The sequence below is a fragment of the Panthera pardus genome, unplaced genomic scaffold (assembly GCF_024362965.1).
Source record: "Panthera pardus isolate Hobbes unplaced genomic scaffold, ASM2436296v1 HiC_scaffold_11, whole genome shotgun sequence".
Taxonomy (NCBI): domain Eukaryota; kingdom Metazoa; phylum Chordata; class Mammalia; order Carnivora; family Felidae; genus Panthera; species Panthera pardus.
In genome coordinates, this window is record NW_026526666.1 from 99,561,083 (window position 1) to 99,623,548 (window position 62,466).

Genomic DNA, 62,466 nt, shown 5'->3' on the forward strand with positions numbered 1-62,466 from the left:
TCTCCTACTGTAAGACATCGATTCCCTCGGTGGAATGTGGCAGGCTGATTCCAAAGCCTGGGATTAGCTATATCTTGCCATTTAAAGGGCACAGCACTATGAACTCTGACCAGATTTCTGGAGCATGAAGCCTGTTTAAATTCCAGAAAACTAAGGGCACAGGACACGAAGAAGTCATAACTTACTTCCTACCCTAAAAATTGTATTGTTCTAAATGTTGGCCTGAAAATGAAAGTCACAGAAATAACTACTAATAATTTTAGCATTTGTGCTGGTTGGTATGGCTTTTGGCCAACTTGAGCAAGGGCCATCTAGCATGGATAGAGTTGAACTTCAGTTGAAGTGGACATAGGCTTGGCCATGGGATAGAGAGTAATTTTCTCCTCCACAATCCTTTTTTTTTTTTTTTTTTTTTTTTTTTTTTAAGTTTATTTACTTTTGAAAGAGAGAGAGAGCATCGGAGAGACAGGGGGACAGAGGATCCAAAGCAGGCTCTGCAGTGACAGCAGAGAACCCGATGTGGGGCTCACACTCATGAACTGTGAGATCGTGACCTAAGCCGATGTCAATGCTTAACCACCCAGGCACCCCACTCCTCCATAATTCTACGATCTTTCTTCTGAATGAGGACCAAAAGTTATCTCTGGAAAGAGAGGTGGAATTTATTTAGCCAATTTGAGCCCTTTCTTTCCTTCATTTGATATTGTCAAAGTAAATCATAAAATTATAGCCAAGATGGGGTCCTCAACCTGTGTACCAACACTGCTCCTCCTTGACAGAAACAGATGGCGGGGGGGGGTGGGGGTGGCTCAGTTGGTTAAGAGTCTTACTGTTTTGGGTCAGGATATGATCTCTCGGCTTCATGGGTTCCAGCCCCGCATCAGACTCTGAGCTGGCAGCACAGAGCCTACTTGAGACACTCTCTCTCTCTCTCTCTCTCTCTCTCTCTCTCTCTCTCTCTCTCCCCCTCTCCCTCTCTCTCTGCTCCTCCCCCACTTATGCTGTCTCTGTCTCTCTCAAAATAAATAAATAAACTTAATCAATGATGGGCACCTGCAGTGTATCTACTCACGTCCCAATGGAGTCTGGTACTGGTTCAACAAAGAGTGGCGTGGACACTGTGGGCACTTCATGCCATCCGTATTTCCACTCCCTAGGGCAGGGAAGCACTGCCATCAGGGAGCTTGGCCCGGGCCCAGCATAAGATCTGGCTGAGTTTAAGGTTAAGGCAATCACAGAAACCCTAGCTCCTTTGACAGTGATTGGTTTTAAGGACAAGCAGGTTTCAATGAATTTGATTCAGCCAAGGATATATACTGATAAGTTTGATAGGCCTGTTGGGAAAGCTGTTTCGTTGGTTTTACAAAGCCCTGGGGAGCCCGCCTTTCTCCAGTTTTGAACGTGGACAAGGAAGTCTTGTTCTACAACTCGAGGAACACCAGACTTAGGACACTGTGCCCTACAGAGTAAAGGAATGGAAAGACCCTGGGTCTCTGATGACACCACTGGGTCACTGCACCCGTGCACCCCGGACCCTGCCCTCTGTCTGTACTTCTGGGTGTAAGTATCCTTATTGTTCAGACTACCTGGAGCTGAGCTTCAGTGGAAAATACCCTGACATAGAAAATAAATAAAATTAAGTTACTCTTATCTCCCTAAGTAACTTATTTGCCTTTTTAAACCTGTTTGAGGACAGAAGAGCTAATGATAGTTCAGTTCTGAGTGTGTTTAACTTGCTGAGGCTACTTAGCAAACGTTAAATAAAATACTACTTCAGGAGTGCTACTTTTTTTTTTTTTTTTTTTTCCTTGAAGGAGAGAGAAACAGAGCGTCAGCAGGGGAGGGGCAGAGAGAGGGACACACACAGAATCTGGAGCAGGCTCCAGGCTCTGAGCTGTCAGCACAGAGCCCACCTCGGGGCTTGGACTCACAAACTGCAAGATCATGACCTGAGCCAAAGTCGGACGCTTAATGGACTGAGCCACCCAGGTGCCCCAGGAGTGCTCCTCTTTCAGTAAGAACTGTGTGGCCAGAATCTCAGGTTTTCAGCTTTGGTGACACTGATGCTTTTAGCTGCCCTATTTTAAAGCCTATTAATCAAGAGAAACTTTGGATGCCAAGAATCTACCTCGAAGAAGGTACCTGGGGCTTTGCCTCCACGAGCTGAGACAAACAAATCCCAGTGGGCCCCCCTCTTCTGTGCTGTGCTGCAGAGTGAATGATGCCAGCGAGGCCATCAAAATCTGGGGCTCTCACTCATTCTCACTGATTTTCCATTCAGCCGTTGTTCCCGAGACCCTGGGGAAGACTGAACAGAACAAGTGATATTTTATTTTTTATTCTGAGAAAATTTTAATTATTTTTTTTATGTTTATTTATTTATTTGGAGAGAGACAGAGTGGGTGCCAGTGGGGGAAAAGCAGAGAGAGAACCCCAAGCAGGCTCCCCGCTGTGAGCGTGAAAGCCCCACGTGGGGCTCGATCTAACAAACCACGTGATCATGACCTGAGCCAAGATCAAGAGTCAGACGCTTAACAGACTGAGCCACTCACGCAACCCTGAATTCTTTATTAAAAAAATTTTGTTTAATGTTTATTTACTTTTGAAAGAGAGAGACAGAGTGTAAGTGGGGAGGAGCAGAGAGAGAGAGGGAGACACAAAATCCGAAGCAGGCTCCAAGCTCTGAACTGTCAGCACAGAGCCCGACGTGGGGCTCAAACTCACAGACTGTGAGATCATGACCTGAGCTGAAGTCAGACGCTTAACAGACTGAACCGCCCAGGTGTCCCTATTTATTTTTTAAAGTTTTAGTTATTTAAGTAATCTCTATACACAGAGGGGGTGCAAACTCATGACTCCAGGGTCAAGAGTCACATGCTCCTCCAGCTGAGCCAGCCTAGTGCCCTGGGCAAATGATTTTTACAAAAAAATCCCTCCTTTCTTCCTTGACCTTCCTCTGCTTCTCTGGTCCTCCTGCAAGCCCTTAGTATAATTGTTATACCAATGTCATGCCTATTCTCTGTACCTCCTCATAAGTTGTTCCTCCCAAGGTTGGAAAAACAAAAGCCCAAAAAGCAGAACAGAAATAGGACTCCTTGGACTTAAGATAAATAACAAATAATTTATAGTATAAGGAGCTCCCTCGGGAACGTCTTCCATCCTGGTTTCCTGTCCTGCAGGGCCCTAGTGTGCTCGTTTTGAGGAAACCATCAGGAGGGATTCTGGATGCTTGCTGATGCTCAAAACGTAGTCTTGTTTTTCTCACCTCCTAACTGTAGGCAACCTGGTGGCAGAGATGGTCCTGAACTTGTGTGCTCCCCCGGGCACTTCACATCTTAACAGTGTTCCCAGAAATGCTTTCTGCTCACGCACAAGAGAAGGGACAGGTGGCAGCTCTCCACTGGGTCAATCGCATTTCAGAGCTGGAAGGTCCCCAGAGATCACTGCATTATTTCACAGGAAGAGATTCTGAGAGCCAACGGCCCCCCCCCCCGCCCCAGTCAACTGACTGGTGCGAAACCCGCCTCTGAAACAGAAGCTTCTGCTCTGTCTTGCAACAGTGCTACAGGGTTGCACTATGGTGCTGGAATGGGCATCTGGGCGGTTTCTTTCTTTCTTTTTCTTTTGCTGATTAAAAGCAAACTACACTAAAATGAACAACTCTGAAACAACAGATGTTGTCGAGGATACGGAGAAAGGGGAACACTTTTGCACTGCTGGTGGGAATGCAGACTGGTGCAGCCACTCTGGAAAACAGTATGGAGGTTCTTCAGAAAATTAAAAATAGAGCTACCCTACGACCCAACAATTGCACTACTAGGAATTTATCCAAAGGATACGAAGACGCTGATTCAAAGGGGCACATGCACCCCAATATTTATAGCAGCACTATCAACAACAGCCAAAGTATGGAAAGAGCCCAAATGTCCATCAACTGAGAAGTTGTGGCATATATACACAGTGGAATATGACTCGGCGATAAAGAGTCCATTTGCAACAACATGGATGGAACTGGAGGGTAGTATACTAAGTGAAATAAGTCAGAGGAAGACAAATATCGTATACTCCTACGTGGAATTTAAGAAACACAACAGATGAATACAGGAGAAGGGAAGAAAAATAGGATAAAAACAGAGAGGGAGGCAAACCATGAAACTCTTAAACACAGAGAACAATCTGAGGGTTGCTGGAGGGGAGGTGGGTAGGGCGATGGGCATTAAGGAGGGCACTTGCTGGGATGAGCATTGGGTGTCCTATGCAAGTGATGAATCACTAAATTCTACTCCTGAAACCATTATTACACTATATGTTAATTAACTTGGATTTAAATACAATTCTGAAAAGAAACTGAACTGTGACTATCACCTCCTCCCTCTGGGTATTCACTGCCCCTATTCCAAGCACTTGGCTAACATCGGGCGGGTTCCACTTAGTCCTTCTGTGTAGACAGAACACAGCACACATCACCATCAGATTACCCTATGGTTAAAGTTTTATTTATTTGTACTCCTCCACTTGGATGGGTGAAAATGTCAAGATCTGGCTAAAAGGGGCGCCTGGGAGGCTCCGGTGGTTAAGGGTCCAACTTCAGCTCATGATGTCACGGTTCAGAGCCCACACTGGGCTCTGTGCTGACAGCTTGGAGCCTAAAGCCTGCTTCAGATTCTGTCTCTCTCTCTCTCTCTGCCCTCCCCTTCTTGCACTCTGTCTCTCGCTCAAAAATAAACATTAATTTTTTAAAAAAAGGATTTGGCTAAAACTTTATTCTTTGAGGAGTAGTATGTTACAGGGTGCCTCAGGGTGTCTCAGTCAGTTGAGTGCCCAACTCTTGATTTGGGCTCAGATGATCTCACAGTTCACGGGTTTGAGCCCTAAGTCAGGTTTGGCAGTAACTGTGCGGAGTCTGAATGGGATTTTCTCTCTCAAAATAGACTTTGAAAAATTAAAAAAAAAAAAAAAAAAAAAAGTAGCGTGCTACATAAGACACAAAGACGTGAGGGGCACAGGCTTTGATCAGGCCTTGGGTTTATCATTTACACAGCACCCAACTGTGCCTCGTTTCTTTAGGACTCACACACACCCAGCACACAGGAAGTGTTGGCAGTACGAAGCTCAAGCGGCACGAGTTTACCTGGTAAACTAGATACGGATTTCGGAGGCAGACACTGGACATCCTCACAGCTGCGTGGAAGCCGTGGAGGATGTTTCAGATCATGAGGCCTGTGGGAGCGGGCAGGAGCACGGCGGTGGAGGGGACGTCCTATGACACCCAGAAGTAAATGTTAAAGGAGCCCGTTTCACAATATAGTGGCCTCTGGGCTCGGCCGGAAGTGAAGCAGAGGTTGGGGTCAGAAAAACAGCAATCTTAAAAACAAGCAAATAAACAAAACAAAACAAGAAAATCAGCAATCCTACCACTACCATGCACGCTGACCCTGAGGAAACGCTTCCTTCCACCCTGTGCAGAGACCCTCAGGGTGGCGGAAAGAGAAAGCAGATGACCTCTGATCAAGCAGATGACCGTAAATCATCCCTCTGGCTCAGTCTCTACCTTGGTCATCAAGGAGAACCCACACCTCTTATCACATTTGTCCCCTAAACAGGAAAACAAACAAAAATCCCTCCGTATGTTGTATATTCAGCCAGTAAGGGACTTTTATTCATTTGCTGCATTCAAATTATACAAGGTAAGGAGTAAAGGAGCACGACACTTCATAAACACCAGCGTCAAACACAAAAATACCAGCTTCACATATTTCCTAAACTCAAAATTGTTACAAAAGCAAATTAGGAAAAAGGGATGATAGGAAGTACAGTGGCATATTTTCTTCTTCCTCGATGGAAGTCACAACAGTTATTAGTATTTATTCCCCTGTGAAGTGCATTGTTCTAATTTCCATTATCAAAACAGGAAATTCTCCCCTGGAGGTCACCCAAAACTATGTTATGAAGCTGTGGGGTTAGCAGCATTTTTGGTACTAGGACAAAAGGCGAAGCAGGTCGTTCTGTGTACAAAGGTATCGATTCATAAACAGCACAACAACAGGCTTGTTTCACTATTACCAAGTCTCCTGGGAGGCTCCCAAACGCTTTATTTTTATCCAGTGGATCCTGAGGTCAGTATACTCACAGCTGGGCAGGCTGGGCACTTCTAGGTAGGAAGGCACGTTACAAGAGAAGTTTCTACAAAATAAAAGAGAAGTTTCTGGCAATGTAACCTTTCTGCAGTTGGCACCCATACCAGCTGGACTAAGTGTGGTTTTCCAGAAGAAATCGAAGTTTCATTTCGGTAGCTTCATCTATTCTAGGCGGTTATTTTTCAATATTGCTTCAACTCTCAACTCCAGAAAGTCAAGGAGAGGAAGAAATGACCTTCATCTCTGTGGTCTGAGATTCTAACCCACCACTCCTTCAGCAGAGAGAGACTGAACCCTACTGGTGCCAGGCTCTGCACCCCCTCAAGGTCTTTGTGAAGTTGGCCTGTTGGCTTTAGTAAGAATAAGTCAGGGGCGGCTGGATGACTTAGTCGGTTGAGTGTTCAGCTCTTGATTTTGGCGTGGGTTGTGATCCCAGGATTGTGGAACTGATCCCTGCGATGGGCTCCATGCTGAGCGAGGACCTTGGGATTCTCTTTCTCTCCCTCTGCTCCTCTCCTCCACCTTGCCCTCTCTCACTTAAAAAGAAAAGAAAGGAATAAGTAGCGGTAGGGTACGTTGGCCAGCTTTTTCTTTAGGGTTTTATTTTTGGGGGGTGCCCGAGTGGCTCAGTTAGTTAAGCAACCAACTCTTGATTTCAGCTCAGGTCACGATCTCATGGTTCATGAGATCAAGGCTTGCATGGGGCTCTGTGCTGGCAGCGTGTATGTAGGCTGCTTGGGATTCTCTCTCAAAATAAATAAATCAACATTAAAAAAAAAGATGCTATTTTAAATAATCTCTATACCCAACGTGGGGCTCGAACTTACAACCCTGAGGTCAAGAGTCGCACGCTCTACTGACTGCTGAGCCAGCCAGGGACTCTCCCCACCCTCTCTTTTTTTCTTTTAAAGATTTTATTTGTTTGCCAGCTTTAATATTTTCCCTTTTCGAACTGTGGATTCAGATTTGACTGTACAACCACACAGCTGTATTTTTCTTTGGCAGGGTTATTAATCCTTCATCTAGAATGGTGTAGGTATAAAATATAAATTGAAAAAAGGTAAATTATTCTATTTGCATCAGAAAGTGAACTTTTTATCACAGGATAATTTTCATGCAACATGAAACTACTCTATAAAAGCTATTTCTGGTCTTTTTTGCTTTACCAATTGGTAAAATTTCCACAAAATCATAATGCATCAAACTATATATAACAAGCTTGCATTTGTAACATAGAAACTATGACTTCGATTATTATTTGGGAGTTCTACTTTGGTTAAAATCCAGACAAAAGGATGAGAAGAAGTGTAAGAAAGTAGACCCTTTTACTGCTTAAATTCACACATGGCAGGTTCACGGTGGGCCAGAGCAGGAACAGAGGGGCTCTTGAGAAACTCAACAGAGAATTTTAGAGTGAGATCACAGAGTGTTCTTCTGAGATTCTGAGCCAGAAGGACTGCTGAGCTGACTCAGTGAGGCATTTCTCATGTTCTTAAGACCTTCGTTCATCTTTTGATTATTAAGCTGTCAAGAAAGGCTAAGAGCACGGACACTTAATAAAACCCTTAAACAGGATCCCTCGTTCTCCGCGGTCCTCTCTGTTCCAGGTAGCATGATAACATCTCTGAAGTTGTTCCTGCAGAGACGGCAAAAGGGCAGACGGACAGAGCCACGAGAGGCCGTGCTAAGAGAACACACATAATGTACAACCTTTTAATTTACTGCTGATTTTTTACCAAACTTGTAAGATTTAGTTTATGAAACAGGATGCAATTCCCTTCCCCAGACTGTTTCTCTGCCTCTGGTGGGCATCAGAAACACCTGTGCACCTTTCTGACTCTCTGAGGGCCTGGACCTTTCTCCCAGCCTCCAAAGGTAAAGCTCCAGGGAGGTGCGTCTTGGCAGAGCTGAAGTGGCCAATTTCTGACGTGTGCCAGAGAGACTGAATCTTTAGCACGGTTTCTGCCAGGTGTATTCACAACCTGTATCCTGCGTAGCTGAAGATGACCGATCAGTGGTGCATTTTACACGATCACTACTTTAAGAATTGTTTCCTTGGCCCCCTCGGTGAAGAATGCCTAGAAATGGGCACGCATAAAATGTTAATTCCCTTTCTAACTGAAGTTAAGATTTTAAATGGACTCTTGCTTTCCCACTTTGCTCCGCTTATGTGGTAGACCAGAGAGGTCCTTTCTGACTTATTTGTAGTTAGTATAGTTGAATGTCTTCTGGTTTTAGTGCTGCTAATCCCTTGTTTTAAAGATTAAAGGATTTGTACATTCTTTAAAAAAAAAAAAAAAAAAAGACCATCTTGAAAACATCCATTTTGACAATTTCCAATAAAAAGATAGACGTAGGGGCGCCTGGGTGGCTCAGTCAGTTGAGCATCCAATTCCTAATTTGGCTCAGGTCATAATCTCACAGTTCACAGAATCGAACCCTACGTTGGGCTCTGCACTGACAGTGAGGAGCCTGCTTGGGATTCTCTCTCTCCCTCTTTCTCTCTGACCTTCTCCCGCTCGCTCTCTCTCCAAATAAACATGTTTTTTTGTTTTTTTTTTTTAAAAAGCACTACATTTAAAAAAAAAAAAAAAAAAAGACAAACCATATTTTCATCTACTGGTGATTTTTACCAAACTTTTAAAAAGCTTTAGTTTATGAAACAGGATCACGATTCTTCTTCCCGGTCACTAACACCCAGACTCTTTCACATTCCCAACAGACAAGTCCAAAGTGCAGGAGTCACGAGTTAGCTTCTGCAGTGTTTTTCTGCAAGGGAGCCAGGACGACCCCAACATTCCTCTCCTCACTCTCAGGGCTGTACAGGTCATGCTTTTCGATATACTCTCGGACAAGGTCTGGCACCAAGTAGCGAATGCTCTGGCCCCTTCTGAGGGCTCGCCGGATCTTTGTGGAGGAGATGTCATTGGTGATCCATTCATTTACCAGGTGAATGTTGTTCCGGTGTTTCCACAGTGCGTCGGATTCGTAGATGAATTTCTCAGCATCGTTTCCAGCCCGAGTAATACAGATGAGCCCATAGTCTCCTACAATTCGGGTGATATCCTCACTTTTCCACAGATTGGGAACACCGAACGATTCCAATAAATCTGCCCCACACAGCAGCTTTACTTTTGGCACATCTGGGAAGAAGAAAACACAGCTTCAGGGTCTGCGTCGCTAATAACTCCCTGAGTCAAAATGAATGCATCTATGTGTTTTTCTGGCTAGAGGGTTCATAGTTTTGATCCGAATCCGATTCTCAAAAGAGATCTAGGGACTGCAAAAGTTAAGGACCGCTGCAGGAGAAGGAAGTTCAAGGTGCCTTTTCCTTCCTCTCCTTCCCTCCCTCCGGTCCCAAAACTAACAAGGGGCATTTTCCAGGCAGCCAAGCATCCTGAATATGAAATGAAAATACAAAGGGGGCTTGCTCAGCACTACGATCTTATCCACTCCAGTCGGTAAGTCTTGATAAAACATACAGACCTTTTGTTTTTGGCTCTAGCAATTCCTTTTGACTAAAATCTTGTCTTTGTTCAGCCCACTTCCTTTTCCGTCCAGGCCTCTCCAGCCTAGGTGAGTCCTGCTGGTGATCACAGCTACTGGCCTCCAGTTTCTCCTGATAGTGTCTAGAAAACAACAAAGCAGTAGAACATCCTCTTCTCACAACATCCAACCAGAATACTGTCTCTCTGGAGATGGCTCAGAGCCTCTGGCCCGAGGTCCAGGCTGTGTCATATTAAGAACATGTAAACCACAGGTACACCCAAGGCCTATCAGTCAGAATGGATGCTGACCAGCACCCAGTACTTCCGGGTCAGCGTGGAGGCTGGCCAGTAGCGCCCGGGGACTGGCTACCGGGCATAGAAAGTAAGGAGATCCTGGGAACACAGCAGATGGTAGCGATTACTATTCTAAGCTTTATGTGTGTGTCACAATAATAAGAGTTAACATTAGTTATTTATTATGTGCTAAGCACTCCACTAAGTCCTTTGCATGGATCATTTGATGAAATCTTCCCAACATCCCATGCCATAAATATCATTATTGTCATTATTATTCCCATAATGGAGGGAAGCGAAAGCTTAGAGCTGTAACTCCAGCTCTTGGCAGACTCCCTGGGAGGCAGGAGGCATTCAGTAACAACCTGACTGAGTGAATGCTCTGGCTTTTGTAAAGCAACTCTATTGGGGCACCTGGCTGGCTCAGTCGGAAAAGCGACTCTTGATCTTGGAGTTGTGAGTTTGAGCCCCACGCTGGGTGTAGAGATTACTTCAATAAATAAAACTAGGGGTGCCTGGGTGGCTCAGTTGGTTAAGTGTCCGACTTCAGCTCAGGTCATGATCTCACGGTTCGTGGGTTCGAGCCCCACGTCGGGCTCTGTGCTGACAGCTCAGAGCCTGCAGCCTGCTTCGGATTCTGTGTCTCCCTCTCTCTCTGCCCCTCCCCTGCTTGCACCGTCTCTCTCTGTCTCTCAAAAATAAATAAATGTAAAAAAAAAAAAAAAATTTTTTTTAATAAATAAATAAATAAATCTTAAAAAAAAAAAAAAGTAAAGCAACTCTCTTATTGCCAGCATTATATCAGAACTGCTTATTATCCCCATTGAGAGAGAACTCTAATTTGCTCAAGGTCACTTAGCTTATAGGTAGCGGAGCCGGTGCTTGAACCCCAGCAGTCTGCTTCCAGAGCCCACACTCTTGACCCCTGAAGAGTGTGGCTTCACCTAGTAGTGGAGAGCCACAACACCAAGCATAAGGTCCTAGAGAGGACAAGTGCCCGAAGCCTAGAAGGAAGGGACCACCGGCGGGACTCACGGGCAGCCTCGTTCTGGATCGGCAGCAGGATGCCCAGTGCTTTACAACCGTGCGGTTACCCAACATGAGCTACACCTGGGGAGCCAAGTGTGTCCTGTGCCCCTAACTCCCTTCGCTCTTGAGCAGCTGCGTTAATATGTAACGGACAGCAAGGCTGTCAGGGAGGGGGCTGGGTAAGGTCGTGGATGCAGAAGGCTGGTATCTGACAGGAGAGAATTTCTGGCCAGTGAAGAGGGCTGACTTCTCCCTGCCAAGTCTGAAAAGCCGTTCCTCTTGATAAGCTGCTGTGCCAGATAGCCTCTGTTGGCCTGGTGTCCTATCTTCCCCCGGACACACCTCCCAGAGGTTCTCACGTGAGAGAGATTCCGCCGATGGGGTTCACTCACAAGAGAGCTGGAAGGAAGACGGGAGGCACAGGCCATCTTTCTGGGCTGTGGAGCCTGAGAAGCAACCTCTTACGGAGTGAACACAGTGGCCAGATCCTGTATTCCACTGTCCAGTCACCAACTTTAGGAGACTGGGACAGCTTAACAGCCGCATTTGTGGGGATAGGGACAGGAACCGCTTTCTGAATGGCCACCGCAGCTAAAGGAGGTATGACCTTGAAACAAACCCAACTTCCCCTCCTCCAGCCCTCTGACACTTCTGCACGAGCACCTAAATCCCTTTCTGCTTAAAACAATCAGGGTGGTCTCTATTTCCTGTCCAAACCCTAACTGATGTGGTCAGAACCAGAAGGCTCAGAACTCTAAGAACTGACATTAGATGGAAAGGTTTTTCAGAAAGATAACATTAAGTAATAATTAATTAGCTGTTGCTCACTCTAGTTTCTGAATCCTTAGCGGGAAATGTTTCTAAGGTACGAGCACAGCGATCTGGGACAAACCCAGTATGCCATCATGGAAGCAACACCCAAAATCAGGACTGTCCACGACCAGGCACCATGGCTTCTCTTGTTTAAATTACCCGCCTCTCTCTTTTAAAAAATTTTTTTTTAATGTTTATTTTTGAGAGAGAGAGAGAGAGAGAGAGAGAGAGGCAGAGAGAGAGGGAGACGCAGAGTCTGAAGCAGGCTCCAGGCTCTGAGCTGTCAGCAGTGTCTGATGTGGGGCTCGAATCCATGAGCAGTGAGATCATAAAGTCAGATGCTTAACCAACTGAGCCACCCAGGAGCCCCTACCTGCCTCTCTCTTTTAAACTTAAGAAGATTAACGACAACAATGTCTTCTTATGATTTTGCCTTTCTCATTTGGGGCCCCGATAGACCAGGCAGGCTTCTCTGTGGATGCTGTCTCCCACAGAGGTGCAATAGTAACGAGCACGCAAACACCTAACAACACGATGAAGGACATGAAGGCTAAGGAGCCGCCACGCCCCACACCTGAGACGTAACCTTACGAGGGAACAGCGCAGCCCATGAAAACGCCCTCCCCACCCTGGTCACGGTTTGCAAACGTGTTCTGTTCACAGACACGGGCCACACTGACACAAGGCAAAAAGGCCCAGCCCATTCCCGCAGGACTGACAAAGCCGACCTCACCATGAATACCTTAGCACCTTCAAGGTCTCTACCCAGTCCTTCTGAAGACTTTCCCAGGTGTCAACTTCCACCCATTCTGAATTCTTGGTGGCTAATTCTGCCATGATAACTCGGTGGTGGGCAGAGATGAGTCCTTTCTTCTTATACGCATCGCCCACAGGAGAGATGACGCCTTTGATGACCCTGTATTTTCCTGGATAAAGAGTCAGATTTGAAGCGAGGTGTAACAAGTCAGATTTTACACACAGGAAGGATTATCATCACTCTGGTTTTATAACAGAGTCCCGCCCCCTGGGGTTTCAGAAAAGGGATTTAGGTTTTCTTTCTTTCTTTTTCTTTCTTTCTTTCTTTCTTTCTTTCTTTCTTTCTTTCTTTCTTTCTTTCTTTCTTTCCATCCATCCACCCACTCATTTATAAACGAGGTGAAACAGTCATAACATAAAATTCGCCACGTTGACTGCCTTCATTGTACAGCTCAGGGACATCAGGCACATTCACATCTCTGCAGCCATCCGACCATCCGTCTCCAGAACTTTTGCACCTTCTCCAACTGAAACTCTGTTCCCATTCATCACTAATTCCCCACCCCCTACACAATCTAAATTTTGATATTGCCAAATTGCCTCGTAAAAAGCCTTAATCAATTGGTATTGTTCACTTACAGTGTATACGAGAGCCCATTTCTCCTCAACTTCTGATACTTGACATTATCAAGTTTGAACATTTTTGTCCATGTGATGGGCAAACTAGACCTTGTTTTTTATCTTCGTTCCTCAATTATTAGGATTACTGGTGAGTTTAAGCACCCAGGTGTCCATCTATCTATCAGCATATAGCATGATCCTTTACATTACAAATATATTATGTAGGGGAGAAAATCATTTTCCTTGACCCTCCTTGGGTCCCTGGCTGGGTCTAAAAATTAAACTGACAATGGGGCGCCTGGGTGGCTCAGTCAGTTGAGTGTCCGACTTCAGCTCAGGTCATGATCTCACAGTCCATGAGCCTGAGCCCTGCGTCGTGCTCTATGCTGACAGCTCCGAGCCGGGAGCTTGCTTCGGATTCTGTGTCTCCCTCTCTCTCTGTCCCTCCCCTGCTCATGTTGTCTCTGTCTCAAAATAAATAAAAACATTACAAAATAATAAAAAAATAAAAATAAAAATTAAACTGACAAAGAAAAACGGGAAAAAACATAGAAATTTATTTAATAGAAGGCTTATGTTACGTGGTACCTTCGTAAGGAAATAACAGTTAAACCTGGGTATTTTTATGTCAGGCTTGGTGAAGAGCGGACAGTTGTAGAGAAAAATGATAGGGCAAAGAGTTTGAGGTACGTTCACAAAATTCAGGGAAATTTAGCAAGGCCTGTTAGTTTAGATTCTTCTAGGCATTGATTTGCCTTTAGTAATAAGGATGCTCCTTTCCTCCCGGTATAGGGAGGACAGCTCCCACAGGAAGGTTTGTTTGGTTAGTTGGTTGGCGTTTTTTTTTAAGTTTATTTATTTATTTCGAGAGAGCATGAGAATGAGCACAAGCAGGGAAGAGGCAGAGAGAGAGGGGGAAAGAGAGAGAGGGAGAGGGAGAGGGGGGAGGGAGGGAGGGGGGGAGAGAGAGAGAGAGAGAGAGAGAATGAATCCCAAGCAGGCTCCACGCTGTCAGCACAGAGCCCAACGCAGGGCTCGATCCCACAACCCTGAGATCATGACCTGAGCAGAAACCAAGAGTTGGATACTTAACTGACTGAGTCACCCAGGCGCCCCTGATGTGAAGGTTTTTTGAGCTGCTTCCGAGAAGGGTGGGGAGGAGGTCAGAGTGACCTTCCTGTTTCTGCCATTTTTTCAAACTGCTTCAGCTTAAAATGTCCAACGTGACAAAGGGCCATATTTTGGGGTAGTGGCCTGAACCCTATCATTGCTTTTGGCTACTGTTCCTACCTGTTCCGTTCATGTAGTCCTTGGCCAGCTCAAATAGCCTCAGGTGCATGTTGGTGATAGGATTAAAGGAGCCACAAGCAAGAAGAACCACTTCTGTCTTCTCTGAATTCTCCATGCTAAGAATTTGAAGTTGTTGATCTAAATGGAAAACTCGGACACCCTGCTCGTTGTCTGCAAAGGAAAAGAACATACGTTCAGTTATAGGTCTTCAGTGGCCTTTCACATTCCCATTCCAAGTGAATGGATAAAAATATTTGGCTTCGATGACAAGGACAGCCCCATTTCTCCACCCTTCCTTTTCACTGTGAATTTGCAGCTCCTGCCAGAAAGGGATGGAATCTCCTTCCCCCTCTTTGTGACTTGCTTCGGACAAGAGAATGTGGCAGTTAGGACAGTGTGCTAGTTCTGAGCCCAGGCCTTTGAGGTCTGCACACTTCTGCTCTCTTTTGGCCTCCCTCCTCTGCCATGAAAACAAGCCGAGGCCAACCTGCTGGACAGAACACGCGGGAGACAGCTGGTGCCCCCGCTGACAGCCAACCACTGGCTGTGCGGCTGAGGCCATCCTGCACCAGCCAAACCGCAGACGACGTGCTCAGACACACAGCCCAGGTGAGATCAGCTGAGCCTGGCTTACATCAACAAACCCACAAGCTGACCCTAGACTCATAAGCAAAAATGAAACGTGCATGCTGCTGAAGTTTTATGACTGCCCTACTGCGGCTCCAGTTAGCTGATACAATGATGTTATCAACTACCACGTAAACGGAACTCCCTGACAACCTGCCCTTCAAGACAGTAGTCGGCCTCTTAGTCAACATGATCACATTATCACTTTCAGCTCAGGAACAGTTTACAATTCACAAACCTTTTTTCATATTATTCCATTTGATCCTTCTATAACCCTAATGAAGTAATACAACAGATTTAAACTTTTATTAAATGAACTCAGATAGATTCAGAAATTACGAGGCAGCAAAAGGCCCATAATGAAACCCAACAGTCATTGGCCACATCCTGCTCACCAAACCCTCTATGCAGCTCCCTTAAAAGCAAGCACTTTTAACTTTTTCAGCTATTTCTTCTGGTAGATTCTACCATATTTCTATACTATGTGCTTATAATGCTATTTCTAAATTTATCCAAAGTAAACAGTACCTGTTTACTATGATGATCCATGAGGATTAGCTCTCACACACCCTCACTGCCTATTCCCAAACTTCTACATGCATATCTATAGTTTCTAGTCTGTGTTGAAACCCGTCTTCTCCTAGAGTTGTGAAGGCATCGCTTGTAGATTGCAGCGTTAACAGCGATAAACCCAAAGTCACTCCCAATTCTGGATCCTTTGAATGTGACTTACATTTTTCCTCCCCTGAAGCTTGTGAGATCTTCTCTTTGTCCCCAGCGTTCCGAAATTTTACAATGATGTCCTCTAGTGTGACTCTATTTTTCATCTGTTGTGCTGGGCACTGGGCAGACCCTTTCAAACTTGAGGCTCATGAACTTCAGTTCTGGGAAAGGTCCTTGAATGATGACATTCTGCCTTCCGTTTTCTTTGTTCTCTTTGGAAATGGCTATTATTTGGAGCTGAGGCAGCTGGACTGGTCTTCTCATTTTCTTTTCTTTTCCCGCTTTCTAGATATTCTCAACTCCATCCTCCATCTGTTGAGCTGATTTTCAGTTCTGCTAGTATAGCCTTCATTTTAAAGACCTTTGTCCTCTAGGGGCGTCAGGGTAGCTCAGTGGGTTAAGCGTCCAACTCTTGATTTCTGCTCAGGTCGTGATCTCACGGTTTGTGGGGTTGAGACCCGTGTCGGGCTCCGTGCTGACAATATGGGGCCTGCTTGGGATTCTCTTTCTCTCTCTGCCCCTCACCTGCTTGTGCTCTCTCTCTCTCTCAAAATAAATAAATAAACTTAGAGAAAAAAAAAGACCTTTGTCCTCTAAATGTTCCTTTTTATGGTATTCTGTTCTTTCACCAATGCATTCTCTTATCTCTCTACCAACATGAATGATACATTTTCAGTTTCTTTCAACAAGAGCTGATAGGAAGTTCTGAGTGGGTGAGTAGGGCCCATGCATAATGGGCTTCACTGTATGGTAACCTGGCGGTCAGTGTTGCAGGTCTCGCTCCTGGGACCGGCCGGATTCCACAGAACAGTATCCTCCGATCTCCTGTCTGTTATAGCACAACAGTTAAGAACCTATGCTCTGTGGGGCACCTGGCTGGCTCAGTTGGTAGAGCACGCAACTCTTGATCTCCGGGTCACGAGTTCAAGCCCCATGTTGGGCAGAGACATTATTACATTATGGGGGGGGGGGGGGGGGCGGGAAGCAACCTGAAACCAGACTGCCTGCCAACTCTGAAACCAGACTGCCTGCATAGAAATCACCTACATGGGCTGGATGACCTAGGACAACCCGACCTTAACCTAATCTTCCTTTGTCCCGGTTTTCTCAATCTTAAAATAGAGAAAATAACAGTACCTACCTTGTGACCATCATGAGGATTAAGCGAGACAATACACGCAACTGCTTTTGACAAGACATAAACACACTGTGAATGTAGCTACTATTAATGCTGCACATAATGTCGCTATAGTTCAACTCTTTTTAATCTACAAAAACATGAATTTCAAATGGTTCAACCAAACATTATTACTCTATTGACTCTGGTTTTTTTTCCTGAAGGGTTTTTCTCCCGGAACTCATTCTCTAATGTGGACTGAAAGTCTCTAATCCTTTGTACAGCTATCATTCTGAAACCTTTTTCATCTCTCTTCTGAGTCAGATCCCCTATTTCTGAGGCCTGCATCATGTCTTTCTTGGTTTATGTCCTGATTTTTCTAGAATGTATCCTCAAGTAGCTTCATAATAAAAGGTACATGGGAAATAAGTTTGGTTATGTCTTTATCCTTCCTTCAGAGATGAACGGCTTAGCTGAGAAAAAAGCAAGTTGAAATTATTTTCTTTTAAAATTATGAATGCATTTCTTCATTGTCTCCTAGCATACCACACTACTGCTGAAAGTCTAATGCCATTCTGATTCTTTTCCTTTTTTACATACCTTTTTTCTTTTTGGAAGATTTGTAGGATGTTTTCCTTATCCCCAATGCTCTGAATCTGAAATGCCACAATGTTGTGTCTTAGTGGGGGTCTTTTTCATTCATTGTGCTGGGAGTCAGCTGAAGAGGTTCAGAACGTGCCAGTTTGGCATGTGGATTATTTTGAGCAGAAGGTACTGAGAACCCTGCGGGCTCAAGAGAAACTTCTGTCCCTCCCTTAAGAACACAGAAGAATCTAAATTGGAGGTCTTTCTCAGAATAAGGGTTATTAGTGGAGATAAATTTTATCTGAGTGACCCATCTGTATAGCAGGGCAAACGTCTAATTACCAAACATGTTTTTATCGCCCCACAAAGCGCATTACTCTCCTCTGAAAACACAGACCCCCACCCCTTCTGACTTCAGAGTGACATACAGACCTCATGTTGCCTGACTTTGGAATTGCTGTGTCTATGTGGATCCCCCATATGTACACCTGTTACAGTGGTTTTATTCCTCTCAGCCCCCTCATGTCACTCTGATTCTTAGTCCAGCTAGAAAGACTTCTGAGAACACAGGAGTTATTGCTCCCCAACACAGTGAGCCTTCAAATCTCTTAAACTCAAATCACTCAGTTTTGGGTTTTTTGATAAACTGCTTATTAACTATCAAAAAATAGTTTTGTTATTGTAAAATTATAAAAAAAATTTTTTTAAGTTTATTCACTTGAGAGAGTACATACGCACGAATGGGGAGGGACAGAGAGCAAGGGAGTGAAAGAGAATCCCAAGCAGGCTCTGCACTGTCAGCACGGAGCCCCAAGCAGAATTTGAACTCACGAACCGTGAGCTCATGACCTGAGCCGAAACCAAGAGCCGGACGCTTAACTGACGCCACCCAGGCGTCTCTAAAAAATATTCTTATATATCCAAAGTATATTTCAAAAGAATCATTCTGAGAGCTTATAAATATAATTCCAATGATGCCAAATTGCTAGAAGCATGTGGGGAACTTTGGGGGAATTACCTATACAGGCTGGAGTATTTTTCCAATTAATGTAGAAATACAATGAAAGATAACAAACACACAGCTGTATGATACTTTTCAATGGATAAAATGCGTTCACACACCTATCATTCAAGCCTCACCACCAAAAACAAATTTGGCCAAAGTCATTTAGCTTGTTCCAAAAAATAAGCTATTGTTAGATATTTCGTTTTTCTAGTTAATCTTCCACCACTGGACATCTACGTTTTTCTAACTTTTCAGTATTACAAACATCTGAGATCAATAGTGGGTTGAAAATGCGCTGGAAATAGAGGCTGTCATATACCTCGCTGTGCACTTCCAAGACTTCCCAGGGCTCAAACAACCTGTGTCAGGACCACTGATTTATAGCCCAACAATGTCTAGACCCAAGTGCCAGGGTGACCAAGTCACTTTTGCTCAGATTCTATGCTCTCATTGGACAAAGACAGTGAGTGCCAGACCCAGGGCCACTTGATTCCTGATTCCTAGGCTCACTCATCAAAAGAAAAATGGGAGACCTGGGTGGCTCAGTAGGTTGAGCATCTGACTTTTTAAAAAAAAAAATTTTTTTTTACACTTATTTATTTTTGAGAGGCAGAGAGAGACAGCGTGAGCAGGGGAGGGGCAGAGAGAGAGGGACACACAGAATCAGAAGCAGGCTCCAGGCTCCGAGCTGTCAGCACAGAGCCCAACGCGGGGCTCAAACTCACAAACAGTGAGATCGTGACCTGAGCCGAAGTCAGACGCTTAACTGACTGAGCCACCGGGCGTCCCTCACTGACTCTTGATTTCAGCTCAGGTCATGATCTCATGGTTTGAGATCGAGCCCTGAGTTGGGCTCTGTGCTGACAGCATGGAGCCTGCTTGGGATTCTCTCTCTCCTCTCTTTCTTTCAAAAGAAATAAATAAAAAAAGGTGGCGGGGGGTGGGGGGAGGCATTAAACCAGAGCTGTGTAGTTTGGAAATGAGCCCTCCTGGTTGAGGAGGTGAGAAAAGTGCATGTTAACCCCTCAGGCAATGGGAACCTTTGAAGGTTTCTGGGCAACAGAGTTACAACACGGTTCTACACAAACAATGTTTTAGAAAAATAATAAGACATGGGGACTTACAACCTTAATTGATTTTATCAGCTTAACCAAATCACTTAATTACAAGTCTTAAGTTTCCATATCTGTAAAACAGGGATAATGACAACCAATTTCAGTCACCGTGAGGATTAATTCTGAGACTAATACATGGCAACGTGCTTGCATATTCCCTAGAACAGTGCTAAAATAAACGGCAGCTGTTACTTGGGAGGGAAGTGACAACACTGGTGATGGTGATGCTGTGGGATTAACTGGAAGGGGCAAAACAAGACCAGTTACAAGTCATGTGACTGGAGGCCAGTTACAAAGTTATGAGTCCCTCAATTTAAATAGTCAGTGAGTGGGGCGCCTGGGTGGCGCAGTCGGTTAAGCGTCCGACTTCAGCCAGGTCACGATCTCGCGGTCCGTGAGTTCGAGCCCCGCGTCAGGCTCTGGGCTGATGGCTCAGAGCCTGGAGCCTGTTTCCGATTCTGTGTCTCCCTCTCTCTCTGCCCCTCCCCCATTCATCCTCTGTCTCTCTCTGTCCCAAAAATAAATAAACGTTGAAAAAAAAAAAAAATAGTCAGTGAGAATGGAAATAAACATTTATTCAATAAACATTTGAGGCTTTCTCCCAACAAAGCATAGTGGTAGGGGTCACAGGGACACTGCTAATTGTTGATAAGAAATAAAGAGAGAAGGGTCGGTAATGCTCCACACAGCATTTAAAAAAATGAGTTAATTCATAAGAATGATTTAAATGTCCTACCTTTCAATTACCAGCTCAAGGATGATACCAGGGTTCACTTGAGGCTTGTTCCCACCCCTCCCATCCCTACCCCCCAATTCCCATACAGATTATTGGGGTGGTGGTGACTACGACATGCCCGACAGGGCCCACAGGGAAATCAGGGTATCCTGCCAGCTTCTGAGCATGATCAATGAGAGCCTGTCAGTTCCAGCCCCGCCCACCTCAAGTTTCAGACACCACTCCCCACGGGAGATTGAGCTGTGGGCAGGAAGAACAATAAAGCTGTAAGGGGAGGTTTGGGTCCCCAAGGAGCGGTCTGCTGTTCAGGGAAGGACAGAACAAAGAGCTCAGAGCTCCTCCCCAACCTTGGGGATGCACTCAGGTTTCCAGTCTCCCCACCCCCCTCAGGGGAAAGGCTGGGCAAGGGGCTGGAGCAAGCTGATCTCTTAGCTGAAGGAAGCTTTCTCCCTGGTCACATTCACAACCTATCTCAAATATCCGGCTCAGTTCTATTAATTCATCATGAAGACAGACAACTTGAGCTCACACTAGACTCTAGACCTTTAAAACCACTGAAGAATTGAGTTACAGTCACCCTCCACTGTAGCCCAGGGTGTTTAAAAAAACAAGGATCCGTCCCTCTCCAAGGAAAAGTACTTCCTCTGTATCGCTGCAAGGTACCACGATATGTGGGTAGGGAAAGGGGACAAGCTGGTGACAAATGGGAGGAGTAGTTTGGAAGCTCTAACAGGGCCGTTCTGGGTCCTCCTTGCTTTGCTCCAGGTGCTCAAGGACCAGCATCCCCATGATTCACTTCTGTCTGGCCCACACAGCCTACCACCTGCACTGCTGGCTGCCGAGATCATACCGGCTCAGGCTGTAAGTGACCCTCCCCAGCTTGCTATAACAAAAAACTCATTTCTTCCTGAGACAGTCTTGACATTGAACTAAAATTTACTTTCAATTTTTAAATCACATTTTTCTTTTAAAAAACTGAAATATAGCTGACGTATAATACTTTCTTAAATTTTTTTTAAAGTTTATTTATTTTGAAAGAGACAGACACCGTGTGAGAGGCGGAGGGGCAGAGGGAGAGGGAGAGAGAATCCCAAGCAGGCTCAGTGCTGCCAGCACAGAACCCTACAGGGGGCTCGACCCCATGAAACCATGAGACCACAACCTGAGCCAAAACCAAGAGTTGGATGCTTAACTGACCGAGCTACCCAGGCGCCCGGTGACTTTCTCAGGTTTGAAAAATACTGAGATGTAAACATTAATGAAACATTTTGTAAACATTAAGTCAGTTTTTTCAATGTTAACACTGAAAAAGTTAACCATCTTGTAACATTTCAGAATGCTCAATATAATTAAATCTATGTTGACCGAATGTTAATGCGTTGACTTGTCAACTGATTGGAACTTATACCCCTAAAAAGATGCTATTCCTTTCAAAAAGGTCCCATCAAGCCTCTAACCGTATTCTAGTTGTAACAATGTTTCACTGCTTTAAACAGTCTTGGGGTATATTTTGAGACTATTTTTTTTTTAATACTTTCAACCGGGATAAATCTGTGTCTTTGGGTAGATTTAATTTCTACAGATACCCTAAGGTCCCTCAGTGCTAAACCTCATTTATAAAATAATCAAGGTAAATAACAGAGCTTATGATGAAGAAAGAGAACTATCAGTTACTGAGGAAGATCTTATATGCATGGATCTTGTATTATTATTTTCAGATTAAGATATTCTCGTATGCATGGATTTTATATTATCTTACACTATCTTCTGTTGCATGTAAGTACATGTAATTTCAAAAGAATTTCAAAAATGAGCAGAAACAGCAGACTTCACCTGGTTGTGGAAGCTGGGTGGGTCGGCTTACTCTGTTTATTGGTGACACCCCATGAGAACCGGGTGGCAGGAGGCAGCGGCTGGCACAGCACAGGGCCATGGTCAGGACTCTCAGACCCGGCTCCAAACTCTAGCTCTATCACTACTGGGTGTTTGTCCTTGGACGAGACACTTAGTCTTTCTGAGTCTGTTTCCTCACTTATGAAATGGGGAACCAGAGTCCCTATCTCATTGGATCTTGTGCATATTAAATACGAAAGTGAATAAAAATGTTTGACACATTTGTCTACTCATGATGAATGTTAACTTTCACTATTATCTGCGAGTTGTCAAGTCGCAGTAAAGGAACCAAGGTTCTAAAGATCCCTTGGGGACCAGTATCCACAGCACCTGCTACGTAGTAGGAGTTCAGGAAATGGCAGTTCTAATCTTCGTGAAGTTTTATTAGACATAATTGTGCTCAGATGGAATGGATCTCAAGTCATCTTTGTTATGTTTAAAACTTTCTCTCTGTGGTCTAATGTGACACTGTCATGCAACAGAACCTAAATTCGGTTTCTTGAAGCCATTTGATCACTAAAGAAGTAATGTAAAACGTAACTCGCTGTGTCTCACGCAGCCAAGTGACGGTGTTCTTGTTGGGGACCACCGCTCTAGTCCTCCAGCTGTATGTTCTGCTAAGGTAAGTGTTTTCACCCCCACCCCCAGCACAGGGCAGCTCAGCATGTGGGCCTGACCTCTGGAGATGGTTCTGGTGCGCTCTGCCATTCCTGTGATGAGTTTAACTGCAGCCTGACCCATGTTTTTGTCCCTGTTATCAATGGTGGTCACCTGCTTCACCTCTTTGAAAAAGTCAAAAATCTCAATATGAACAGAACAGTTGGGATTTGGGCAGATGGAGTTTTAACACTTCCTTCTTTTAGTACAAGAAGCTGTTAGATGGGAGACAACGAGGGCACCAATGTTTCCACTTATGGATTCCCTAGAGCCCAGTCTCAACAGCCTAGCATGAGCTAACGTCTGCAGGGCCGAGGGCGACATAGATATACGTGACCAGATTATGACTTGATACCTTATTTCAGATTCTATGTTGGACATTAGTCTTGCGGAAAAGGTCAGTCAGCTAATAACTCTGTCACTGGACAAATGAAATAAATGCAACCCGATACATTCAGAATAAAAAACTGCAGCTCTAAACATGTGGAAAGTCTGAAATAATCTGAAAACCGAGAATCCACAAAAGGGACAAAACAGAAATGGGAACCGTGACACTCCCTGGAATTAGCCTGATTCAAATTTTCCAACTTAGGTCCTAGGAGTTTTGTGTGCAGTTAGACCAACTTCCTTACTCCAGAAGGCCAGAATTCCCACAAACTATCTTCTTGATATTTTCCACCGAAATATCAAGTTAACATGAATTAGAAAGACAGTAAACATTATTTGTCCACCGATCAGAAATATTAACAACTCTCAATATTACTAGTAGGCTATTTAGCAGCGTTAATTTGCAGTTAAAAGGGAGTTGCCTGGAACCAAATGAACCCAGGGCCAGAAGTAAGATTAGAATTCAAGGGTTAGTGCCTTCTGGTATCGTGCTTACAGGGCGAATTTCTTCCAATAATTGATAAATTAACGTATGACCCCGTGTATTGATTTTAGACCCAGATCTTCCCGATACTGCGGGCAACCTCTCCTTACCAACCTGGTTGGTAATATCATCTTCACTTTCTTCACAATTGGTAAGTGTACACTCATCAAGCACTTATTACGTGCCTACTGTCTGTCAGACACCGCTGAGACAAAAATGGGGAAGACGGGACTTCCTGCTCTTCAGGAGCTCACAGACTGAAACTTAAGAAACAAATTCACGTTTAAAATTCAGGTGAAGGAAATTTTTAAAGTTCCTTAGTAACCTTCTGGGGAAGGTTGTCCTTCCGGTGGTCCTAACCTTTGAGTATGAAACCGAATTAAGTTAAATGCAAACATTTTGTGTTGGTGTTATAAAATTCTTTAGCTATAAAAATTACTAGATTCATTTACTCATTTAATAAACGGTTACTGAACTGGAGACGATACCGTGTAGAAGAACACTGACCTCAACAACTTGAAATAAAAAAGTAATAGAGAAGCAGTGGACACTGAAATGTGGAGTTTTAGGAATGTCTTAATACATTTCGATTATCTTTGCCTGTGTGTGTGCTTAGAAGACTGATGTGTAATTTTTTTTTTTAACACGTATTTATTTTTGAGACCGAGACAGAGCATCAACGGGGGAGGGTCGGAGAGAGAGGGAGACACAGAATCTGAAACAGGCTCCAGGCTCTGAGCAGTCAGCACAGAGCCCGATGCGGGGCTCGAACTCACGGACCGTGAGATCGTGACCTGAGCCGAAGTCAGACGCTTAACCGACTGAGCCACCCAGGCGCCCCAAGTGATGTGTAATTTAAATAAAAACTATGCCTACATTTTTTTAAAGATTTTTATCCATTTAAATAATCTCTAGATCCAATATGGGTCTCGAACTCACAACCCCGAGATCAAGAGTTGCATGATCCATTGACTGAGCCAGCCAGGCATTGTCCCTAAACTTTAATGAAAAAATCGTTACCGAAGGCCTCGGGCACTGCTCTAACTGCTCTAGAGTCTTCCACTGAATCGCAGCTCCACAAGAGGCGACGACACAGGTAATGGTGGCAAGAACTGGCTTTGGAGACAGAGGGAGGCCAGTTGAAATATTCACTCCACGACAAGTTACTTAACCTCTCTGAGCTCCCCCCACCTCATTTATAACCCGGAGATAAATTACCTGCTTCGTTTTGCTAAGGCTTAAATGAGATAACAGGAATCATTAAACAAAACAGTCATAGTTCCTATTACCAACACCACCAATATTAAGAACAGAACCTATATTAAAGGAAAACCTTAGCCTGGCTGGGTTTTGAGCATGAGTCCCACAGGAGGGAAGCGAGGAAACATACACTGTTTAGGCGTGCATTCAAGAATGTATTCCTGTGGGCCGCCTGGGTGGCTCAGTCAGTTTAGCGTCAGACTCCTGATTTCCACCCAGGTCATGACTCACGGTAAGGGAGTTCGAGCCCTGCAAACGGCTCTGCACTGATAATGCGGAGCCTGCTGGCGATTCTCCCTCTTTCTCTGCCCTCCCCCACTCACAATTTCTCTCTCTCTCTCAAAATAAATAAACTTAAAAAAAAAAAAGAATGTATTTCAGAGATAATTAAACCTAGTAAATCGATGCTGCTCTGATGTCCTTTTAGGTTTTACTGTGCTGTTTACGCAGATGGAGCCCGTCCCACAGGCACTCAAGAGAATGTTTGCTGTATTTGGTGTGGGATCCTTCAGTGAAGGAGTCTATACCGTGGTGTTAACAGTTCTGGCAACTGACTGTGTATGTTTTTAAGTACTGAATTTCTAAAGGCTCATCTTAATCTGAAAGCTTGGCTGTACATAATACACCATTAGTCTTCAATATTTTCTACTCACAGTAAAAACAGACGTATGTAGAGACAGAATTCTTAATTAGACACGTGCCACAGTTAAAACATTTCACCAGGGAAAGTTTAAAAATTCCAGGAGAGGGGCGCTTGGGTGGTTCAGCTGGTTAAGCGTCTGACTTTGGCTCAGGTCATGATCTCATGGTTCCTGAGTTCGAGCCCCGCATCAGGCTCTGTGCTGACATCTCAAGAGCCTGGAGTCTGCATCAGATTCTGTCTCCATCTCTCTCTGTCCATCTCTCTCTCTCTCTCTCTCTCTCTCTCTCTCTCTCGGCCCCTCCCCTGCTTATGTTCTGTTTCTCTCTCAAAAATAAGCAAACGCTAAAAAATAAATAAATAAATAAAAATTCCAGGAGAGATTTTTCTTTTTGCGGATAAATTCTACTGTATTAGACTAAAAAGAAAAAAAAAAGTTGAGCTACCGCTGAAGAGTGGAGCGGTTGGACTGCATTTTGCAAAGTATGCAGCAAGCCTTCCATCTCCTGCTAAGCTGGGGCCATTGTTGAAATCCTTTCGGCAAAAACACTGTAAATAGGGGTTCCAGTTAAAAGACAAGTATTCAGGGGCGCCTGGGTGGCTCGGTTGGTTAAGCGGCCGACCTCGGCTCAGGTCATGATCTCGCAGTTCGTGAGTTCGAGCCCCACGTGAGGCTCTGTGCTGACAGCTCAGAGCCTGGAGCCTGTTTCGGATTCTGTGTCTCCCTCTCTCTGACCCTCCCCCGTTCATGCTCTGTCTCTGTCTCAAAAATAAATAAACGTTAAAAAAAAAAACTTTAAAAAAAAATTTAAAAAAAAAATAAAAAACAAGTATTCCTCACGGTGCTTTTCTCCTCCCAAATCCAGGAAAAAACGACCCCTGAACTTTACTACTTGTCTGTGCTGCTGTCGGTGGGCAGCTTGGTTTCCACAGGTGAGCAAAACTTCCCGAGCAACCTGTCCTTGTCAAAGGCTTAGCAGTCCTTCAAGGCAGTAAATGCTCAGGCAGGGCTGTCCTGCTGTAAGAGACGCCCGGTTCCTCCTAAAGCCAGAGCTCCAAGAAGCACAGGAATTAGAAAAGCAAAGTAAAGAGGAAGCACAGAGGGTCGGAATGGCAAATAAAACGCCATCCTTTTCATGTGCTTTCCACTCCGTTTAATGAGATCCCCTTCTTCATCCCGCAGTACTTTTCTCGGGCCTGGGGCTGACCTGGCTGGGCAGTGGGACCTGTGCACGACCAGGCGCTACATCAACGGTCTGATGTTGGCATTTGAGGCCTGCTGGTCTCCCGCCTCCCACGGAGGTCGTCGGCAGGCCAGGCCTGTCTCGGCAGCCCCGCCACCTGACAGCTGCCCGCGAACAGGTCAGCTCCTACCCTGCTACTCCTGAGTGAAGTGGTCGGCTGACGTCACAGCTAAGACATCAGGAAGCGCATCAGAACCAGCCATCTGAAAGAAAGCTGTCTTTAAGTATTAATTAGTACGGACAATGGATAAAAAGGAACAGTTCAACCCAAATCACCAGATTGACACCACGACCAAATTCGCCCCAGATAAGGACGTTCTTTCAAGATCATTACTCTCTCTGAATCTCCCTTTTTATTTCATGAAAATATTGTCATCAGCTGGATAGCTGCTATAGAAATAAGCACTGAAAAGGAAGAAGGAAAATGTGAATCTTAGCAATGAGCAAAGGTTTAGTTTCAGGCACCTGGCTAGCTCAGTCCGTTAAGCATCTGACTTCGGCTCAGGTCATGATCTCACAGTGTGTCAGGTGGAGTCCCACATCGGGTGAGCTCGAGCCCCACTTCGGGTGAACATGAGCCCTGCTTCAGGTGAGCCCCGCTTCTCTCTCCCTCTAGCTCTCTCTCTCTCTGCCCCTCACTCGCTTGCGAGCACTCTCAAAAAAAAAAAAAACAAAAAAAACCTAAAAACCTCACAAAGGTTTGGTTTCAAAAAACAGTGATTTACATTGTGTATTTGAACAATTTATTGTTCTTTAAAAACGTAGTGGGAAATTTTAGAATAAAACTAACCACAATCTCCTCCCCACGGGTTACAAAAATCTTCTGCATCACAACAGTCGATTGTTGTCTAGAGAAAATAGCCAATTGACCTACATGATGGTTTTTGTCTTCTTGCTTTTTCTGTGTGTATTCATAGATTCTAGAGTTTCTTAGTAGGAGCTAGTTAATCACAGATGCTCTCCACATCTTTAGGAAGTAGACACAACTCTATTTCTTGAGGAAAAGAACTATCTATTGGTAGGAGGATCAAATTCAATATAAACATCTCCCAGCACATCTATGACAGGCACAGACCTTCACAAGTGGGAATGACTGTTTCCACCTGTTTCTCTATTCAGGTGGCCCCTGCTGGAGGCGAAGTTACCTAACACACTATCCATCCAACATGCTGACATTTCTGAGTGCTTTCCAAATTCCAAACCTAGTGTTGAAACTTAGGAATTAGAAACTTGATGGGGGCGCCTGACTGGCTTAGTCTGTAGAGCATGCAACTCCCAATCTCCAGGTTGTGAATTCGAGCCCCACATTAAGCGTAGAGATTACTTTAAAAAACAAAAAATACAAAAAAACTCTCCAAATTCTCAGGCGCCTGGCTGGTTCAGTTGGTAGAGCATGCGACTCTGCATCTTGGGGTTGTGAGTTCAAGCCCAACATTGGGTGTAGAGCTTACTTAAAAAAAATAAATAAATAAAACAAACTAACAAACATATATACCTCAGAAACAAACCAAATATGTATGTTTACTAACTGGAATTTAAATAAAAACTTGGAGGAAAAAAAGAAACCTGAGTAACCCATACATTAACCATGAAAGCCCCTGAAATAATTCTTACTATGATTGACACAAACTTTTTAAAAGTAACACAACCTAGGAGCGCCTGGGTGACTCAGTTGGTTAAGCATCCGACTTCAGCTCAGGTCATGATCTCACCGTTCGAGCCCCTCATCAGGCTCTGTGCTGACAGCTGGGAGCCTGGAACCTGCTTCAGATTCTGTGTCTTCCTCGCTCTCTGCCCCTCTCCCATTCGAGCTCCCTTCCTCTCTCTCTCACAAAAATAGACATGAAAAAAATTTTTAAGTAACATAAACTTTTATGTTCTCCTGACTTCATTAACCAAATATTAACATATCAGATAAACATCAATATATCTCAAATATTTGTATTGGAATTTCCTTTTTTTTTTTTTTTTGATCTGTCTTATCCCACCCCCCAAACCTGATCTACCTGAAAACTTCAGGTAATGACAACTCCAACCTTCCAGTTGCTAAGACCAAGTACTCTAAACCATCCTTAATGCCTTTTTGCCCCTCACACCCCATTGGGAAATCCTAATGGCTCCATCTTCAAAATATATTCAGAATCCAATTATTTTTCACTATTTGGAACATTTAAGTTTATTTATTTTGAGAGACACAGAGAGAGCATGAGTGGGGGAGGGGCAGAGAGAGAGAGGGAGAGTGAGAATCCCAAGCAGGCTCCTCATGATCAGTGCACAGAGCCCAACATGGGGCTCGAACTCACAAAACCATGAGATCATCACCTGAGCTGAAATCAAGAGGCAGACGCTTAACTGAGCCACCCAGGTGCCCCACTGTTGGGAAAATTTTAACTGTTTCTAAATGCAAGAGGCTGCTTAAGACCAAGGCTGCTTGGTATTCTTTCTTTCCTTCCTTCCTTCAAGTTTTTATTAATTTCAGTAATCTCTACACCCAACATGGGGCTCGAACTCACAAATAAGAGCCATGTGCTCTTCTGAGACAGCCAGGTGCCCCTATTTCTGTATCTTGAAGTTACACAACATTCCTAACTTCAGAAAGTAAAATCACGTTTCTTTTTTTTTTTTTTAATGTTTATTTTTAAGAGACAGAGAACGGGTGGGGGAGGAACAGAGAGAGGGAGTCACAGAATCTGAAGCAGGCTCCAGGCTCTGAGCTGTCAGCAGGCAGGGCTGAAACCCACAAACCGTGAGATCACAACCTGGGCTGAAGTCGGATGCCCAACCAACTGAGCCACCCAGGAGCCCCAAAATCACATTTCTTAACTGATAAACATAACTCGAAGCATAATTTAAAACAGTATTTTAACTAACCCGTAACGTATAAAACTGAATTTTCATTTACTTTAATGGTTTTGTTACCCCCAAAACCAAACCTGGTTTCATGAGAGTTAATTTCATTAAGAAACATTTATTTTATGCTACTAATACCATATGAAATATAAATTATGCTCTTTCCGATATGAGTAAAATTTATGAAATATTCTGAAACTGTGCTACCTTTTAGCTGCTGCACAGTTTAGACAACCACCTCACAGACTAAGGAAATTCTCTATGACCTATGTTGGCTGAGAAGCGAAGTGTCTTCTGTTGAGCACCTATTTTTATGGGGAATGCTTTGTTTTGGGGTTCTTAATCTGGAGCCTGGCTTCAGGAATATAACATCCCTGAATGTATAAGCAAAATGTAGGGTATGTGTACATATGAGCAGCTTTCTGGGAGGATGTCAAGGGAAGTTTGAGAAGCTAAAAATAAGTATTAGGGGCACCTGGCTGGGTCAGTCGGGGGAGCATGCAACTCTTGGTCTTGGGGTCATGAGTTTGAGCCCCATGTTGGATGTAAAGATTACTTAAATAAACTTTAACAATAAATAAATAAATAAATAAATAAATAAATAAATAAATACGGTAAGCACTAAACTCATTAAATTTAGTATATAAGAAAATACCAGGGGTGCCTGGCTGGTTCAGTCAGTAGAGTGTGCAACTTTAAAAAAAAATTTTTTTTAATGTTTATTAATAACATTAATAAATTAATTAATGAGAGAGACAGAGCATGAGCAGGGAACAGGCAGAAAGAGAGGGAGACACAGAATCCAAAGCAGGCTCCAGGCTCTGAGCTGTCAGCACAGAGCCCAACACAGGGCTCGAACCCACAAACCGTGAGATCATGACCTGAGCTGAAGTCAGACCCTTAACTGACTGAACCACCCAGGCCCCCCTAGAGTGTGCAACTCTTGATCCTAGGGTTATGGGTTTGAACCCCACATTGGGTGTAGAGCTTGCATTAAAAAAAAAAAAAAAAAAGTAAAAAACCCCTTGATTTTGACATCTATCATTGCTCATTTAAAGTTAAAGAAAAAAACAAACAAACTGGGGCACCTAGGTGGCTGAGTTCGTTGAGCAGCCAACTTTGGCTCAGGTCATGATCTCATGGTTTGTGGGTTCAAGCCCTGCATCAGGCTCTGTGCTGACAGCTCAGAGCCTGGAGTCTTCAGATTCCCTGTCTCCCTCTCTCTCTGCCCCTCCCCCGCTCTGTCTGTCTGTCTCTCTGTCTCTTTCTCTAAGATTTAAAAAACAAAATTCATGCTCTTAACTATGCCACAAAATTGACCACAGTACAAGCTATCTCCTGGTAGACGTTTAAAAGAGGTCCACATGTTCAGAGAGCCTTTGGCTCATGTACTTCGTGTTAAGCCACTCGAGTTTCACCTGCCCCAGCATTTTTCCTACCTAGTTGGAGCAAACCATCCTCTCTGGGCTCCCATCCCAAGTCCAAGTTAAAATGTCCTAAACTCCTGCAGCTGCCAAGTAGTATTTCCCAGTTATGACTCCCAACTCTGAGGTTATTTCCCCCAATGCTCTCTCTGATAACTACCAACCTAACATCTTTTTCTTTTTTTTTTTTACAATTTCTTCTCTTCCCTCCCCACCCCCCTCCAAAACCTGGATTCTATTTTTGTTTGACAACTGGGACCCAAACCAAGTTCTCTTACTTATGCTCTAGGAACGTTTTTCATTATCCATTAGCTCTAAACAAGAACCCAAAGAACACCGTCAGCACAGAAGTGCTAAGTCAAATCAAGTCACCGAGAAAGAGAGCAGGTAAGCACAGTGCACGATCAGGGGAGGCCCTTCCTCCACAGCTACCGCCACCACTTATACTCAGACCGACACAGATGCCTGAACAGAACACCCTATCATCATCATCACCATCAAAATTAGGGGAAGTACACAATGAGCAAATGTTTATTTAGCAAGTTCCTCAATCTGGGAAACAAAGAATATTTTTCAGTTTTGTTTTGTTTGGCACTGATCCTATTTGTCTCCAAGAGCTCCGCGTCACTCAACGCACGTATCGAAAATCAGAGATAATTGCATTAAGGTAAACCGTCACTTACTTTCACAAAGGAAATTCTGTGAACCTGAAGCGTTTTTGCAAGGTAGGTTATGGGAACCATTCAAACTGCGTCAACAGTCTTCAGTTGGGCTGGAACAGTGATTTCACATCCAAATTGTAACGCTGAAAAGCAATTTATGGTAATAAGTAGGAAATTCTACAATTAGAACTGGCAGAAGTAATTCATTCTGGTAGGATTCTATGGTAACCTCTGTTTGGCGTGGCTGGAAGAGCTTTAAAGACAACACCCTTGGGGGAGGGGGGGACCTGGAGGGCTCAGTCGGTTAAGCCATCGTCTCTTGATTTAGTAGAGGTCATAATCCCACAGTTCCGTTCCCAAGATCGAGCCCCAAATCAGGCTCCGCGCTGACGGCATGGAGCCTGCTTGGGATTCTCTCGCACGCTCTCTCAAAAAAATAAATTAATTTTTTAAAAAACTCAAAGTTTTAAAGGCAACACCTCTGCAACAATTTTGCCGTCAACCCTGATGTGGTCTTGGGGACCACGGACTCAAGGAGAAGGGCTGGGAACACCAGAAAATGGTTTCCGCCCAGTTTTCTCAGTAACTTTTAACTTGTTGCCCAAAAGCGAGTAGTGTCCTCAAGGAACGTGTCAATCCGCTTCTGGGAAGATGGGTGTCGCCTTTACACGTGGAAAAGGGATTTCGGAGGAAACAGAAGTCCTCCAGAATGGAGAACTTTCTCCTCCGCCCTCCACCCACCTCCGCCAAACACAAGAAGCCTCTAGAAAAGGACTGATTGATTGACTGACTTTACTTACTTTTACTCGCTTATTTTTACCTGTTCAGAGGGGGCCAGAGGAAAACTTAGCGAGTCTTTTGGTTCCACGTTAAGATGGAAAGAATGAAGGGGCAAGACTCCTTGCCCCAAGCTTGAATGTGACCTTGCCTCGAGGACCGCTATATCTGCCCCTCAAAGGCCCCGCCGTCTTGAACTCCCCTCGGCGTGCGACAAAAAGAGTCCCGGGCTGCCTCCCCTAAAGCCTGGTTTCTCAAGGGCTCCGGCCAGGGGGCTTACCACGCACGTCCTCAGGGTCGACCGGCCCGAATCCTCCCGGAGAGAACCCGCAGCCCGGACGCCAGAAAGGGAAACACCCGCGCCCGCATCCTCATTGGCTCCTGGGGGCCGGAAGTGTATGCGTCTGGCGGAAGTGCTCCTACTGCGAGCGTCCGCCAGGTCCGGACCCTCAGGTAGGCGGGGCCCCTGCCTCCCAGCTTTGGGACCGACGCGGTGGCGGAGGCGCCGAGGGGGCGCCGAGGGGACCCCGAGGGCCCCGGGAGGTTGTTCGGTTTCTGGTCTGGGGGGAGCCGGAAGAGTTTCGGGGGCGGGGGTTCCCGGCGACCCCTGCTGGCAGGTGGGGCCTAGTCGAGCCTGGCCGCCGCAGGACCCAAGTGCGGGAGCTTCAAGCTCCCCCGTGGGGACGGGATTTGGGGCTGCGGCCGGAGCTGCTCCCCGACGCGTCCGGATGGTTGAGGTCCCGACGCTGCTCACGTCCAGCGGGGAAAACGTGTGCTCTCCGCCCTTATCTTCTCCCTGCTTCTGGGTTTGACGGCTTCCCCCCAGGCGTGCGGGGGTGCCGGGCTTTCCTCAGTGACGCCCGCGACCTCTCTAGGGAACGTCTCAGAAAGGCCGCCCGAGGCGCAGTGGAGGGAGAAAACGGGTTCCCTCCCTCCCTTGCCCCGCTCTCCTCCTCCCCCTGGTGTCTTCCTGAAACGGGAAGGGTGTGTTTCGAGCCCAGGCTGCTCAAGTGGAAGTTACCCGGACTGCTTTAGGCCAAGTTTATATGTCAAGTAAATGAAACTACTTGATGGTTTCCTATTCCTCAGCCGACTCCACCTCCAAGCGGTTTGAACTTTGAGCTTCTTGTAGCCCTGATGAACAATTTGGCTTTCGTCAAGTTTGTGACACTTGAAACTTCAACAGCTGGAGGTTTATGCACTTTGGGACCGGGCCACACTGTGCGGAGTTCAAAGTGCTAGGAGGCCAGGTGAGCGCGAAACGAGCACCTTCCGCTCCAGATTACGGTTTTTGAGCGCCCTTTTCGGCAGTTTTGTGAAAGGTGCACCGCCTTTATTGACTACTAGGTGGTGCCAGCGAGTTAATCTTTCTGGATAAATTTCAAATAATGAGCAGTGCCAGGATGCGGCTTTTGAAGTGCCCCATCTTCCCTGAAATTTACTTAAAATAGTTTTACCTCTTGAAAACAGCTGGTGCCCTTATACACTTTATCCAGTTATTGAATATCTATTCTCTACTCAGGGCTGAGGATGCTAAAAGAGGAATCAAATTCATTTTCTCCTGAGAGTTTATAGTCTGAAGAGAAAGGCCAATAATCAATGCGCTATAATGAAAGCACAGATATAACTTAAGGCAGAAATAAGTGCAAAGAAGAGAATAAGATGTGAGATGCAATGGAAGAAGCGACCATTATTCATTTACCAATTATGTATCCAGACCTGTCTGCCCAATGTTATTGTAGCTGCTGGTGTATAAAGAAGTAAAGGGGCGCCTGGGTGGTTCAGTTCGTTGACCTTCCGCTCAGGTCATGATCTCACGTTTGGTGAGTTTAAGCCCCTGGTGAGAATTTGAGCTGGCAGTGCAGAGCCTGCTTTGAATTCTGTCTCTCTCTGTCCCTCCCCTGCTCATTCTCTCTCTCTCTCTCTCTCTCTCTCTCTGTCTCTAAGATAAATATTAAAAAAAAAAAAATCCCAAGTTACAAATAATTCACAATTTAGTGATTGGGAAGGAACCAAGAAAGACATTATGGAGAAGCTGAAACTTTAGCTAGACCCTGAAGAATGGATTACCTGGGCTTGATAGGTACAAAAAAAAGCATGCTCAAAGAAAAGAATGAAAGTGCATGGCATGTTTTGAAATAGCAAGCAGTGCTCGCTTCGGCTGCACATACCCTAAAATTGAAACAGCAAGTAGTTCAGCATGGTTAGACTGTAGGAAACTGAGCCTGAAAAGACACTGTCGGTTTTAGGTTTGGCCTTACTTTCACTGGAAAATTTAACAGATATAAAATGTAAAATTTTTTTAACTTTTTTTTTTTTTTTTTGAGAGAGCTTGCAAGCAGGGGAGAGGGGCAGAGGGAGAGAGAGAGAGAAGGTCAAGCAGGCTCCAGGCTCAGTGTGGAGCCTAACTCAGGGCTCCAGTCCCACAACCCTGAGATTGTGACCTGAGCCACAATCACAGAGTCAGATGCTCAACCACCTGAGCCATCCAGGTGCCCCTGAAAGAAAATTTATTTATTTATTATTTGTTTATTTACTTACTTATTTTAATGTTTATTTGTTTTTGAGAGAGAGACAGGGCACAAGCAGAGGAGGGGCAGAGAGAGAGGGAGACACAGAATCCGAAGCAGGCTTCGGGCTCCAAGCTGTCAGCACAGAGCCCGACGCGGGACTCGAACCCATGAGCTGTGAGATCATGACCTGAGGCGAAGACCAACACTCAACTGACTGAGCTACCCAGATGCCCCTATTTACTTATTTATTTATTTACTTACTTACTTAAATGTTTATTTTTGAGAGCCAGAGAGAGAGCGCTAGGGCACACATGCAAACAGGGGAGAGGCCAAGAGAAAAGGAAAGAGAGAATCAATCCCAAGCAGACTACACTGTCAGCACAGATTCCAATGTGAGGCTCAATCCCATAAACCATGAGATCACGATGTGAGCAGAAACCCAAGTCAAACGCTTAGCCAACTGAGCCTAAAATACAATTTAAATGTGTATTTCCCAGAGGAAATTATACGTGAAGCATAGCTGTAATAAATTAGACTTTTGGCTAACCTATTATACATGACATACAGCTATAATAAGTAACACTTCTGGCTATAATGTAGCTCGTTTATGTTTCTGTATCATTAATCACTGTAGATGACTTAAGCCAATTTTAACCGCTATGGCAGTAAGAATAGATTTTCACCGATTACATTCTATTTTGAAATATATCATAAGGAATTCTCTTCATTGAGGTTCACATACCAGATCATCTGGTAGTGGTTATGTGTAGGAAAATTTTAAATGCTTTAATAAATTACCCTAGGATTTAGGTTTTGATGAATCATTATACCTGATATTAAGCAAAACATGTTTCCTGAAAGAAATGTGAGTTTAATTTTTATAAATGGAAAACCTTAAACACTATGTTGTTGTTGTCTTTAAGTTTACTTATTTATGTTGAATGAGAGAGTTCTGGGGAGAGACAGAGAAGGAGAAAGAATCCCAAACAGGCCAGTGCAGAGCCCAACTCAGGGCTCAAACCCATGAGCTGTGAGATCATGACCTAAGCCAAAACCAAGAGTCAGACTCTTCACCAACTGAGCCACCCAGGCCCCCCTTAAAGACTATAAATGTTGAGATAAACGCATACAGTATCAACACACCAAAAGCAGCAGCTTTTCTCTACACTAGCAATAATCAGAAAAAAACATTTTTAAGTAATCTCTGTGCCCAACACCAGGCATGAACTCATAACCCGAAGATCAAAAGTTGCATGGTCTACCAACTGAGCCAACCAGGTGCCCCGCAATAATTAGAAATTGTAATAACGGGTGCCTAGGTGGCTCATTTGTTGAGTGTCTGACTTCGGCTCAGGTCATGATTTCATGATTCACGAGTTCGAGCCCCAATTGGGCTCACTGCTCTCAGTGCAGAGCCAGCTTCAGATCCTCTGTCTCCCTCTCTCTTTGCCCCTCCCCCACTCACACTCTCTCAAAAATAAAGCATTAAAAAAAAAGAAATTGTAATAACAAGAAGTCTATTCCCAGTATTAACAAAAAATATATATAAGATGTCGAAGAATAGCCAGTGTTCAAGGCCTTTGTTAACAAAACAATACTTTTAAAATTAAAGATTGTGAAAGAAAGCCAAGATAAATGGAGTGATATATTGTTTGACAGGAAGATTCAAATTTCAGGGATACAGATCTGCATATTAGGCTCTAATTTTAATGTAATCCCTCTCAAAATTTCAGTTGCATTTTTTTTTAATGTTTATTTATTTTTGAGACAGAGCATGAGCAGGGGAGGGGCAGAGAGAGAGGGAGACACAGAATCTGAAGCAGGCTGCGGGCTCTAAGCTGTCAAGACAGAGCCCGATGCAGGGCTCAACCTGCTGAGCCGTGAGGTCATGATCTGAGCCGAAGTCAGATGCTCGACTGACTGAGCCACCCAGGCACCCCTTCACTGCATTTTTAAGGGAACTTGACAATCTGATTCTTAAATTCATCCAGAAGAGAAAATGCATAGGAATAGCCAAGAATTACTGGGGAAAGAAAATTCCACAATAATAAAGGCAACTCCCTATCAGTTATCACTGTACACCAGCTTTGTAGCTGACAAAATAACAAGGTAGTCTTACGACCAGAATGTTCTCAGTGAAACAGACGTGAGTCTTTCTACTGAGTCTACATTAAAAGTGGCATACATCTCGCGGTCCGTGAGTTCGAGCCCCGCGTCAGGCTCTGGGCTGATGGCTCGGAGCCTGGAGCCTGTTTCCGACTCTGTGTCTCCCTCTCTCTCTGCCCCTCCCCCGTTCATGCTCTGTCTCTCTCTGTCCCAAAAATAAATAAAAAACGTTGGAAAAAAAAAAAAATTAAAAGTGGCATAAAGGGGCACCTGGGTGGCTCAGTCAGTTAAGCGACTGACTTCGGCTGAGGTCATGATCTCGCGGTCCGTGAGTTCGAGCCCCACGTCGGGCTCTGTGCTGACCGCTCAGAACCTGGAGCCTGTTTCAGATTCTGTGTCTCCCTCTCTCTCTGCCCCTCCCCTGTTCATGCTCTGTCTCTCTCTGTCTCAAAAATAAATAAACGTTAAAAAAAAAAAAGTGGCATAAATACTGACTAATAAACAGTGTTGGGGCAACTCGCTCCTCCTTTGAAAGAAAATAGAAGTTAGACTCGTATTTCATAGCATTAACAAAAAGAGTTGAAGTGGCTTAAAGAGCTGAATGTAGGGGTGCCTGGGTGGCCCAGTCGTTAAGCGACTGACTTTGGCTCAGGTCATGATCTCCGGTTTGTGAGTCCCACTTCGGGTGAGCATGAGGCCCACTTCTCACTCTCTCCCTCTCTCTCTCTTTCCCTCTCTCCCTCCCTCTGCCCCTTCTGGGATTCTCTTTCTCTACCCCTCACTAACTTGCTCTCTGTCTCAAAAAAAAAAAAAAAAAAAAAACTGAATGTAAAAAGAAAAATTTATATAAGTCTTAGAATACAAAATAGTGTGTTTTTTAAAATCTTGAGATGGTTAGGGCCTGCCTTCATGGGACATAAAACTAATAAGACTTAAAGAAGAAGACAGATTTGGCCATTAAAAATAATAATTTATCATTGGGGCACCTGGGTGGCTCAACGTAAGCGTCCGACTTCGGCTCAGGTCATGATCTCACAGTTCATGAGTTCAAGCCCCTCATCAGGCTCTCTGCTGTCGGCGCAGAGCCTGCTTCGAATCCTCTGTCTCCCTCTCTCTCTGCCCCTTCCCTGCTCGCACACGTGTGCACGTACACACCCTCTCTCTCAAAAATAAACACTTAAAATAATAATTTATTATGACAAAAAAAACACCAATAAGTAAAATTTAAAGTCAAGAGATGAGATAATATTTGCAACATAACTGCAAAGGCTTCATACTGCTGTAAATCAGTAAGAGAAAAATAATCCAGGGGCATATTTCCAAAGGAGAAATTCACAGCAAAAATTGTCAGTGCCCGCAAGTTATTAGGTAAATGCACATAAAACCAACAAGACAATGCTAGGAGTGTTTTTTTTTTTTTTTTTTTTTTAATTTTTTAATGTTTATTTATTTTGGAGACAGAACGTGAATGGGGGAGGGGCAGAGATAGAGGAAGACAGAATCTGAAGCAGGCTCCAGGCTCTGAGCTGTCAGCACAGAACCCGATGCCGGGCTCGAACCCACAAACTGCGAGATCATGACCTGAGCCGAAGTCAGACACTCAACTGACTAAGCCACCCAGGCGCCCCAGGAATGTTCTGAGTCCTAGAGAATACTTATTAAGAATGAAAAAGAATGTTACAATGAATCTTTTTGTAAAGCAAAAAGATCTGTTTCTTTTTTTTTTTTTTTTAATGTTTTTATTTGTTTATTTTGAGAGAGAGAGGGAATGTGCAAGCAGGAGAGGGGCAGAGAAAGATAGAATCCCAACCGGGCTCCGCAGTGCAGAGCCCCATGCAGAGCTCAACCCCACCAACCATGAGATCATGACCTGAGCAAGGGTTGGATGCCCAACCAACTGAGCCACCCAGGTGTCCCAGCCCTAATCTATTTCTTTATAAAATTGTGTTTTCAGGGGTGCCTGGGTGGCCCAGTTGGTTGAACATCCAACTTCAGCTCAGGTCATGATCTCATGGTTCATGAGTTTGAGCCCTACACCCGGCTCACTGCTGTCATCCGCTTTGGATCCTCTGTCCCCCTCTCTCTGCCCCTCCCTGCTCACGCGTCTGCTCTCTCCCTCAAAAATAAACAAACATTTTTAAAAGATTGTGTTTTTAACTATCAATTCTGTTTAAAGTAAGATGGACCAATAGTGAAGGCTTTTAATTAATTTGTCAAGTCAGGTAAGAAGACTGCCAGGCATTCTTGTGGGGTGTTACTAGTATAGGAGTTTAAACTTCTATACCTAAAATGAAATTCTCTTTGCACAACTCTCTTTCCCACACCTGTAGCTCAGAATGAACATAGCCCATTGTGAATTGCACTGGAATGTGGAATCCTTTCAAATAACCAAATATATACTGTATGTGGGCTTATTGTTCTTCCTAGAGATCAAAATGGCTTCCAGAGGAAAGACAGAGACAAGCAAATTAAAGCAGAATTTAGAAGAACAGTTGGATAGACTAATGCAGCAATTACAAGATCTGGAGGAATGCAGGTGAGAGTAACTGAATGCTGCTATGCAGTCCAGTGGCTTTTTTCTGCAGCTAGATTACAAGCTCTGGGTGCAGGCCCGTGTGTGATTTTGGTTTCCCCTGTAGTGTTCTTCACAGTGCTTTGTCTGTTGGAGAAATAAACTCAGTGCGAGCCTTGGAGTCATAAAGGTAACCCCCTTAAGTTTTCATTTCCCTGAGTGTGAAGTGAAAATAATAACTAACACCTACCTTCTTCGGTGTTTAAAATAGGCCTGCTTGGTCTCAAGCTGAGAAGATACTACTTGAACTTCTAGTGTCTTTTCAACTTCAACTGTTCCAAGGACCAAAAGTGTTCATTGCCTTTTTTAACTACTTTGAAAGGTTGTTGTAAATATTTCAAGTCAAGGGGCCAAAACGATACTTGGCCCAGAGCCGATGCTCGATAAGTGGTAGCTGTCGTTGAATTTGTAGTGAATGTTTAATAAATGGCTTGTTCGAGTAGTGAATAAAAGTAGCCTCGTTTGCAGACGATAGGTGGTGCCTTGCTATTGTATTTCAGGGTGCACAAAATTTTATCTACCATCAATGATGGTCATAAATGAAATGGCTGCTTTGTCAAGCCCTGTTGTTTGTCAAGCACTTTCTATATTTCATTTAATGCTCGTAGCAGCCCTGTAAGGTAGTACTATCATTGTCTGTGGCTTATAGATCAAGAAAATGAGACTCAGCTGTGTTAAGTGTCTTGCCCGAGGTTACGCATTGATTCGTAGAGTGCTTAAAAGGAAGTTATTTTGTGGTTTGGTAAGTGTGCCTCATTTTGGTAAAAGAAAAATGGTTAATTATCAAGGTAACCACATTGCAGGAAAGCGCCCGTATTACTAACATCTGAACACATCCGTTATTAGCATTTTGTTGTTTCCTTTCAGCCTTGTCCCTCAGTATATTTTCTGTAAATACATGTATCTGAAGTCTTAGAGTCCAAATATAAGATTGTTTTTTTTTCACTTAGAACTCTGTTTTTCTATGTTTGCTGTACTTCAGAGAGGAACTTGATACAGATGAATATGAAGAAACCAAAAAGGAAACTCTGGAGCAACTAAGTGAATTTAATGATTCACTGAAGAAAATCATGTCTGGAAATATGACTTTGGTAGATGAGCTCAGTGGAATGCAACTGGTGAGCATAATTTACTTACACTAGTGACACAGTTTGTCTTTTTCCCCTTTTTTTATAAGTATATTTAAGATAGAAACCCTTTTTTGGGGTTTAACTTCCAGATGAGTGTCTGCTTACCAATACAACAGCATAGCAAACGGAAACTAAAATTATAACGGTGTTTGATGAACAAAGACGACCTGTTAGTAATTGAAAACTCATCAGTCAATTACTGTAATGTGTGATTCAATGGAATATTTGGCTTAGTTTTTACCTTCTTGTATCCTAGGCTATCCAGGCAGCTATCAGCCAGGCCTTTAAAACCCCAGAGGTCATCAGATTATTTGCAAAGAAACAACCAGGTCAACTTCGGACAAGGTTAGCGGAGGTAAAATTTCTTTACATTGATTTAATTGCTGTGCGTACTTTTTTCTCAGCTCCAGAATTTGCTCATTATGTTAGTCTGAAGTTTAAAAATTGGTGAGTCGAGAATGTACACCACCACCAAGAGTGAATCCTAATGTATAGACTGTGGACTTGGGGGGATTGTGTGGTGTCAGTGAGCCACTCTGGTGGATGATGAAAAATCACGGGGAGGCTGTGCATGAGTGGGGGGCAGGGAGGATACGGGAAATTTTTGTATGTTTACACAATTTGCTGTGAGCCTGAAACTGCTCTAGAAAATAGGCAGCTACCAAAAAAAAAAAAATCGATCAGTTGATTTGAGAGTCACGGCCCACAGTTTTCTGACAAAAGTAGTCTTTTGAGCAATTATTGAATATAGAGGTATAAACAGCATATGGCACTTTAAATTGCTACTAACTGCTTCTACTCGAACCCCAACTGTAAGGTTTTACCGTTTATTTCTGAAGCCGAGTTGAAATCCCATCTAGAATTCATTAGCAGCATTGCTTTTTGTGCATGTAGCCTTTCTCATCTAAGAATTTCAAACATCTCTATAAACCTGGATTTGAGAAAGTCTGTTTATAGACTTGAATATAATTAAGGCATTAACAAGTGATTAGCATGGACTTGGGTCAGACTGGCAGGATTTGTATCCCCGCTCTATGGTGGAGGTATGTGACCTTAGGGAAGTTACTTTTAATAGTTTTAACACAATTAATAATCTTTTGTTTGTTTATTTTTGAGAGAGAGACAGAGCGTGAATGGGGGAGGGGCAGAGAGAGGGAGATACAGAATCAAAGCAGGTTCCAGGCTCAGCTATCAGCTCAGAGCCCGACACGGGGCTCGAACTCACAAACTGTGAGGTCATGACCTGTGCCGAAGTTGGAAGTTTAACCAACTGAGCCGCCCAGGTGCCCCAATAAACTTTTTAGTAAATATTATTACTATTATTATTGAAGTTGAATAAGTTATGTTCCTCAACCTATTTGTGCCTCAGTTTCCCCGCCTATAAAAAGGTGATAATAGTAGTTCCTACCTCTTAAGGTTGTTATGAGGAGTAAATGAAATAATATGCGTAAAGCACATACTATGTGTAAGATGCAATGTGTGTAAAGCCCATGGAATAGTACCCAGGCAGACTACAGGCTCTCAGTGTTTCTGGTGATAGAGGTGATATTTAACCAACATTCCTGGAGACCTGATACCAGTTATCTCATTCAAGCCTATAGACCACACTTCAGTTTAAGGGAATGAGTGCTTGAAGGATAGCTTCTCTCTAAAGGAAGGTGTTGACCTCCCAGTTCCTCAGTAAAGTTTCTAATCAAGGCAGTGGTTATGATTAGCATTAAGATTTATTAGAACTGAGGGGCGCCTCAGTCGGTGGAGCATGTGACTCTTGATCTTGGGGTTGTGAGTTCGAGCCCCATGTTGGATATAGAGATTACTTAAAAAATAAAATCTTAAAAGATTTATTAGAACCGTGTAACTGTATTTCTGACAGGTTTGCCTTGAATTGATTCTATAGTTCTTTATAATAGTCAGCTAGAGGATCTTTTTTCTTTAAGAAGAAGTAGATCTGGGGGCGCCTGCTTAAGCAGCCTACTCTTGATTTTGGCTTGGGCCGTGATCTCGCAGTTGGTGGGTTCGAGCCCTGCATTGGGCTCTGCGCTCACAGTGCAGAGTCTGCTTGGGATTCTCTCTCCTCCTCTCTCTCCTCCCCTCCCCTGCTCACTTGCTCTCAAAAAAAGTAGATCTGAAAATCTGGATTTTATGGATAAAATGTTTTGTTTTGTCTTTTAATGTTTATTTATTTATTTTTGAGAGAGCGAGAACGAGCACGAGCAGGGGTAGAGGATCTGAAGTGGGCCCTGCACTGACAGTAAAGAGCCCTACATGGGGCTCAAACTCATGAACTGTGAGATCATGACCTGAGCCAGAGTCAGATGCTTAACAGACTGAGCCGCCCAGGCGCCCCGGACACAACGTTTTTAACTTCAGTACCATATTCTTTGCATTCATCCATTTCAGATGGATAGAGATCTCATGGTAGGAAAGCTGGAAAGAGGCCTGTACACTCAACAGAAAGTGGAGATACTAACAGCTCTCAGGAAACTTGGAGAGAAGGTACCTATATTTAATTTAATATATTACGTATAAAGAAAAGGTACAAAGTATTTGGTACAGAACTTTGTGAGCTGTGATCTAGTTTGTGGTCCTGAGACATTCTTAAAGGTGGTTCCTAGAACCTCTTGTTAACATTCGAATCCGCTCTCTCGGGCTTTGTTTTGTTTTGTTTTGTTTTGTTTAGCTGACCGCAGATGATGAGGCCTTCTTGTCAGCAAATGCAGGTGCCATACTCAGCCAGTTTGAGAAAGTGTCTACAGACCTCGGTGAGTCTCCTCGTATTTCTGAAAGCTGTCCAGGCATTACTGCTCACATTGATGGATACCATGAGTGAGATAACAGGATGGCCTTATCTTGAGTTTAGAGGTAAAACCAGGGGCGCCTGGGTGGCTCACTCTGACTCTTGATCTCAGCTCAGGTTGTGGTCTCAGGGTCCTGATTTCAAGCCCTGCATCGGGCTTCGTGCTGGGCATGAAGCCTACTTAAGAAAAAAAAAAAAAATTTGAGGTAAAACCAGAAGTGTTTTCTTTATAAATCCCTCGTATTAGGTTTATTTCCTAATATTTTTAAATTGGGGCGCCTGGGTGGCTCAGTCGGTTGAGTGTCCGACTTTGGCTCAGGTCATGATCTCACAGTCTGTGAGTTCGAGCCCCGTATCGGTCTCTGTGCTGATGGCTCAGAGCCTGGAGCCTGCTTCCGATTCTGTGTCTCCCTCTCTCTCTGCCCCTTCCCTGCTCATGCTCTGTCTCTCTGTGTCTCAAAAATAAATAAAAACATTAAGAAAAAAAAATTTTTTTAATTAAAAATAAATTAATATAGTCTAATATTTTAAAAATATTTGTCACCTAAATATAAATATAAAGTAAACTAAAATTTTATATATTCTATCTCACATTTTTTTTTTATTTATTTTTTTTAATGTTTATTTTTGAGAGAGAGACAATTAGTGGGTTAGGGGCAGAGAGAGAGGGAGACAGAATCCGAAGCAGGCTCCAGGCTCCCAGCTGTCGGCACAGAGCCTGACGCGGGGCTCGAACTCATGAGCTATGAGATCATGACCTGAGCCAAAATCGGATGCTCAACTGACTGAGCCAGCCAGGTGCCCCTCTATTTCACATTTATTTTTATTTTTTTTTTTTTAATTAATTTTTTTTTTTTTTTTTTTAACATTTATTTATTTTTGAGACAGAGAGAGACAGAGCATGAACCGGGGAGGGTCAGAGAGAGGGAGACACAGAATCTGAAACAGGCTCCAGGCTCTGAGCTGTCAGCACAGAGCCCGACGCGGGGCTTGAACTCACGGACCGCGAGATCATGACCTGAGCCGAAGTCGGCGGCTTAACCGACTGAGCCACCCAGGCGCCCCCTCTATTTCACATTTAAAGTTAGAGTAAGGGGGCACCTGGCTGGCTCAGTTAGTAAAGCATGTAACTCTTTTCTTTTTTTTTTTTTTTTAATTTAAAGTTTATTTATTTATTAATTTTGAGAGAAACAGAGGCAGAGTGAGTAGGGGAGGGGCAGAGAGAGAGAGGAAGAGAGAGAATCCCAAGCAGGCTTTGTGCTGTCAGTGTAGAGCATACAACTTTTGATTTTGGGATCGTGAGTTTGAGCCCCACATTGCAGGTAGAGATGACTTAAAAATAAAGTAAGTGAAGTAAGGAAGTTGAAGTAAGGATTTGTAACCAATAAATCATCCTCTGTGTGTGAGATATTTGTGCAGGGGAAAGGAAGTTGGGAATTGGTACTGGGAAAGTTTAGGGGTAATGCTCTGATTATAGAAGTGAGTTTTATTTTCTGTTTCAATAGCTATGGAACTTTAAATGCATTTGAAATAACCTTTGTTTATTATGTTTATTTCTCCTTAGGCTCTGGAGACAAAGTTCTTGCATTGGCAAGTTTTGAGGTTGAAAAAACAAAAAAATGACATGGTGTGGAAGCTTGGGACATTGATCACATTCTTGCTGTAAATGGCATTTGTCTCATAGAGATTTTGAATCATTGCAAAGAAATCAAGAGATTCTTGAAATACATTGATAACCTGAGAAATGGTGATGGAAAACATACTTGTGGCTTCTGGTTATACCCTTCCTCGTTGTGCTTCAGGGCTACTTGCCTGAGTGATCCTAGATGGGTGGGATGAGGAACCCATTGGGCCTTATTCATCATGTCTTGTGTGTTTGAGAGAAGGAACAGAAAACAGTCTCTCTGCCTGTTTTTATTAAGCCTCCTTGTTTTAAGTGCTGATAGTAAATGAAAAGATGTGAAGTAATGATTCTTTTCTGCTCATAATCTATCCCCACTTGTTGGAGTGAATAGTGTACCAACATCAATAGACGTCCTGTGTGTTTATAGAATTTTAGAGTTCTAAGTGATCTTGGAAATCATTTTCATTTTATAATCAAGGAAACTGAGGCTCAGAAAGAACAAGGTGACTTGCTGAAAGTCACATCCGAGACAGAGCTGGTTTATAAGACTTGGGCATCCTGACTCTCGGTTTAGTGCCCATTGAGTTTTATTTCTTTATTTTGTGCTGTTTTTAAAAACTAATTAACACATATTTGGGCAAGTCCGTGTTTATGAAAACTCCATGTCCCAACAAAAAGTTGTCACTAAGGGACCATTCCGCCAGCCTGTAGGGCCTCCGTATGAAAGGGGCCCATTGTATCCCTCAGTTGTGAGCTTGGAACAATGGGAGCCCTGTCGAGAGTCTCCCGGAGTAACTTAACCTCCTGCTTTGTTTCACCAGGGAAGTAATTGAAAGTGGCAGCTAGAGCCCCCCGCCCCAGCCCTCCCCACCTTGTGTGACCTCTTTGCTGAAACCCAGGAGGTGGTGACTGTAACTATTATTTACTCTTCTGTTTTTGGAGAAACACAAAATAAGGTACGAGGAAAAACATACTCTCAAGTGTTTATATTGCATGCTCAAATATATAGATTTCCCCATGCGTGTGTATATGCTAGCTTATTTTCTAGGCTCGGGCCACTTTATATTTTTTTTCATGTATGTCTCCGTTTTCTTTTCCTTTGCACTTTATACAAATTAAAACACTTCTGAAGCTTCTCATATACTGTAAACTCTACTAGGTGCTCTGCCAACTGGGCAAATTAGGGACCTCAGCTTCATTAATGCCTTATTTGGAACTCTTAATGGGTAACTTTTTCTGTATTGGTTTATAGCGGTCAAAAACTCATTGAAATTGTAACAAACCAAGAAAAAGCAAATCGCCTGCTACCCATGTAGGATTTTATGGTCAATCATCATTATTTCATTATTCTGCATTTTTGTTTGTTCAAGTGATCTCTACACCCAACGTGGGGCTTGAACTCAGGACCCCGAGATCAAATGTCACATGCTCTACCGACGGAACCAGCCAGGCACCCCTAGTCTGCATTGTTTTTAATTGAGGTGAAACTCATGTCCTATAAAAATCAGAAATGTACAATTCAGTGGTGTTTAGTACGTTCACAATGTTGTGCAGCCATCACCATCTAGTTCCAAAACATTTTCACCACCCCAAAGGAGACGCCACACCCATTAAGCAGTCACTCCCCGTGCCCTCCTCCACATCCCAGTCCTCCGGCAACAACTAATCTGCTTTCTGTCTCTGGATTTACCTATTCTGGAAAATTCCTGTCGATGGAAGCATACGGTATGCGACCTTTTGTGTCTGGCTTCTTTCACTTAGCGTATTTTGAAGGTTAATCTAAGTTGTAGCCTGTATCAGTACTTTGCTCCTTTTAATGGCTGAAAATATTTCCTTGCGTGGATACTACGTTGCACTTATGCATTTACCTCTTGGATGTTTGGACTTTTTCCACTTTCTGGCCATTGCAGATAGTACTGCTGTGAACATTTGTATCTAAGCATTTAAATACCTGTTTTCAGTTCCTTTGGTTTTATATCCAGGAATGGAATTGCTGTGTGTACGTGTGTTTTGGGGGTTTTTTGTTTTGTTGTTTAAGCCCTAACAAGATTCCCCTTTCCCCTCCAGTAGTAGGATAAGGAAAATTAGGAATATTTGGTATTTGAGAGGGGCCTACGTGAATCTGGAGTCCTTAATTTTGGTTTCCCTTTACGCTTTCTGTAAGACTAACATCAGTGAAATATTTTGTCATTAACCACCTTAGTGTATTCATTTTGTAAGTAATGACTAGTACTCGACTTAAAATTAATCTTCCTTTAAAAGCTACAAAGTATGCAGTACCCAGCAAGATACTGTCATTCATGACCGTGTGACCTTTGGTAGGTTGCTTAATCTTTTTGAGGCTCATCTTCCTCTTCTGTTCAATAGGGATCGGTAGGTAGATCCTAGCATGGGTTTACTGTGGATCTCCCTCTCTTTAACGCAGACAGAAGTTTTGCATTGGAGCTAATCTACAATTTAACGATTCTTTCGAGGGCCATGTTATATAATTTGTTTCACAAATTTGGTCCTTAATTCAGAAAAAAATGAATTGAAAAGGGACTAATTTGAAAACTCTATACAATTATAGTTATTAAATGATTTGCCAACTAGGTTTCCTGTTCATATTTTGCTATATTTAATCTGGGTTTTTAAACTTCTTGGGAGGTCTCAGTCTGCAATAACTAATGCTAAGGCAGCTAACTTTTTGATATCTTTGGGTCAAGCTAATATTTTAATGAGAAAAATTCCTGCATTTTTCAAAGAACTGGGGTTGAAGCAGAAGTAAATTCCAATGAGCGAGTGTACAACTGGGCAGTTTAATGAAAGGTAATAATTTAAAACCGTTTCTAGGGGCTCCTGGCTGGCTCAGTCTGTAGAATGTGCAACTCTTGATCTCGACGTTGTAAGTTTGAGTTCCACGTTGGATGTAGAGATTACTTAAAAATAAAATCTTAAAAAATAAATAAAACAATTGTGTTTCAGTGCTTTGTTCTTCCTGTAAGTGGTAACAAGGGTATGCTAGGTAGGCCTTTTTTTTTTTTTTTTTTTATGTTTATTTTTTTGAGGGGCAGACAGGCCACCTGAGGGTCTGAAGCAGGCTCTGTGCTGGCATCAAAGAGCCCGACGCAGAGCTCGAACTCAACGAACCGTGAGATCAGGACCTGAGCCGAAGTTGGACACTTGACCAACTGAGCCACCCTGGCGTCCCTGTCGGGCCTTTCTTTGAAGACGACTCAGCCAATCAACAGCCATCTTGGGCAAAATAAACGACTACAAACCCACCGTTGGATGGCATCTTACTACAGTGAATAATGCATAGTTTGAAATTATGACAGGAAAAATAAACCCAGACCATTTGGCCTAGAGCTTTTCAGCTACTTCCCTGTCCGTTTTTCCCCCTTGCTGTATATTCGTTACTAAGGCCAAAAAATGCGCTTGTTTGCCTCTCAAAATGTTTTCAGCATTAATATGTAGATTAAAACTGTCAGCGGTGCCACAGACACCCATGAACAAGCGCTAATTGCTTCCAGTCTGTTTGGCCCTGGAATTGCAAAGATTTAGAAACTGGGTTAACTAGTATTTAATATTTTCACTAAATTGCAAAAAGCAGGTTGAACATAGGCTCTTCTGGGTATTCCTCTAGAGTACGGCCTTTTGACATCCCAACTCACTGTCTTTTTGAAGTCCCTCTCCCCGCCACAGTAACCACGAAGCGGGGCCACCAAGCTGCTGAAAAGGCTTCCAACACGGGGGCTCTCAAGGGTGCGCGGCCAAGAGTCCGCCGTCCGAGAGTCTGGAAGCTGAGAGGCCTGTCGGCTGGAAGCTTCGTAGTGTTTGGTTGTCTTCCTCTGGGAACAGCACGTTCCTTAGAGCCTCAGGCAACGGACAGCAATTAAAAATAACTAAACGAGGGGCGCCTGGGTGGCTCGGTCGGTCAAGCGTCCGACTTCGGCTCGGGCCATGCTCTTCCGGCTCGTGAGTTCGAGCCCTGAGTCGGGCTCCGTGCTGACAGCTGTCAGCTTGGAGCCTGCAGCCTGCTCTGGATGCCGCGTCTGCCCTCTGCTGCTCACATCCGGTCTCCCTCTCTCAAAAATGATTTAAAATAAACACCAAAGAAAACAAAACTAAACAAGCAGATGGTATTCGGTAAAGATGGTCAAGGAGAGTCACCGGCTTCCTTTTGAATTAAGAAAGGAGAAGGGGCACCGGGCTGCCTCAGCCGGCAAAGCATGTGTTTCTCGATCTCGGGGTTGCGAGTTCAAGCACCACGTTGGGTGTAGAGATTACTTGAATAAATAAATAAAATTAAAAAAAAAAAAAGAGGAAGATAATGTAGGCAAGGGTTCTTTCTAAGATAATTTATCAACCACAGATCTGCCCTAATTTCTGGCCACTGTGGGAACTTCGGAAACCTTCCCACAAGAACCTCTGACCTTGTGTTCAGTCACACTTTCAGTACATGATGTAAGGGCTTAAGTCATCTTGATTATGTCTGTTGAAGACGTCTGAGGAGATCAGGTACAAGTCTTCATTACTGCTAAGTTGTCATATTACGTGGAACTGTTCTTTCCTATGAGAGGAGGTGAAGGAGTTTTGGTTTTTGGTTTTTGGTTTTTGGTTTTTGTTTTTTTTTGCACACTTGTGTGAAAACCTGGTTCCTTCAGGCTGGCATCACTCCTCCAATACTCAAGAACCAGAGCGGGTTGAAAACTGAGGCATTTACCTGCAACAGTAATCAAAGAGATACGTAATTATGAAGAAGTGAGTATTTGGCCTACATGAGATAAAAACTAATTGCCTGAACCCTGTGATCTGACCATGATCTTAGAAAACAGGGCAGTTTTGGGGCACCATTTTGGGCTCAGTCGGTTAAGTGCCCAACTTCAGCTCAGGTCATGATCCCACGCTTCGTGAGTTCGAGCCCCACATCAGGTTCTGTGCCAACAGCTCAGAGCCTGGAGCCCGCTTCGGATTCTGTGTCTCCCTTTCTCTCTGCCCCTCCCCCACTCGCCCTCTGTCTCTCTCCAAAATAAAATAAAAACATAAAAAAAGAAAAAGAAAACATGGTGCTTTTACTATTTCGTGCGTTAAAAAAAAAAAAAGAAACTTGTCACAGGTTTTACATCAAGTTTAATCTAGGTCTTGGTAAATTATACCTTAGATTTGGTTTGTAAAGCTCTGAGCTTACACTTTTACTTAAATATTTTGTTTCATACTTACTCAGAAAAGGAGCATTTTCACTTTGGGAGCAACAGGCAAAGCCTCAGTCCCTTGGCCTTAACGCTTGTGGCATTTCCTTTCAGCCTGTCTTCTAGAAGTAGGAGCGGCTTGTTCTCCTGCGAGGAAATACCGTGAGCAAGACTATATTAAGCAGTACATGTAGGCACACCAAACCCACTTTCCAGCCTCAGAAAGGAAAACTCGGGCTCTGTCTTTCACTTGTGAGCTGGAGGGAGAAGGGAGGGGTGAGCCCGTGTTCACCCCGGGGCGTGCCTTCCTTCTGGGAGTCTGACGGCCAGTGGCCCAGTGGCGCGGCCGCTCCCGCAGGGCCCTTCTGACCTCCCACGGTGCTGCTCTTGCCAGGGTGGGAGGTTGACTGTGCCAGTGTAATCCTGTTACAGTCAAAGCACCGAACAAATTGTATACTTTCGTCCCTTCGGGGCTTAAAAAACTCAAAGTGTCCTTTGGTGAGGATTAGGGCTTGAAATTGGAGAGAAGAAAACATGTTTTGAAAAATCTTTTTTTTTTTTTAATTTTTTTTTAAGTTCATTTATTTATTTTGAGAGAGAGCACGAGCAGGACAGAGGCAGAGAGAGAGAGGGAGAGAGAGAATCCCAGGCGCCGAGCCCGTCGCAGGGCTCAAACTCATGAACCACAAGCTTAACCGACTGAGCCACCCAGATGCCCTCAAATTGTGTTTTAAAACAGACCTAACAATTAAAGAAAAAGATACCTACTACTCTATCATAGTTAGCTGAGTCCTTAGAAACATTATTTCTTTTTAAATTAAAAAAGAAATTTTTTTTTAACATTTATTTATTTTTGAGAGACAGGGAGAGACAGAGCAGGAGCAGGGGAGGGGCAGAGAGAGAGGGAGACACAGAATCCGAAACAGGCTCCAGGCTCCAAGCTGTCAGCACAGAGCTCGACGTGGGGCTCGAACTCACGGCCTGTGAGATCATGACCTGAGCTGAGATCATGACCTGATGCTCAACCGATTGAGCCACCCAGACGCCCCATAAATGATCTATTTCATCTGTAATTTTTTACTTCGTCCTTTGGTCAATCTTGTAAACTACAAATCATGAAAGTATTTATGTTGTTTTGGAGACTATTAAATGGAGAGAAAGTTGGAATACTCCTGTAGGGGAGGAAAAATATCGTTCCTCCACCCATTTTTTTATGTTATTGACAGGGACCCCTATTACAAAGGACAGATTAAGAAGAGAAAAGCACACAAATTCAAGTTTCACGTGACACAGGAGTCTTCATAAAGGAATGAAGACCCAGAGAAACAGTTAAACCTGAGTGTTTTGTCAGAGAGAGAGGGGGAGAAGGAATCCCCAGCAGGCTCCATGCTGAGCTCGGAGCCTAACACGGGGCTCGATCCCATGACCCTGGGACCATGACCTCAGCCGAAATCAAGAGTCAGACACTCAACCGACTGAGCCACCCAGGTGCCCCTGCACCTGAGTGTTTTTAGGCTAGGTTTGAAGAAGAGTGGAAAGTCACAGAAAGATATAGTAAGACGAATATAAGTGTAGTAAACTGAGGGAAACTTAGCAAGATCTTTCTGTTGGGATTCCTCTCCGTCCCTTGTCTTCAGAGACAAGGCTGCTGCTTGCTGCCGGGTAATGGAGGGGCACCTCTCACACACACAGAGGTTCTACGACCCGCTTCAGGAGAAGGTTGAAGGGCTTTCCTGCACGTGCCTTTTCTCAAATTCCTTCAGCTTAAAATATTTAGAGGCACCTTGGGTGGCTCTTGGTCAAACATCTGACTTCGGCTCAGGTCGTGATCTCACTGTTCATGGGTTCGAGGCCCACATCGGGCCCTGTGCTGACGGCTCAGAGCCTGGAGCCCGCTTCAGATTCTGTGTCTCCCTCTCTCTCTGCCCCTCCCTTGCTTGCACTATGTCTCTCTCTCTCTCAAAAAGAAATAAACGTTCAAAATTTTTAAATAAATAAATAAAATATTTAACATGCCAAGGTACCATATTTTGGGCAAGCGGGACCTGAGCCCCATCCCTCCATTTCTAGTCGTAATCCCGCCACTCTGTTCTCCTTTTGTCCCGCTTTGTCGAGTTGCCTTCCAAATGTCCGTGTAGCTGTTTTGTGAAGAGCGGCTATTAAATGTATAAATTGCTTTGAAACCCCGGTGTAAGGAACTGTATAAAAGCTAAATAATACCACTCTCGTTAGAATACAGTATTTTAAATCTCAAAACATGCATTTTAAGAACACTAAATAAAATGGAGGCATTGTGTCGGGCTTGACTAAGGGAAGCTTGTATTCACATTCTAGATTTTTGAAGTAATGGGGAATTAAGAACGTAAAGCAGCATTAACCGGGAGTACCTGACATGGGAAAAGCCTACATTTCTGTTGCTTTTGTTTTTTCCCTTCCCTGGAGGTGCGATAAATTACTTTTTCTGTTATATTTCCTTACTAATGACGTAAGTGCTGCTAAGGAGGCATATAATAAACAACCCCAGACACTCTACGGAAAGAATGTTTCTGAGTTGATGGGAATTTGCGTGCTGATATTACAGGCTGTCGCAGCAGGGTGTCATCAGCTGCAGAAATGGAAGGCACAGTCAAACTAGTCCCTTTATCCTTTCCAGACACCGCAGCCCCTTTAGCATGCTGTTCCTGTGTGTCACTTACCCTGAAAAGACATTAGACGGAAACTGCCTGCTCAGAGTTGTTTTAAAGAGTCACAAGCGTCACCTGTATGCTTGAGGACTCCCTGCCTCCTGTGAGCCTGTCTTCGCTTTCCTAAGAAAGCTTCTCCACTGATTAGCGAAATAAGTGTCCCTCTCTGTTCTGTCTGTACTTAGCCACCAATTAGTAAGATGAGCAGAAACGCTCCCATGCTGAGCCTGCGCTAGGGGCATGGAAGAAGCCGACCGTACTGCGCGATGCCAGCTACATAAGCACCTTTTCATCTCCCAGGAGAGGTTCTCAATAGGTTCGGTCTACCCCCTGGAGCCTGGAGCTATTTCAGTCTAACTACTCATTAAAGTCAACCTAAGATATTGCAGACGCCTTTGGGCTCGGTCAGTGAATTGCCGCCACTTGAATTCAGCTAAGAATAGTTCACTTGTACTCCCCAGGGCTGCTTCCAACTTAACCTGAACTTTCCCCTCAGCCTTACACCCCACCAAAAATGTTGATGCCCATAACAAGACTGGCTTCTTTAATTAAAGACCCAGGACAGTTGCTGTGAATATATGCCTAACCGTTAAAACCGAGCCCAAGAATGTGAGCTGAGAAACCAGGCTTTCAGGAAAACCAAACCAAACAGGTTTTCTTTTCCCCTCAAAAGAATAAAGTATTTAAGAAACAAAATCATATGGAAACGTGGGTGAGAGTACATAGCACGGTGGTAGATCCATCCCCCATAAATTAGGTACCTGCTAGGACTCTCCTTTCCGTTTGGAACCCACCGTAGAATTGGGAGCTTTGGAACAACTGGCAGAAAAGGGAGCACTCCTGGGCCAGGCGGAGCCAGCCCCGACAGGAAGCGACTCCTCTTGCGTTGACATGGAAGTAAGCGCAAAAAGGGATCGATTTGTTTCCGAAAACTTGTAAAATCATGCTCCATTGCATCCGTAGACTCCGTGAAAAAACGGAGGTCAGAGACCGACCTGTTTTGTGAATGATCAAAGTAGCTCCAGCTTTATGCCCTGTCCATTAACGGCTTTGGGAAAATTAAAGCAGTTGTTCGGGGCTAGAGCCGGTGGCTGGGGATGAGGAGAGCACTAGCCTCTACCACTGACTTGGTTTCCATCAGAATGGAAAATGCCTTGACCGTGCCCACTTTGTTACGCTGGACTATTACTCACCACCGCCTCTTTTGGGCTTGGCCGTGAGACTGGATGTGGCCAATGGAACGTTTATGGAGAGGTCTTGGGTGTGCTTCCACAGTTTGGCTTGGCACTCTTGCCCTTTTGCCATTCATCATAAGAGGAATGGGCAGCCTCGGCTCGAAGGGGAAAGAGGAGACACGAGGAACAGACTTAATCCTAACCTGCAGCTAAGCCCCGCCGATCCCAGCCCAACCCAGCTGAGTCAGTCAACCCACGGTCTTAAGCAGACGCAGCCCAGGCAGTTTGCAGACCCCTGAGCAAAAAATAGAAGTGCTTGTTTCAGCTACTGAGTTTTCAGGTGGTTTGTTATGCAGCCACGGGTGACTGACACATCATTGTTTTCCCATTTTAATCCATTCTCTGTGTTAAAGCCATAGTTCTCTTTTACATCTGTTTATTTTTGAGAGACAGAGAGAGACAGCATGAGCAGGGGAGGGGCAGAGAGAGAGGGAGACACAGAATCAGAAGTAGGCTCCAGGCTCCGAGCTGCAGCACAGAGCCTGTCGCGGGGCTCGAACCCATGAACCGTGAGAACATGACCTGAGCCAAAGTCGGACACTCAACTGATTGAGCCACCCAGGCGCCCCATGATAGTATTTTTTTTTTTTTTAAGCTGGCTTCACGTCCAGCACAGAGCCCAACACAGGGCTTGAACTCACAACCCTGAGATCAAGATCTGAGTTGAGATCAGGACGCTTAACTGATTGAGCCATCCAGGTGCCCCATAGTTCTCCTTTTAAATACAAACCCACCATATCCCATCTTTGCTTAAACCTTTCAGTAGTTCTTTTTTTTTTTCCTAAGTTTATCCATTTTGAGAGAGAGAGAGCAGGAGAGGAGAGAGAGAGAGAGAGCACTCTGCACCATCAGTGTGATATGAAGCCAGATGTGGGGCTTTCACTCACGAACCATGAGATCATGATCTGAAAAGAAATCAAGAGTCGGTCGCTCAACCCACTGAGCCATCCAGGTGCCCCTCTCAGTAGTTCTTATTTTGGAATAAAGACCAAATGGTTAGCATGATCTATAAAGTCCTGTATCATCTGTGCCTGGCCTCTTTCCTGATCACTCTGCACTCAGCCTTCTCTCAGCTGTTTGATCTCACCATGCTTGCTTTTCTCCCCATGGCCCTTTTCTTTCTTTTCTTTTTTTTTAACTTTTTTTTAAAGTTTATTTATGTTGAGAGAGAGAGAAAGAGAGAGAGAGCATGCACAAGTGGGGGAGGGGCAAAGAGAGGGAGAGAGAGAGAGAATCCCAAGTGGACTCTGCATGAATAGTACAGAGCCTGATGTGGGGCTCGAACTCATGAACTTCAAGATCATGACCTGAGCCAAAGTCAGTCACTTAACCAACTGGGCCATCCAGGTGACCCCCCCTTTTTTTTTTAAATGATGATTCTCTTTTATTTTAAAGTTTGTTTATTTATTTTGAGAGAGAGAGAGCGTGTGTTCACATGCGAAAGAACGAGCAGGGGAGGGGCAGAGAGAAGGAGAGATAGAGAAACCCAAGCAGGCTCCACACCGTCAGCACAGAGCCCAATATGGGGCTCGAACCCACAATCTGTGAGATCGTGACCTGAGACAAAATCAGAGTTTGACACCTACCCGCCTGAGCCACCCAGGTGCCCCTCTCCTCATGGGCTTTTTATGAACTGGTCCCCCTGGGGGCTAACCTCTCCTCTCCACTCTTTGCTTAGTTAACTCCTAGTTAAGTAGAAGCTTAAATGTTACATTCCCAAGGAAGTTCTCCTTGACCCCAATGCAAGGTTAGATTCTCAATAATATGGCCTCAAGCCTGTTGAATTTCGCTCTCAGCACTTAACTAGACTTGCAGTGAATTATTCAATTGTGTAACTCATTAGTGTCCTACCCATCATGAGGGCAAGGAAAATATTTGTCTGAGTTGCTGCTCTAGCCCCTGCTGAAGGCGATGATGTGCACCTGGGAAGCACTTAATAAACATTCCTTGAACGAGCAGTTGAGTGAAGAGACTAGGCTTGAATAAAAATCAGGGGATGCAGAACAGGTCACATGTGATGTTGAATATCTGAATTAGTTCGACTGAAAGGACTTCAGGACACCTGGGTGGCTCAGTCGTTTGAACACCCGACTCTTGATTTTGGCTCCGGTCGTGGTCCCAGGGTCCCGGAATTGAGACCAGCATTGGGCTCCACGCTTGAGCCTGCTTGAGATTCCCTCCTTCTCTGTGTCTCTCTGTCTCTGTCTCTGTCTCCGTCTCTCTCTTCCCTTGCATGCCTCTCCCCCACTTGCATGCATGTGCATGCACGCTCTCTCTCCCAAAATAAAAACATAAAAAGAAAGAAAAGTCCTTTGAGAACTTAGTGTAAGAGAGTGTGACTATTGGGACAAAGTAAAAAAAAAAAAAAAAAAAAAAAAAAAAAGACTCCTTCAAAGAAAACACAGTCTCTTGTTAGTCACAGAGCCAAGCTGGATTTCTAAATGTGACTGAATTAGAAATAAAAACTCTGGGGGTACCCGGGTGGATCAGTCGGTTGAGCATCTGACCCTCAATTTCAGCTCAGGTCCTGATCCCAGAGTCACAGGATCGAGCCCCGCATCAGGCTCTGTGCTGAGCATGGAACCTGCTTTGGATTCTCTCTTTCCTCCCCTCAGCCCCTCTCCCTGACTTGCACGTTCTCTCTCTCTCTCTCTCTCTCCCTCTCTCTAAAAGAAAGAAAGAAAGAAAGAAAGAAAGAAAGAAAGAAAGAAAGAAAGAAAACTCTGATTATTAGAGGAGACGTCATTAGCAGAGGGATTGACAATGTGGGAAGGTTGGATGGTAGTACAATTACTGTTGAGTTTCGAACAAGTGAGGATTGTCCAAGAATTTGAAAATAAAATCACACTTGTGCCCTTTTGGGTTCTTGGCTTTAGAAATAGTGTCACAGCTTATCTAATAGAGAGACACTGTTCTAGGTATCATGATATAGACAGAGAAACAGTAGAACGTACCAGGAATGACACGAGCTTTGAAATTTGACGGGAAAATCTCATGAAGGCTTCAGTCCAGTGTACAAAGGAAAGAAAATCAGGGCGGATGGAGCTTCAGCTTTCGAGTCCCAATGTCCTTACCACGACTGAACACGAAAGCCACGTCTCTGGGGGAGCCTTGGGACTCACAGCCTTGGGAATCAGTAGAGCCTGCGAGGACCCCACTGAGCTTCTCGTCAGCCCCGTGCCACCCCCCCACCCCACCCCCGTGCCATCTCTGGGGGAAGCCTCTGGAAGCCATTGCACTTTCATGTTCCGGTTTATCCGCAAATACACACAAATATAAGCTGTCTTGTCTTTTTTTCTCTTAAGGGAAACAAGTGGTAAAGAATTTTCAAAAATTCTTCAGCTATATTAAGTCTCTCGGTCAATTTCCCTTGGCTCTATAACTCGCGCTAATTAAAGTGGTCTCAACAGAGGATCCTAGAGTGCAGCTTCCTTTTTGTTTTCTTTCTTTTTTTTTTTTTTCCTACTTGTGTTGGCTCTCATGTTCTTTGCTTAAATAATTAATAATCATTACTATCCGTTATGCAGCATGTGGGAGAAGAGCGAGTAATCTTGGATCCCAGGACATTTGCATCATGCCTGTCCCTTCTGCAGAAGCTTTCATCTGAGGCTCTTCATTAGCCGGCACCAGGGGGTACATTTGCCGCCCTCGGCCTTCGGTGTTTATTAACTATAAAAAAGAGCCCCATCTGATTCACCAGCTGGGGGCAAACACTGCGGATGGGAAGTAACTTCCCGGAAGAACAGTAATGAAGAGGAGTGGGGGGCGGGGGTGTGCGGAGAAAACGTAAACCACAAAGTTCATCTAGATTCAGCAAATCTCTGCCAGAGCGAAATGCACCGTCTAAGTGTCGGTCACGTTACCGCACAGCCAGACTTCCGTGTCACAAATAGCAAAGGATTTAAGGAGACCCCCGAGCTGGAAAGCAGGAGGGTTTCTAGGCTCGGATGGGTTTGAAATTGTCCACTCTTCAAACCAACCGCGAAGGGCAGGGGCAAAGCCACAGATATTTCACAGTGACAGGCCCGTCTACTTGTTGACATAAGCAAAACTCCGGGGCAGTCTAGACCTCAGGAGGGCGAGGAAGGAAGTGCCTGTCAGGAATGGTCTCCATTCTCCCCCTGACACACTGGTAACATTGCATCATCTACAGACAGGGAACGTGTTGGTACGTGCCCGGGGTGGGGGCGGGGGGGACATGCTGTTTTATTGTTCATTCCCAGACGGTAGAAGTTATTTGCTTTTCGGAATGGTAATTTTTTTTATACGTAACTGGATGATAACCAGCAGGAAAAAAGGTGATTAAACAGACATACGCTTAGAGGCTAATAAGCTGAGTATTTGGATCCAAACTGAAGTTTCACGTTGTTTTGTCTCTCCTAGGTGATCAGAATGTTTCTGCACCGACAAAGTACACTTACAAGACACGTTGGTCTACCGAAACCCTCAGCCAAAGAAATGAGTAATGATTTCTTTCTGTTGTTCCCAAGTGCAATATACGAACGGGGTTCTGTGATTGGAGGGTCTACCCGTGCAGAAAGCAACACTCTGGGGACAGGCTGGCAGACAGCCAGATGTTCACAGAAGCGCATAGCCCACTCGTGACACAAAATATGTATATTCACTGATCTACAAAACGCTTTCATCATTGTGTTTAATAATTCCTTATTATCTCTAAAGTTAAATCAGATGACAAGTTATTTGCCAATGGGAGACACAGGAGGAACGGTGCGTGACTGTGGCCCTCTTTGTCTGCTGTGCACTTAGCGCCCTTACCACTTGCTGTGCTCAGAAAAGTCTGAGCTGTACCAAACGTAAACGGGATGACAAATGCTGGCACCAAAGCAAAAGACAAATTATTTTGGGGTGCCTGGGTGGCTCAGTCGGTTAAGCACCGGACTTCGGCTCGGGTCACGATCTCGTGGTTCATGGGTTCAAGCCCCGCGTCGGGCTCTGGGCTGACAGCTCAGAGCCTGGAGCCTGCTTTCAGGTTCCGTGTCTCCCCTTCTCTCTGTCCCTTCTCAGCTCACACTCTGTCTCCCTCTCACTCAAAAATAAATAAACGTTAAAAAAATTTTTTTAAGACAAATTATTTTACCTTCTATCTTATTGGAAATTATTAATTAATATTTAAATTTGGGGGGAGGGGCATCTGCATGGCTCAGTCAGTTAAGCGTCTGACTCTTAGTTTCGGCTCAGGTCAAGATCTCAGGGTCTGTGAGTTTGAGCCCTGCATCGGGCTCTGTGCTGATAGTGTGGAACCTGCTTGCAATTCTCTCTCTCTCTCTCTCTCTCTCTCTCTCTTCCTCTCTCTCTCTCTGCCCCTTCTCTGCTCACATTCTGTCTCTCAAAATAAATAAACTTAATAAAATTTAAAGGTATATTTAAATTTTGGTTCTCAAAACACAAAAAGAATTGGTTCTCATTTTTCTTTACTACCAAACCTCATCTTTACGTAGCGGAAGGTCTCCTTCTTTCTCTCGCATTGTCATTCTGTACCTGCTAACCTCGTAGGCAGGAAGGCCCTCTTAGGGGTTAAAACTTGAGGACTACCTGGGGTGCCTGGGTGGCTCAGTCAGTTAATTGTCCAACTTTGGTTCAGGTCATGATCTCATGGTTCACGAGTTCGAGCCCCACATCGGGCTCTCTGCTGACAGCATGGAGCTTGCCTCAGATCTTCTGTCCCCCTCTCTTTCTGCCCCTCCCCTGCTTGCACTGTCTCACTCTTCCTCTCTCAAAAAATGAATAACCATTAAAAAAAAACAAAAAACTTGAGGACCACTCTTGTCATAACTACTTCGCAAAAGCTCTCTTCCCCTGCAGCCTGCTGGGGCTCCCCTGTTGTTTCATCCTTGGCCTACGATTTTTACTGTCACAGTTATCCCTTCGGGATAGAGAGGATAGGGATTTTTTTTTCTCCAGAAACAAGTATTTAAAGAGACACACGTGTCTGGGAGCACAGAGGGGCCCTCCCCAAAGCTGAAAGGATAAAATATAGAATCGTAAACGTAAGGAGTCAACAGTGAGGAGGGGGTTGACGGCATTGGAAGTCAGGGGTGGAGATGGGCAAGGAGGGCCGAACAAAAAGGACAGTCCTGGGTGGGGTATCTACACACGTTTTAGTTACGTGTTCATGTGCTAATATCTGCATGCGCCAGGTACTGTGCTGGGGGCAGGGGGGGTGGTTTGCCGAGACTTCTTACCCTCTTGGAATTTACGGCCATGCCATAAATTATGGCCCCATAACTGGGGCTGGCGTAGGTTAAGCAAAGTCTCTTTAAGGAAGACCAAATGTTCAGTCAGGTGAAGGAGGGAGAAGCGAAGAAAGAGCCACTGAGTCAAAAAGAACTGCACATTTAGAAGTCCTGAAGCGCGAAGGAGCACCCTATGATCCAGGAACAGGGAGGAGGCCTGTGGGTGGCAGGAGCCCCTTCCGTAAAAGTGGCTCAAGATCAGGCTGGAGCCAGATCGTGCAGGGCCTTGTAGCCACGCGAAAGATTCTGAATTTCGTCATGAAGATGAAGGGAAGTCCTTGAAGGGCAGAGAACTGACTGACAAGAAGGGTACATTTTAAGAAGGACAGCGGATTGGGGTTGGTAGGGAAAGCCTGGATGTGAGAGCACTTGCAAGCTATTGTTGGAGTCAGGTTGAGAGCTGATGGTGGGGGAACCTGGGCCAAGGGAGTAGAGACGCTGGCAAGTGGGGAGATTCAAGATATGGTTTGGGGGTGCAAACAACACGGACTGGACCTGAGGGACGAAGGAGAGAGGTGGCAAGGATACTTTGGAGCTTCTGACGCAAGCCACTGGGTGAAATGGCCAATTAGTGGCCATTACTCAAGGTGGGGGGCACTGGAGGAGAGGCCGATTTGGGGACCGACTGAGTGTGAGATGCTGTGTGCAGAGCTCGTGCAAGGTCCACTGAAATCGTGGAACACTGTGTTAGAGATCTCCCTTCTTCTCTTCCCCGTTCCCCTTCCCTCCTTCCAAATATTGGTCCCTTTCTCTCTTGTAACATTGCCTCATTCTTTCAGAATGTTCCATGTGGTGTGTGAAAGATGCTACTAACATTGTTGAGGCCATATCCTTATAGCTCTTGATCCAATAGGAAAGAGCTTCCCTTCATTACCAATTCAGAAAGTTTCGGGGAAGGACTCCAATTGGCTTAGCTTGGGACACATCCCGCTTCTTAGCCAGTAGTCAAGAGAATGTAGCACTTGACTGTTCCAGCTTGGATTCCCCTGTTTTGTTTTGTTTGTTTTTGGTTTTTGTGGAGAGGAGAGGGTAGAATACTGTGATTGATAGCCTCATCAGCACCTCAAGGGGGTACAGGGTAGGGAAGAGCAGTTCCCCAAGGGGAAGAGATAGTCCCGGGCTGTCAGAACCAATAGATGTTCCCCTACATCCTAAACTTTCCATGTTTCATTCTAAGACACTACAGATGGGTGAAGCCTGCCCGAGTTAATCCTGAAGTAATACTCTTATCTAGAAAGGCAGGATTTTCTAACTCTCCGCTGATAGAGTAGTTGAGGGACTGTGCTGATGAACTTATTGTAATTTTGAACTATAAAAACAATCGGTTTGGGGTGCCTAAGCAGCTCAGTCGGTTAGGAGTCTGGCTCTCGATCTCAGCTCAGGTCTTGATCATAGAGTCGTGAGTTCAAGCCCTGCAGTGGGCTCGGCACTGGGCAGGAAGCCTACTTAAAAACAAATAAACAAACAAAACCCAAAAAACACAATAGATTTATGAAAAATTTGAAAAAAGGGAAAAAGCGTCCATTATTTCACAGGGATACATTTTTGTTTTATGCATTCCTTTCCACCTTCATCCTTAAGCATGTCTGTCTTTCTTTTTTTTTTTTTTTTAAGTTTTTTAATTTATCTTGAGAGAGAGAGGGAGGGGCAGAGAGAGGAGAGAGAATCCCAAGCAGGCTCTGCTCTGTCAGCTTGAAGCCTGATGCCGGGCTCGAACTCATGAGCTGTGAGATCACCACCTGACCCAAAATCAGGAGTCAGATGC

The 62,466-nt window shown here is 44.3% G+C and overlaps 2 protein-coding genes across 8 annotated transcripts; one reads left to right on the plus strand and one right to left on the minus strand.

The window, feature by feature from the left end:
• Positions 1–5,626: 5,626 nt before the first annotated feature.
• Positions 5,627–33,018, minus strand: NMNAT1 (nicotinamide nucleotide adenylyltransferase 1). Of its 5 annotated transcripts, XR_008420882.1 has the most exons (7): positions 32,896–33,018; positions 31,860–31,981; positions 14,429–14,599; positions 12,504–12,687; positions 9,624–9,766; positions 6,437–9,280; positions 5,627–6,183 (listed from the first exon to the last, which is right to left on the minus strand). XR_008420882.1 is itself a non-coding variant. In XM_019461331.2 (6 exons), exons 3-6 carry the CDS (start codon positions 14,541–14,543, stop codon positions 8,880–8,882), a joined length of 843 nt encoding a protein of 280 aa, XP_019316876.1. In that variant the 5' UTR covers positions 14,544–14,599; positions 31,860–31,981; positions 32,896–33,018; the 3' UTR covers positions 5,627–8,879. The 5 variants fall into 5 exon arrangements, 4 of the variants coding, with proteins under 4 accessions (XP_019316876.1, XP_019316877.1, XP_053754989.1 ...); XM_019461331.2 differs by having other exon boundaries at positions 5,627–9,280; XM_019461332.2 differs by lacking the exon at positions 32,896–33,018 and adding an exon at positions 32,659–32,851 and having other exon boundaries at positions 5,627–9,280.
• Positions 33,019–33,077: 59 nt separating this feature from the next.
• LZIC (leucine zipper and CTNNBIP1 domain containing) lies at positions 33,078–45,701 on the plus strand. 3 transcript variants are annotated; one of them, XM_019461337.2, is made up of 7 exons: positions 33,078–33,807; positions 39,662–39,770; positions 40,789–40,924; positions 41,193–41,291; positions 43,337–43,432; positions 43,617–43,698; positions 45,298–45,701. In XM_019461337.2, the coding sequence occupies exons 1-7, from the start codon at positions 33,753–33,755 to the stop codon at positions 45,354–45,356; spliced, it is 636 nt and encodes a 211-aa protein (XP_019316882.2). In that variant the 5' UTR covers positions 33,078–33,752; the 3' UTR covers positions 45,357–45,701. The 3 variants fall into 3 exon arrangements, with proteins under 3 accessions (XP_019316882.2, XP_019316880.2, XP_019316879.1); XM_019461334.2 differs by having other exon boundaries at positions 33,081–33,865; XM_019461335.2 differs by lacking the exons at positions 43,337–43,432; positions 43,617–43,698 and having other exon boundaries at positions 33,078–33,865.
• The last annotated feature ends 16,765 nt before the right edge of the window (positions 45,702–62,466 follow it).

Excerpts from the sequence above, each read along its gene's own strand:
- LZIC (XM_019461337.2), top strand. The coding sequence starts at position 33,753 with ATGAACAATTTGGCTTTCGTCAAGTTTGTGACACTTGAAACTTCAACA. Across the intron at positions 40,925-41,192 it reads AGCTCAGTGGAATGCAACTG|GCTATCCAGGCAGCTATCAG; the intron begins GTGAGCATAATT and ends CTTGTATCCTAG. Across the intron at positions 41,292-43,336 it reads TTCGGACAAGGTTAGCGGAG|ATGGATAGAGATCTCATGGT; the intron begins GTAAAATTTCTT and ends CATCCATTTCAG.
- NMNAT1 (XM_019461331.2), bottom strand. The coding sequence starts at position 14,543 with ATGGAGAATTCAGAGAAGACAGAAGTGGTTCTTCTTGCTTGTGGCTCC. Across the intron at positions 12,688-14,428 it reads GGACTACATGAACGGAACAG|GAAAATACAGGGTCATCAAA; the intron begins GTAGGAACAGTA and ends CTCTTTATCCAG. Across the intron at positions 9,281-9,623 it reads GCTAGAGCCAAAAACAAAAG|ATGTGCCAAAAGTAAAGCTG; the intron begins GTCTGTATGTTT and ends TCTTCTTCCCAG.